Raw genomic sequence first — 71,728 nt, forward strand, 5'->3', positions numbered from 1 at the left:
AAGCTCTTTGTAATTCTTCCCACAGCTCCTTGCAATAATGCCCATCTGTCCATTTATACCTACTGTCGACTTTTCTGTTGCTCTTTGGTTGAGCTGTAACTATAATTCTTTGGAGTAGAAGTCATAGCGATACAGCATGATAGGAACAATACTAGAGTCCAGAGGAAAGGCTTTCCTTCAGGGAGAAACAACAGGGGGCATTCAACTGGTTGAAAAATCGCCAAATGCAATCCATTTGGGAAAGGGAGGTACAGATAATAGCCAATAGGTCGATGAGTATTTATCAAGTCTTTACTGTACACTCAGGCACTATGCCAAATACTTACATACAAAAAGAAAGATGGAGTCCCCACATTCAAGGAGTCAAAAGTCTAATGGAGGATTACAATTATGTACAAATAGGATATGAACAGAAGAAAAGCAGATAAGCAGCAGAGGGAAGGCACTAGAACTAATCAGGTTTGGGAAAGGTTTCTTGTTGAAGGTGAAATTTTACCTGAGAAAGGGAGAGAGAAAATAAATGCTTAAGCGAAAAGAAAAGACTTTTTTTTCTTTTTAAAGGAAGTCATGGTGTCAGAAGACTGTTTTGTGGGAGAGGGATGAGTAGTGCAACCAGCTGGATTGTGGAGTGTGGAGGGCAGTGAAAGGAAGAAGCCAGGAAAGGTAGGGTCAGCTTGGGAAGCACTTTCCAAAACAAAGAGGATATTTTATGTTTGGTTCTGAGAGGGAGAACTGACTGACATGGTGAGAGATATGAATGTAAAAAGCTAGAAATGAAGAGCACAGGGTTCAAGATTCAGGAGACACCTCAAGGTAGTAGCCAACTCCTCAAATGGGCCAATAGAATGGTCAGTGACAGTCTCCAAGAAGAGATGGAGGAGGACCCTGGATCAGCCACTAAGACTTGAGGGGAAAGGAGGGGTCTGAGTGGAGCTCAGAGGGGATATCCTGGGCAGTGATGCACTCACACAGTCAGGCAGCACAAAGGCAGAAACTCAAATCTTAATCAAACTCATCTGCAATCAGTAGGAGAGGCCAAGAAACTACCAGGCACTGATTTCCCTGTAAATAACATTGGCACAACACACAAAACATCACCTTGGCTGAGATTATTTGATGATCGATTGGTCGATGTTGTAAACAGAGCCATCCTTGACACTCCAAGTATGGAGCAGTTTTACTCTCCAATCGCCCAATCAGCGAATTGTTTCAATTGGATGTTTCAAACTGGATATCCCAAGGATGTCTCAAATGTGATGTGTCTGAAACAGAACTCATGATCTTTCTTCCCATTTCTGTCAAAATTTTCCCATTTCTGTCAAAAGCACTATGATCATTCCGGTCTAATAATCAATAGAGGGAAGGCACTAGAATTCATCAGGATTGGGAATATTTTCTGTGAAATTTTAGCTGAGGAAGAAGGAGAGAGAAAATAAATGCTTAAATTAAAAAAAAAAGGTTTTTTTTTTATTTTTAAAGAAAGATACTAAGTCAAAAGACATATTGTGTCTTTTCAAATTTTCCCATTTCTGTCAAAAGCACCATCAGCATTCCAGTCTCTCAAGTCTGTGGCTTCAGCATTACCTTGGACTCTTCCCCCTTCTTTCAATCAGTGGCCAACACTGGCTATCTTTATCTTTCTTCTTCTCAAGCAACTAACTTCTTAGTTTAGATTCTTGCCTGGATGCAAGAGCTCCCTACAGTCTCCCAAGGTCATGTGTCTTCTCACTCTAGTCCATGCTCTTGCTGCTGCCAGAGTCATTTTTTTTAAGCTCAGGACTGCCCCACTCAGTAACTGCAAGGGCTTCCTTTGACCTCTAGGTCTTTAGAGCCCTTGACCTGTTTTCAATTGATCTTTCCAAACTTCCTGCAGTCTGCAATGCAAGTCTTCTCTGTTCCTTTCCATAAGCCACTGTTTCCCATCTCCATATTTTTGTGCCTACTGCCATCATACCTAGAACACCCTCCCTTCTTCCCTCTGTCTCATACAGTCCACTCTTCTTGAGATCCAACTGCAAGCAGCTTTCTCTGATGTCCTAAATTGCCAGTGACCTCCTTCCCAAACTATCTTCTCTTTAATGACAAATACTTTCTAAATTTACCTTATGCTGCATACATTTTAAAAATTACTTACTGATTCCTTCAATAAAATACAGACTGTGGGGAAGAGGGATGGTCTCATCCTGTATTTTTGGATCCCCAGAGCCCAACAAATTGTCATGGCATTCACAAAGCTCTTCATCAGTACCTGTTAATTGAAAGATGATTAGGGGTTTTGGGGGACAATCATAGATAAATATGTCTTGAAAACAGGTCTTCTTGATGCTGACTTTTTATCCACTTCTCCATTTTCTTTCTCCTTCAATTTCTTTTTCTTCTTTTATTGCCAAAGCTAACATTTCTAATACAGTGTTGAATACTAATGGTGATAATGGGCAACTTTCTTTCACCCCAGATCTTATTGGGAATATTTCTAATTTCATATTGTTTCTGTAAGATTTTAAGGCTGCTTTACACATCGACTACTTAGTAATTCTTTGTATATAATTCCAAATTGCTTTCCAGAGTGGTTGAATCCATTCTCAGGTTCACTAACTATGCATCCCTGTTCTGTTTTCTCACATCTTTCCCCCAATCTAAATATTTACCACTTTCTTTTTTTATGTTTTTGCCAAATGGAGTGGTGTGAGGCAGAACATCAGAAGTGCTTTAAATTCTACTTCCTTATTATTAACTCGGAATTTTTTTTATGTGTCAATAGACAGCTTGGATTTCTTATTTTACTATTGATTGCTCAAGCATGATAATTGTGGAAATATGTAGAGGCGAATTGTACTTGTTTAATATATACTGGATTATATCTAGGGGAGGGAGTGGGGAGAAGGGGGAGAGAAAAAAATGAAACACAAGATTTTGCAAGGGTAAATGATGAAAACTATCTATACATGTTTTGAAAATAAAAAAGTTTTTAATTTTTTTTAAAAGAATAGGCAATGAGGAAATAAAACTATCACTCTTTGCAAAAAAACAAAAACAAAAACAAAAAACCTGACTGCTCATATCCTTAAACCAATTATCAATTGAAACCTAGGGCTTATTAATGAGTTGTTTTTTTTTTTTCATATATCTTAGACATGAGACTTTGTCAGAGAAATTTGCTGCAGGGATTTTTCCCCCTAATCAGTCAATTCCCTTTTAACCTGAGGAGGAGGAGGAGGAGAAGCAGGAAGAAAAAGAGGAAGAGAAGGAGTGGAAAAGAGGAGAAAGATGAGAAAAAAGAGGAGGAAGAGAAGGAAGGGAAGGAAGAAAAGGAAGAGGAGGAAAAGGAAGGAGAGGCAGAGGAGAAGGAGAAAGGGGAGAAAAAAGAGATGGAGAAGAGGAGGAAAAGGAAGGTAAAGGAGAAGAGAAGGAAGAAAAGAAGGAAGAGGAGTATATGTTTGCATTCTCATCTTAAACCTGCTCAAATATCATTTTGTAGAAAAAGAATTGTCTGTGAGCAGGAAGCCTAGTTATATAGTTTAAGACAGGTCATGGAAAACACCTTACATCAAGTGCCAACTGTTTAGCTTGGCATTAAAGCCCTTCACCATCTGAACCCAATAACTTTTCAGGCTTAAATGACCTTCTAACCAAACTTCCCTCTTTGCTTCTGCCCATGTCCTCCCTCTGGACCTTTGCAGAAGCTGTCCCCCATGCTTGAATGCCCTCCCCCTCACTTCCACCATTTAGAATCCTTAGCTTTTTTTTAAGGCTTAGCTCTGGGTCCACCCTAATGGTGGGGGAGGGAATAGAGAAAGGGAATAAGCACCTACTATGTGCCAGACACTGTGGTAAGTTCCTTACAGTTATCTCACTTGATCCTCACAACCCTGTGTGGCATGTGCTGTCATAATCCCCATTTTACAGGTGAGGCAACTGAGTCAAAGGAGATAAAATGACTTGCTAGCTGGTTCTCCCTGATTCCAGGTCCACTATTTGTGCTTTCACCTCTCCTTTCTATTTTCCTTAGTTGTTCTTATGTTCCTCAAAAAATGCTGTATTTATTTCGATGTGTATGTGGCAACACCAATCAAATGTAAATGCTTTGAAGGTAAATTCTCCAATTCTTGGCTCATGGTAAGACCTCCATGATTGGTGGCTGAATTGAATTGGGTCAGATGCCTTTGTGAGCATCTCCTTCTCCTCCCATTTCAGGAGCCTCTTCTCAAGCTCTTACTCTCCTTCCCTTCACCAGCACCGGAAAGGGCATGATTGTCCCCACTTTGATTAAATAAAGTGGGTCCGGTGTGCTTCATTGGCAGGCCTGGGGACCTCCTGGTCTGAATCCCGGACACATGCACAGAAAGGCAAATGTTAGATACTAAATACAGGCACAGACATCCAAACTTTGTAAATTCATCAGATTGATCAACCTCTCTGGTCTTCTCTCTCAAGCCAGTGATTATCAAAAACTGGCTACAGATCATAATGGACCATGGAAATTGAGGTGTTGATTTATTTCAGATAAAAAAATCTAAACAATTTCACTTAATCCCCAACATATGCAATAAGTACAGTATTCCTAATTAAAATTTACCTATTGCACACACACACACACACACACACACACACACACAGACATATATATATATATAATATAAACATACATTAAGCCTGATGATCACAAGTATTACTAAATAAAATTTACCCATTGCACATATACGTAATATAAATATACATTAAGCCTGGTGGTCACAAGTATTTCCAAATAAAACTTACCTCTTGCCACACACACACACACACACACACACACACACACACACACATAACATAAACATACATTAAGCCTGATGGTCGCAAGTATTCCCAAATAAAATTTAACTATTGCACATATACATAATATAAATATACATTAATCCTGGTGGTCACAAGTATTCCCAAATAAAACTTACCCATTGCACATATACATAATATAAATATACATTAATCCTGGTGGTCACAAGTATTCCCAAATAAAATTTAACTATTGCACATATACGTAATATAAATATACATTAAGCCTGGTGGTCACAAGTATTTCCAAATAAAACTTACCTCTTGCACACACACACACACACACACACACACACACACACAGAACATAAACATACATTAATCCTGGTGGTCACAAGTATTCCCAAATAAAACTTACCCATTGCACATATACATAATATAAATATACATTAATCCTGGTGGTCACAAGTATTCCCAAATAAAATTTAACTATTGCACATATACATAATATAAATATACATTAAGCCTGGTGGTCACAAGTATTCCCAAATAAAACTTACCCATTGTACATATACATAATATAAATATACATTAAGCCTGGTGGTCACAAGTATTCCCAAATAAAACTTACCCATTGTACATATACATAACATAAACATACATTAATCTTGGTGGTCACAAGTATTCCCAAATAAAACTCACCCATTGCACATATACATAATATAAATATACATTAATCCTGGTGGTCACAAGTATTCCCAAATAAAATTTAACTATTGCACATATACATAATATAAATATACATTAAGCCTGGTGGTCACAAGTATTCCCAAATAAAACTTACCCATTGTACATATACATAATATAAATATACATTAAGCCTGGTGGTCACAAGTATTCCCAAATAAAACTTACCCATTGTACATATACATAATATAAATATACATTAAGCCTGGTGGTCACAAGTATTCCCAAATAAAACTTACCCATTGTACATATACATAATATAAATATACATTAATCCTGGTAGTCACAAGTATTCCCAAATAAAATTTACCTATTGCACATATATGTAATATAAATATACATTAAGCCTAGTGGTCACAAGTATTCCCAAATAAAATTTACCTGTTGCACATATACATAATATATAAATATATATTAAGTCTGGTGATCACAAGTATTCCTAAATAAAACTTACCTACTGCACATATACGTAATATAAATATACATTAAGTCTGGTGGTCACAAGTATTCCCAAATAAAATTTACCTATTGCACATATATATAACAAATATACATTAAGCCTGGTGGTCACAAGGGCCACAACAAACAGGATGCTGTTCACGAGGGATGCTGGCAGTGCTTGTGTGAACTTCCCAACTCTCTGTGGCGTTGCCAACTTAAATGATCCCGCCTTGAACAAATAACATTTGAGAACTATTGCTATACCCCCTAAACTCACGCCTCCCTTCTAAGACAGGGCTTCTTAAACTTTTTCCACTTGTGACCCCTTTTTGCTCAAAACAAAACTTTTCTGTGCCCCTGGGTATACAGGTATGTAATTCAAACATTTGCAGTTCACATATCATAATTTTTATGACCATCCCATTCAGTTAGAAAACCCCATAAGGGGTCGTAACCCACAGGTTAAGAAGCTGGGCTACAGGGGACCCCATGAGCAAGCAGATCCAGTTGTTTTGATTTTGGGGTTTTATTTGAAGATTCCTTCCTTAATGCTACCAGATGTGAATAAACTGAAGCTAAGATAGCCTTTCACCCCCACACTGACAACAAACCTCCGCTTTTGTATCCAGGATTAACTAATCATTTACTGGCTCTTCCCTATCTTAACCAGGGATCAAGGTGACACCCCAGATTACACAACTGATGTACAAAAAGTGACCCTTTTGTAGGAACCCGCTGCCTTTTTTTTTTTTTTTTTGATTCTAAGAGATCGTCTTATAAATTCTGCCTGCCTGCTTTTGCTCCTGTGGCCGGTAGCACGGAGGGTTTCCATGCTTTGAGACCATGAGGGTGCCGGCCATCCTCCTGCTCCTCCTGGCCTCAGCAGGTCCTTCCTTCTCACTGAGTCCTGCAGATTGTGAAGCCGCAGTGCCCAAGGCCGAGGAAATCCTCCGTCTGATCAACGAAAGGCGGACAGAAGGTTTCCAATTCCGGTTGTTGAGGGTCGCTGATGCCCACACTGATGTCCGTGAAGAGGTGAGCAAGGGTCCCAAAGGCAGCTGGGACTGAGCTCTCAGTTGTATGCCCTGGGTGTGTGTGTGTGTGTGTGTGTGTGTGTGTGTGTGTGTGTGTGCTGGGAGGATGCTTTGATCATTGAGCGTCTCTGCTTCTTCCAATTCAGTTACTAAAGGAAATACTCTGGAGTTTATTTTAGCAGAAGGGCATAAAGATTGGACCCGTGTCCTCACTGCTTTAGGGGACTCCTGAGAGAGGAAACTGAGTCACCCACAAAGGTTGTGATGGAAAGCAAAGAGAGGAGTGAATGTGCTTTGAATGTCTTATTGGCGCCCTTGCCCATTAGCAGCCCTGGTTCTTACTGCCTTTGCCCATTGAGATCATGGTGGTCAAGTGTGTCCTATTCTGCTGGCTCAGCTTTCTTGGTCTTCATCCCTTTGTCAAGCTCTCCATCTAGCTACCTCAGAAGCCTTCATGAACCTGAGGTCCCGAGAACACTTCATATTCTCTGAGTTCTTGATATTTGTTTTCTCCTAATGGTGCAGAAATACTCCCTTTCCCTAATCAATTGTTCCTTGTTCTTTGCTACCACAAAAAGCACTGCTGAGAATTCTGGTTAGTTTTTTCTGCCCTTGACCTGTCCCTTTGTGCTCTGGTGGGATGACAAGACCAAAGGGGAGGGATGACTTAGTAACTTTTCTACCTTTAAATCATTGTTTGTTATCAGTGTTTGTTCAAATATTAGTCAATCCATGTGTATTGTGGGTCAGCATTTATTCTAGTAAAATAGTTAATATTTACATAGCATTTTTAAGTTTGCTTTGTAGATATTATTTCATTTGAGCTTCATTTTAATCATCCCTATGGGGTAGATGCTAATGGCATTATGATCCCTATCCAGATGAGGAAATGTAGGCTCAGAGAAGTTAAATGGCAAGTATCAAAAATATAGGTAAAACTCAAGTCTTTCTCCCTCTAACTCTAATTCTCTCTCCATAATACCAAGAGTTCTTAATCCTGGATGACAGGACCCCCAACCCCAAGGCATTCAGGATTGTTAAATGTATGAATTTAAATGAAAAATCTACTAGATGTTTATTTTCATTAATCTTTGGCTTCTTTGGTAATCCTAAACACTTTATTTTGTGCATTTAAGATCTCAGTTGTAAGAAGGGCTCCATGAAAAAGGGTTCACCAGTCTACTAACAGAGAAAAGACTAAAAGAAAAGAAAGAATCCCTCCCCTAGACTGAGCTGCCTCAGTACCTGGGCAGTTTATACCTTATAATACTCTAGGTTAATTATAATTTAATTGGGAGAACAATAAATGCACATTATGCAATGAGATTTTATGATTACATGCTAATTGTGGCAATGAGATTATGCATATGAGTTACTTTGCAAGTTGTAAAGCATTACATAAACATTAGCTGTTATAAAATGGAGTGTTCTATTCTATTCTTCTATGTCATAGTTGTATGCTATTACAGAATTGACTTTAAGAGGACTAAGGAGACTGAATGTGGATCCCAACATAATATTTTCACCTTTTTCGCTGTTGCTTTCTTGCTTTTTTCGTTTCCTTCTTATTTTTTTCCTTTTTGTTCTGATTTTTCTTATACAGCATGAGAAATATGGAACTATGTATAGAAGAATTGCATATGTTTAGCATATATTGGATTACGTACTGTCTAGGAGGAGGGGTGGGGGAAGGGATAGAGATAAATGTGGAACACAGGGTTTTGCAAGAATGAATGTTGAACATTATCTTTGTCTATATTTTGCAAATAAAAAGCTATTATTTAAAAAAAAAAGGAAAAAAAATGATTTAAAGTGCCTATGAATTCCAAGATGATGTTACTTCTCAGAAATATTATCCTTCTGATGAATCCATCCCATGCATGACTACATATACGTGCCTCATTCTGCCCTTGTGGCCCCCCACTTCTCTGATGAGAGGAAAGAGGTGGGATGTCATACCATCAGCTCTCTGGAAACCTGAATGATCATTCCATGAATCAGACTTAGGCTGTCATTCTGGACTATTTTCTTTTGCAAAATAACTGGGAAAATCGTGGTGTGGGTTCTGATTGGTGCACTCTGGATCGGTCCAAAAAAGCCGTCCCAAATTTTTCCAAATTCGATTATTTTAGAAAATAAAAATGAGAATATTGAGGGCAATATTGAGAATCCTTGAGGGCAGGGATTATTTAGTTTGTCTGTGGATCCCCACTGTCTTAATTATCAATAAGTGCTTAATAATTTTTAATAATTATAAATAATAATTTTCTTATAAAGAATTCTCATAACAGAATTCAAGTTTCTTGAGGATGGAGAGTGTTTGATTTATGTTTTTGTTTCCTGAGCACTTAATATACTCTCTAGTATACAGCATACAGTAGGTGTTTGATAAATGCTTATAGCTTGATTCATTCTCTCCTCTGATGGAATATAAGCTTCTTGAGGGAAAGGACTATTTGACTCTCTTGTCATTTCATCCCCAGGGCCTTGTTTCCTGTTTAGCACAAAGTGGGCACTTAGGAAACGCTGGTGGGATGGGATCCAAATGAATTTGTTAAAAGGTGTGTTTTCTTGTCTCTCTGCAGAAATCTGCCGTTATCCACTATTTGGTCCTGGACGTGATAGAATCTGACTGTTCTGTCCTATCCAGGACACACAAAGAGGAATGCAAAGAGGAAGGTATTAGACTAATTTCTGAATTGGTAAGTAGTCAAGATCAATACTTGTTCACATCTGTGGAGGGCATGCAAACGTTCCCCGGGGGGTTCTTTTGATTAGTGTATAAGAACAACAGAGAAAAAAGCCCCCAGCAATCTCTCTGGTCCTTCTCTTGGTCTCCTCCTGGGTTGAATGGAAAGTCTTCTATTCACCATGGGGCGATCAGTCCACTGGACTTCTACCTTGAGGTCCAGGTGAGGCTCCTGGGAGGAAGAGATGGTCCCAGGTCCTTCCATTTCAGCCATAGCTTGGAGCTCCACTGACCTAAGAGCTTCTGAGGCTGCCTACATTGCCCCAAGTGCTCCATGGTCCACAGTTCTTAATGTCAAGGCTGCCTCCTGTCACTTGGGAACTCCATCATGTAATGATGTCAACCTTAGATGCTGCTCCAGTTATTCAGAAAAGAGGCCCATGGTCCTCTTCTCAAGGCTGTGTCCAAGGGTATCCTGGAGGCAGCTCCCAGCTTGGGAAAGCCCATTGTTAAATATCCAGTGGAAGCATTTATGTCATGGAAATTGGCAAATGCTATAAATCATCCTGATTGTTTCATTGCTTATGTAGACTTTAAAAAGTGATGGGGAAAATGGTAATAATGCAAGTTAAACATAGAAGTGTGTTGTGAGTGTGTGTGTGCATGTGTGTGTGTGTGTGTGTGTGTGTGTGTGTGTGTGTGTGTATGTATGTGTGTGTGTGTATAAAATGTTTGGAGAGCTGATTGTTAAATATTTATCAACACACCCCTCATTGTGTCCATCCATCAAGACAAGATCATTTCTTTAAATTTGAAGTTGTATTTTCAGAAAGAAAAACAATTATGTTCAGACTGAAAATTGAACTTCCTCTTGAAAATGTTTGGGGTTACAATTTTTATCTTCCTGGTGGCTCCTTATAGCCAATGATATCCTGCTAAATGTTTAACAACCAGCTCCACCTCCACCATCTAATCTACATAAGACACACTTTAAAATTTAAGTTGAATTATTGATATTTTCTGCATCATTTTCTTGAAGTCTAGACCATCAATGAAACAATATGTAGGGATTTCTGAGCTGTAAATATTCACGCTGGAAATTCAGCAATCATCTCTCAACATCCAGTTCAAGCTGGCTCCAGCACGGGCCCTGTCCAGAGGCAGCTGAGTGTCTCAATCAGGAAGGTAGCTGGTCTTAGAAACAAGCAGCCCTGAATCTAATCTAGCCTCCAACACTTCCTAGCTGAGTGACCTTGAGAAAGGCACTAAGAGCTCAGTGTGCCTCAGCTTCCAGTATTAATAATAATATCTACTTTTCAGGATTGTTGTGGAGATCAAAGGAAAATATATTTGTAAAATGCTTAGCCCAGTGCTCTGCGCTTAGTAGGTGCTTAATAAATAAACCCTTGTTTTCTCTTTCTCTAAAACCCCTTAAGAAACCTTACAGATCTGTAATAATCTTGGGAGATTTGGTCTGTCCCTCCAAGGAAATATAATTGTAATCAGAACTATTGTGTGTTTTAGCTATTTTATTTTATTAGATTCTCACAGCAACTGGGATGGATGGGGTGATTATTTTCCACATTTTACAGCTGAGGAAACTGAGGCTAAGTCCAGGGTCACATAGCTAAGGAAGGTATAGAGGAAAAGCTTGAGAAGAATTCTTTGAGTTAAAACCTAACCAGTGAAGTGAAGTGACCCCTGCCCAGGCTCTCAGGGAGCATCCCATCTTTGCCCCAGATCCCAAAGAAGGCAGGAGATCCAAGGAAAGGAAGAGGGACTTTTTTTTTCTTCTTCTTCCAGGTCATCGGGAAATGCAAAGTGGTGGCCATCACCCACTCAAACACCTCTTGTGAGCGGGAACTGGACGAGCTGATTGAGTTCAACTGCACGACAAGCTCTGGTATGGATCGGGGGCTGTCCGTGTGCGGTGCGGGGGATTCAATGTGATCTCAGGCTTCCCTCTTAGCCCTCCACTCTCCATCCATCCTATCCCACCCAGAAGAACTCAAATGGAGGAAAAGCGGAATTAATGACTAGACAAATCTCAGACTCACACACACAGAGACATACATACACATACATTCACACACATACTTACTCACACAAATACACACACAGTGTGATGGTTTTAGAAATGTATATTGGGGCCAGGCTGTGAAAAGCTTTGAATGCCAGAGAAATTTGGATTTGATCCTAGAAGTAATAGGGAGCCACTAGAGTTTATCTGGAGGGGAGTAACATGATCAGTTTATGTTTTAGGAAAATCACCTTGCCAGCTGTGCTGGGGATAAATTGGAGGAAAGAAGAAACCTGAGAAAGGGAGACTTTAGGAGGCCACTGCAGTAATTCAGAGGGGGTGAGGGGGACTAATGTGGAGACCAGTAAAAGCAGCAGTTCCTGACCTTTGTCTCATGGGATCTTTAAATATGCTCAGATTTGTGACTGGGCTAAGAAAAAGGAAGCTGTGAGTTAAAACCACCAAGAGAGAGACAGACCAACAGGGAGACAGAGACAGATGAAGAGATAGGGCTAGAGAGAGAGACAGAGATAGACAGAGAGACAGAGAGAGACACACTCAGAGACAGAGAGGCAGACAACAGACAGAGAGCGACAGAGAGACAGACAGAGAAGAAGGGAGAGAGGGATGGACAGACAGAGACTGACAGAGACAGACAGAGAAGAAGGGAGAGAAGGATGGATAGACAGACAGAGACTGACAGAGACAGACAGATAGAGAGAGAAGGGAGACAGGGATGGACAGACAGAGACAGAGTAAGACAGAAACAGAGAAAGACAGAAACAGATGAAGTTAGAAATGCTGGGTTGAAAACCATGTTCAGCAGTGGGCATGGATCTGGGCATCCGTGTGCTTGCCCAGAATGGTGAGTGTCCAGTGGAGGTCTTTGCCCAGAAGGGAGGTGGAATTCTTTAATGACGCAGGTACCCGCTCTGAACCCCTTCTTCGGGTCAGCCCCTGTTCCTGGGTTAGGTCTCACCTAGTAGAGAATTTGAAATAATATCTATAGTTTTAATATCATGTATATTCATTTTCCTCCACAGTCATCCTTTCCCTCCATTCAGAGAGCCACCCACAATGACAAAAAAATAAAAAAAAGTTTGAGAAAAAGCAAAGCAAAGCAGGAAAGTGAATTGAACAAATATTGCTCCATCTAGCAGTAAATGATGTTCTCTACCATCATAATCCCCACTTCTGTAAAGAAGAGGAGATACTTCTCATACTTTTCCCCCCAGGACTAAGCTTGGCTCTTCTATAATTCCATTTCTATTTTGGTGGTTATTCTTTCCCTTTACATGGTTGGGCTTCATCATGTTTTACAGCTTCTTTTGCACTGACCAACAAAAGCCCCGGGCCTACCATTATTGACCACTTTGAAGATCCAGAACCATATAAGGAGCAGGCGGAGAAAGCCCTCGAGCACTACAAGCAGGATCATGTCAGTGCCTCCTCATTCCAGGTGGTCAAAGTTGAGAGAGCTTTGCGAGTGGTAAGTCTGGATGGAGCTTCTAAATAAAGCTCCCTGGGGGCTGAGACGCCCCAAGAGGCAGGGGGCAAAATCAGTAGAAGTGATGTGCTCTCCGTGGGTGTGGCCTGCTAGGAGAAAACAGCTAACACAAGACTGGGAGAAAAATCTAAAATCTAAAATAGGATAGAGTGATGGGGACAGATATAATATGATGAAATTTAGCAGGATTACATGTCGGAGACTTGGAAACAAAAAATCAGCTTCAAAAGTACAAGATGATGGCGGGGGGCAGAGGAAGTCCAAAGCTAAAAATTTTATGAAAAAGATAATGGGATCTTAGTGGATCACGAGTTCAATGTGGGATAACAGTGCTATATAGAAGCTCTCTCCACCCCCAATTAATGTAATTTTAGGATGCATTTAAAGAATCCTGAAGTTTGAGACAAGAGAAGTGTTACTGATCCCTCTGCTTATTGCTCTGGTCACATCTGGAGCTCTGGGTTTAGTCCTGGGTCACACATCTCATAAAGCTGCAGCATGTCTGAATGGGGATGAGGAAGGAGCTGGGGATGTTTGGTTTGGAGAAAAAAAGTTCAGGGGACATAACATCACTGTTTCTGAGAATCTGAAGGGCTGCTGCATATAGTAATAATGAGTGGGGAACACAAAGAGACCCAATGTCAGCAAAGGCTTCTTTATTTTTTTAAACAATAGGTTTTTATTTTTCAAAATAATGCAAAGATAGTTTTCAGCATTTGCTCTTGGAAAACCTTGTGTTCTATATTTTTCTCCCTCCCTCCCCTCTCCTCCCTGCCCTAGACTCAAGTAATTCAATATAGGTTAAACATGTGCACTTCTTTTGTACATATTTCCACATTTATCACTCTGCACAAGAAAAATCAGATCAAAAGGGAAGAAAAATGAGAGAGAAAACAAAGCAAGCAAATGATAACAACAACAGATGAAAATACTATGTTGTGATCCACATTCAGTCCCCATAGTTCTCTCTCTGGGTGCACGTGGCTCTCTCCATCACGAATCCCCTGAAATTGGCTTGAAACATCTCATTGTTGAAGAGGGTCACGTCCATCAGAATTGATCTTCATACAGTATCGTTGTTGAAGTGTATAATGATCTCTTGGTCCTGCTCATTTCACTCAGCATCAGTTCGTGTGAGTCTCTCCAGGCCTTTCTGAAATCATCCTGCTGGTCATTTCTTACCGAACAATAATATTCCGTAACAGCCATATACCACAATTTACCCAACCATTCTCCAATTGATGGGCATCCATCCAATATTCAGTTTCTAGCCACTACAAAAGGGACTGCCATGAACATGCACACGTGGGTCCCTTTCCCTCCTTTAAGCTCTCTTTGGGATACAGGCCCAGGAGAGACACTGCTGGATCAAAGGGTATCAGCAAAAACTTCTTAACCCCACTCTCTTCCTCACTCAAAGACTTTGAGGAGAGGCAGATGACCACTTGTTGGAGATGGGGAAAAGGGAGTCTTGGTCTGTTTATGGGTCCCAAGCCAGCCCTGAGGGTTTATAATTCTATGATCTCTCAGCATTCAGTCAAAAAGCATTTATTTATCTGTAAGGGAATGGGTACGCAGTTCACATGAAAGAACTGCCTTATTGGCAAATATTTTAATGTACAAAATACAGGCAGTCAGGAAGCAATGAAGCCCCCACCTTCCAAGGAGATGGGTCCAGGTTTGTCATTTAGGGGAGCTAGAGATGGAACTGAAGAGTGAGTTACCAAGATACGTCACTTGCTGTCCTGGAGCTCATGGGGTCTCTGTTTCAGAGGGGAGGTGAAAGATTCATCTTACAAGTGGAGTTCAGCATAGCGAACTACTCTGCAGAGTCAGTGGGGCCTCCCTTCTTCAGGAGCTGTCCGGTAAGTACTTTTGTTCTCTCTCTCTCTCTCTCTCTCTCTCTCTCTCTCTCTCTCTCTCTCTCTCTCTCTCTCTCTCTGTTTTTCTCTCTTTCTCTATCTCTCCCTCTCTGTCTCTCTCTGCCTCTCTCTCTCTGTGTCTCTCTCTTTTTGTCTCTGTCTCTGTCTCTCTGTCTCTTTCATACTTGTATACACACACACACACACACACACACACATCAGTGGATCTAATATCCCCAGGACCCGCTCCCAAAGTTACAGGTTTCTCTTTTATCTGCAGGTCTTTGGATTTTGCCGGGCAGTTCTTCCGTATAACTACGAGGATTCCGACTTGAACAACCCACTTGATATAAATGTAAAATGTGAAATTTTCAATGCGGAGGTTTGTGCCTTGCCTTTCATTGTCTTTGTTCAAGACAGGGTTGTGCCGGTGGGATTTTAACGTGCTTTTTGGACTTTTGTCTCCTTCTGTGTCCATTTGGAGAGATGAAGTGGTTTAGGATGTAGCACCTTAAGTGCCAGATAAAAATGTGAGAACTTCACTCAGAAGGTAATAGGAAGCCAGTGAATATTGGTGAGCAGGGGAGTAGCATGATCAGAATCACATGGAACAAGAATTGGTTTGGCAATGGTTCTGAAGAACAGAGTTGAGAAGAGAGAGAGGAAAGATGGCAAGACTTACTGGAAGGGATGGAGGACTTATTCTAGCCAGGGGTAGAGGGATAGAAACAAAGAAGAGGAAGGGCTCCCATGATCCTAGATCTAGAGATGAAAGAACTGTAGAGGTGGCCTAGAATGCCCATCCCTTGTTCTTACAGGCCCAGTGGTGGCAGAGCCAGGATTCTCCATCCGATCCTCTGACACCATTTCCTGGGTCCGTTCCACTACCTCTGATGGAACGTTTAGGACATGGTGACTGTTTGGGTGGGAGACTCAGGACAAGTCAGAGATGACAAGGTCTAGGAGAGAGTATGAATAGCAGGGATAGAAGGGGTGAAGGGCTGAAGGAGCCTGAGGTACCTTTACCTACCATTTAAGAGGGAAGGTTGAAATCAGAGAGAGGTCAGGGCTGGAAATACAGCTTTGGGAGACATCTGCATGTGGGAGCTCAGGGAAGCTGCTTGCCCCTCCCCCTAAATAGTCCCATGATGGGGCATTTTATGGCCTGGGACAAGCACCCACCAAGTTCTCTCTGTTTTGGGCTCTGATTCTTAATGAAGCCAGAACTTCATTTTCCCTTCCCCCTTCATTCTAATAGGATCACAGTAACCCCAACAGCTTCCTAATGAACATGGAGTTCAGGTGGGCTGCTTCTTGCTGGCTCTGGTTCAGTCTGTGTTGGCAACTGAATGAGGTCTTCCAGAAGGGCCCTACCAACTCTCAATCCAGATCCTCACCTAATGGATTCCGCACCCAACCACTTCACGATTTCAAGAGCTTTGCAACCAACTAGCATTTATTAATCACCTACAGTGTGCCAGGCATTGTAGTAAACCCTGGGAATATAGGGAAAGAACAAAAATAACCCTTTCCCTCAAGGAGAACATCCTAGACGCACTGGGATTTCTCATACCTCATTTCTAAAAGATTGGACTTGCAGTAATCAATTTTATTTTTTTTCCACAGTGGAGAGCTCAAAATTAACAGTATTTTTATTTTTGAATTGATTCTCCTAGTCCTTAGAAAATGCTTCTGCCATGGGATGTGGGGGGCAGCTGCCTAGGAAATGTCCTTGGTCTAGGAGTGGTCTTTAAACCCCACCTCATGGAGTCTTTAGGGTTCTGAGTTCTGATGAGAACGAAGGTGTAGACCAGAGCTTATAATGCCTGGCTTCTCTCTTTGGATTATAGAACTGAATATCCCTCGTTCACACATTCTATGTTCCAACCAATCGACTTGGGAGTCAACATTGACCTTCTGTCTCTCTTGTCTGGAATGCTCTCAATCCTCAGCTCCACCATCTTCAAGACTCTTACATGAGGACTTTCCTGATTCTTACTAGGATTTCTCTCATTCTTGTATGAGTTTTATTCATTGGCTACTGAGGTCCCGTGAATCTGAAAAATGTTTATTGAATTATAGAGAATAGAACAGGGTTGGAATAACCATCCCATGTCCTTTTTTGCCAGGACTCCAGAAATGTCAGCAGTGGAAGACATCACCATCGGCATCATGATTACTTCAATAGGTGCAGACACCTCCTCCTAGAGAACGGCATCTAGCCCATAGGCCTTTGGGTCCTGGGTGCCGAGACTCTTCTTGCCATCATCATTCACATGAGCACGGGGGGCCACCTCCCACCCACCAATCTATTTTGGAAAAGAAAGAGCCTAAAGGGGGGGAACAGGAGAGACTCCTTTCTAGTTCTGAAAACTCTCCTGTTAGAGATGAGGCAGAATCCCATCATCCTCAAGGAACCCATCCACCTGGCCATGTTGAGTTCCATGATGACCACAGTCATGATCCCCACAAGCCGTGTTCAGATGACGATGGTACATGTGAGCTTGGTCCCCATGGTCACGGTCCCCATAAGCATGGTCCTCATGGTCACGGTCCCCATAAGCATGGTCACCATGGTCACGGTCCCCATAAGCACGGGCCCCATGGTCATGGGCCCCATAAGCATTGTCCCCATGGTCACGGTCCCCATAAGCATGGTCCCCATGGTCACGGGCCCCATGGTCATGGTCACCATGGTCATGGGCCCCATGGTCATGGTCACCATAGGCACGGGCCCCATTGCCATGGTCCTCATAGACATGGACCTCCACATGATCCCTCAGAAGAACAAGATTTTCACAGACATTTTCCTTTCCATGGGAGAGAAGTTGGCTCTGTTTATCGCCTCCCTCCTCTGAAGAAGGGCCAAGTCCTTCCTCTTCCTGAAATCAATATTCCCAGTCAAGATCATTGTCCACATTCAGGAAAACATCACCCTCCAAAGCCAGAAATTCAGCCCTTCCCACAGACATCTTCAGAGTCCTGTCCAGGGAAGTTCAAGATTGAGTATCCACAAGTTTTGCCCTTTTTGGAAAATAAAGATTCTGAGTGATTTGCTGATTTTCACAATGACAAAAGTCATATGCCCCAATGAATCAGAAATAAAAGAAAACCAGTGTGAAATTTTAATATTATGACTTCCTTTTTGATACTTTTAGTGATATTAAATGGAGGGAGACTAAGAGCCAGTCTGGAAAAAAGTCCTAAACATGGTGCTAGAAAGATTTACAGAAATGTCAGCTCTGACCCTTACTAGCTATCTTACCTTCAGCATATTATTATTATTATTATTATTATTATTTTGCTGAGGCAATTGGGGTTAAGTGACTTGCCCAGGGTGACATAGCTAGAAAGTGTCAGTGTCTGAGATCAAATTTGAACTCAGTTCCTCCTGACTTCAGGGCTGATGCTCTATCCACTGAGCCACCTAGCTGCCCCACCTTCAATAACTTATTAAGGATCATAGAGCTATAGCTGGAACAGACCTTAGTGGCCAGATCCAACCATCTCATTTTACAACTGAGGAAATTGTGATGTATAAAAAGTTAGAGAGACATTGTTTCCTAGTAATTAATAATTTTACTAATCACGCTAGCATATAATTAATAAAAGGGATCAGTGATACCCTTGAAGAGTGGAAACTCAGAATGGAACCCACTCAAATGCTTATATGCCCTTGGAAGAGTGTGAATCCCTGAACAGGGCAATAAATTTTGATTGGTTGACAATTAATCAGAAGGATGAATAATATAATGAGAGGTGGAACTATTCTAATGAGGGGTTGAGGGACATGACTTGAGCAATTTAGACAAAGGATCCACCTTTCCTCAGATCTGGCTGAGTAGAACACAATGGGCTGGAATTCACCTTAAATTAATTTTTGTAAGCTTCTCTTAGTTGGGTGAGATAACAATTCTAAGATTTCACCTCATTATTGGAAAACCAAGCTTTGACTCAATTTCCAAATGATGAAGGGAAAAAAAATACTGGATCTCCCCAATATTAACAGATGGTTATTTAGTAATCATTTCTCTCAAAGGGAAGATGTGAAGAAGGTTGAGACTTTCCTAGAGTCACATAAGTGTTAAGGGGGGGATCTGAATCCAGGTCCTCTTAACTTGGGATTGGGAGTTAATATTTTTTTCGTAATATCCACTCAGTTTCTTCATCTGCAAAGTGAATGAATTGGATGATGTCCCTTCCATAGGTCCAACATCTATGACCTTAGTTAAGTATCTGAGACTTCCTTGCCATCATCTGCCCAACCTCAATTTTGAGGATATCCAAAACTCATGGGATCATGGGATCCAACCAATCTCCTCATTTCCTGAGGCTGAGAGAATTAAGCATCCTTGTCTAGGTCATGTCTCCAAGTCTGAATTGATTGACCTTTTCTAGGCACTTTACTAACCCGATCAGCCCAACCCAAGTGAATAGTGATGGGGAGTCAATGAAAACAGATATTAACCAAATGGATCTAATTGCAGTTGATTAGGTTGCTTGGAGGGCAAAGAAGCCAGACACAAGAAGACAAACTAAGAGCGTCCCACTACATTAAAGCGATGACAGCAAGAAGCAAAAGGGGAAATGATAGGATTTAAGGTGAATTGGTGAGGGAAAGAGAGGAATATGAGTTAGAATCATGGAGTATGGTGATATCATTAACAATAACACAGAAGTCAAGAAGGTAAATGGAATTGGGGTGAAGAGGAGGATAAATCTTGCCTTTGATTAGCTAAGGGGGAGGAGAAATTAGAACATTCAATAGAGTAATAGAGACAGAACTAGGGTGGGCTGATTGGGATTTCAAGGGATCATTAATCTCAAAGTGGAAGGGGTCTTATTGATCCTAGGGTCATAAATCTAATAATAAAATAATAATACTTGCTAACATTTATATAGCATCTTCTGTGTGTCTGTACTAAATACCTCACAAATAGTATCTTATTTGATCCTCAAAACAACCCTGAGAGGTGGGTGTGGTTATTATCCCCATTTTACAGAAACTGAGGCAAATAAAAGTTAAATGACTTGACCAGAGTTATATAGCTAATAAGTATCAGAGGCCGAATTTGAACTAGGCTCTTTCTGGGGCAAGTAGGTGGTGCAGAGGAGAGAGTGCTGGGCCAAAATCAGGAAGACCTCATTTAAAATCTAGCCTGAGACTAGCTGTGTGACCTTGGGCAGCTCACTTTATTCTTTCTGCCTCTGCTTTTTATGGAGCCCCTATCATAGACAAGGCAGCTGTGGCGTGGTAGGGAGAGAAGACTTTGGAAGCCAGGAAGACAGGGATTCACCTCTAGCTTCTGACATTGGCTATGTAGCTATGAACAAGTCACTTGACCTCTTAATGATCCAGGCTCTCAAAGAGTTTACATTCTATTGTGAGAATCCAAGACAAATAAAGAACCAGTAATTTGAGAGTTTTAATAAGGATCCCATGATAAGAAATGGAACCTCAGATGAGCTTTGAAGATTGAGGGTTTGAAAGGTAACATTGAGGGAGGGGTGATTTCCAGGCAGAGGGCATGGCTTGCCCCACTCCGGAGCTGTGATGTCGGAGTCAGTGAAAAGTTCAGTTTGGGTGAAACAGGGAGTGGGAGCAACATCATTAGAAGCACAGGTTGGAAAGGTTGGTGGGAGCCAGATTGGAGAAGAGCTGCCCACTCAGGCTGCTCAGCTGGTGGTTTGTCCTACAGGGAATAGAAGCCCCTCAAGTGTCCTTGAGTGGGGGATAATGTACATTGTGTCTAAGAAGGATGATTTTTGGCAAGATACATGGGAAGGGAAGGGAAGGAAATAAATGAAGGGAAGGGAAAGGATAAAAAGGGAAAAGAAAGGAAAGGGAGAGAGGAAAAAGGAGAGAAGGAGAGGATGAGGAAGGAGAAGTAGAGAGAGACAGAGAGACAAAGAGAAAACTTTCTATGTTGAACTTGGTAGCTAGGTACAGCAATGATATTTTAGAAAGAAAAAGTGAGAACAGAGGAGGGGCGAGGAAATGGGCAAGTAAGCAGGGTTGCAGAGCCATAAGGTTGTGATGAGGGTGGAGAATGTGTTTAGGAAGGGGAGACTCAAGGAAAGATAGAAGGGCAAGAACTTATGGTCAGAGAGAGGAATTTCAGTCTGTTGGATTGTAGAAATGGAACCCTTATGGGGAGAATGAGATTAAGGCTAAGTCTTTCTAGTTAACTGACAACTTTAAACTAATGGATATCCTTTTATTGAAAAATGGCTGAACATCATTGTAATGCAACATGATCATTCTGGTTAAAAATGACAAAAAGGAGGGTTTCAGAGAAATATGGTAATACTTGGGTGACTCGATACAAATGAGATAAGAACAAAGAGAACGATTTGTACAGTAACTACATTATAAAGACAAAACTTTCAAAAATCTAACTCTGATCTGTGTAATGATCAACCATGGTTTATCATCATGGTTCATAGTGAGAAAATAGATTATGATGCAACTTCTTCACTTTCTAGCACAGAGGGATGTACTCAAAAAGTGGAATAAGACATTTGTCTTTAGACATGACTAGTGCAGAGAATTGTTTTGTTTAAGTGGTTAGTAAAAAAGCAAGAGAAAAAAGAGAGAGAGAGAGGAAAAAAGAAAGAAAGAAAGAAAGGAAAGGAAGGAAGGAAGGAAGGAAGGAAGGAAGGAAGGAAGGAAGGAAAGAAGAAAGAAAGAAAAAGAAAGAAAGAAAGAAAGAAAAAGAAAGAAAGAAGAAAGAAAGAAAGAAAGAAGAAAGAAAGAAAAAGAAAGAAAAGAAAGAAAGAAAGAGAAAGAAAGAAAGAAGAAAGAAAGAAAGAAGAAAGAAGAAAGAAAGAAGAAAGAAAGAAAGAAAGAAAGGAAGGAAGGAAGGAAGGAAGGAAGGAAGGAAGGAAGGAAGGAAGGAAGGAAGGAAGAAGGAAGGAAGAAAGAAAGAAAAAGAAAGAAAGAAGAAAGAAAGAAAGAAAGAAAGAAAGAAAGAAAGAAAGAAAAAGAAAGAAAGAAAGAAAGAAAGAAGGAAGGAAAGGAAGGAAGGAAGGAAGGAAGGAAGGAAGGAAGAAAGAAGAAGAAAGAAAGAAAGAAAGAAAGAAAGAAAGGAAGGAAGGAAGAAAGAAAGAAAGCAAAGAAGATAGATAGCTAGATAGGTATATAGGATAAACACTATAACTCTTTTATAGATGATAGAAACCAAATTTCAGAGATGGTTGCATAGCTGGTGTCAGAAGCAGCCCTGGACCCAGGTGTTCCCTAACTCCAGGTTCCATGCTCATTCATACTTGTTGCCTTATAGGGAACATCAACCAAATTCTGTTAAGAGTAAAATCTCTTCTTATCCAAGGACTGAAAAGAGAAAATGAGCATCCGGACCCACAAATGACTTTTAAGATTCTGCTTCCTTCCCCTTTTCCAGTCCTAGCAGATTTAGCAATTCAATGGATTAGCTTTTAACTTTTAATGGGTTTTTGTAGCGGCTGTTTTGTATTTTCTTCCTATACTGGTAGCTTCAGAATCCTGATTACTTAAAGAGTGATGATGGTGGATTGGTAATCCTTTCAACAAACGGAGACTTTTCCGGAAGGAGTTTAGTTAATAGCTAATCCATTAAATTGATATAGTTCTCCTCCCCTCCCCCCCAAATTAACCCAACATTTCATCATTTTCCAGAACTCAGAACTATTCCATCACAAATCACCAATTTACCAAAACAAAACCCACAAGTCTCACCTATTCTGCGTTCTCTGGGACAGGTGAAGGAGCTAAAGCTAGAATAGCATGATTTGGCCTAGAATGGAAAATTAAGGAAGAAAGGGAAAATTTCTTGGGTACTGATTGTGCTTCAGAAAGTAGGAACTGGGCCGGAAAGTGTGTAGATGGATTTGGCCATGGGCTAGGAGCAGAAGTAATAGTGGGCTGTGGCTGTTGCTGAGCCAGATGGGAAACTTTGTAGGGAGGCTTAGTAGGATCTCACTGCTTTATTATTTCCCAGAAGTTTCCAAGACTAGTCTGTTCTGGACTGGGCTGGAGAAGGAAGGTCATCCCTTATTCAGAGAGCAGCCCTTTTAAACCCTTTTAAAGTCCCTTTCTCCCCAAAGTATCCATCTGCTCATTAAAAGAACTAATTTTCCACCACTGAAAATAAGACTAAAAGAAAGACTCTTGGGTGTGAAATAGGAGGGAAAAGTGACTAACATTTATACCTGGCCTCTTATTTGACTGGCACAATAACCTTATGAAGTAGACACTGTTATTAGCACAGAGAGGCTCTAGTGTCTAAGGCAGGATTCAAATCCAAGTGCTAGTTCAGCTTAGGTCAACTTAAATCAGAAGTGGTCAGATGGTCCCTTGGAGGGGGATGAGGGGGAGCTTTCCCAGCATTGACCTCAGGTTGTCCTGGAAGTTCTCTTCCATGTCTCTCAGAGGGAAGTGTCTGCTGCCTTCCCCCCAAACTGAAGGGGATGTTTATGTTGCTTGTGCTGGATGCATAAATGCCCGATGTTGGCTTGTCCCCCGGGGATCTGCAGCATGGAGCGGGCAGCCCCAGGGTGCGGGGGAAATCATCCCCAGCTGGAAGAAGAAGAGAGGAGCCTTCGTTCTTACAGAGAAGCTCCTCCAGCTGCCTGAGATACAGCCCCGGGGAGGATGCCCGTCCCCTTGCCTGGGTGCCCAGTGTATAGGCATGGATGGCAGCCCTGGGGTTTCTCAGGGAGGAGGCCCCACCTCTGCAACTGCTTTCTTTCCTCTCCTAAGTCAATGACCTCCCGTAGTTCACTGAACCAGAACATTCCCAAAGCTCCCAGAGTGTGTTTCCAAGAGGCTTTCTGGGAACTGGTCCCAACTTAGCGGGGAGCTTGGTCCTGGAGCCAGGACAACGACCTCTGTGTCGCAACGCTTTCAACATAGACTCTGTTTGGCTAAACTGTGGGGGGAGAGGTGGTGGAGCTGGCAGGACTGGCTGGGAGTGTTCGTGCTCTCCCAACACGGCCAACTCTGGCACCAGGAACCTCACCATGCCGGGAATGAGCCTAGTTCTTTGTGCTAATTAAAAAACAGCATTCAAAAAGACCAGAGGAAGAGGGAGAGAGAAGTGGAAAGGGAGAGACCAGTGAGGAGAAAGGGTTTAGCCTTGGTGTTTGCAGCCCAGGTCAGTTTCCCTGGCGGTAAGCAGCTCAGGATGAAGCTAGCTCTGGCCCTCCTGCTCGTGGCCAGCCAGCTGAATGTCCAGGTACAGTCTCGGGAGACGGACCTCTCCTGCGAGGATAATGATGTCTTCCAAGCCGTGGACGCGGCACTGACCACGTACAACACCCAACGATCCTCCGGCAGCCAGTATGTCCTGTACCAGATAACCGGAGCCTCTCTGATGGTGAGTGAGTGACCTTGGGGGGGTGGCCTGGGGCCTGCTTGCTGACTGTCCTGTGCGATGTCCAGGGCTCAATGAACATCCCTGTCCGGTGGCTCCATCATCAGTGCTCTTCAAAGGAAAGCACCGATGTCCAAGCCAGCCATGGCCTCCAAAGCCATTCTTCTTTCCGGTGTGGGCAACTCCATCCTTGCAAGCACTTCCAAGCTCTTCAGCTTCTTCTGTCTCCCTCCATCCACACAGCTAAGCTGTTCCCCAGTCATCTTGGTTCTGCCTCGATAATTTCTTGAGTCTGTCTCTTTCTTTCCAATCGTGTGGCTCCCAGTCTACTCTAGTTGTATATCATCTCTTAGTTGGACTCTTGTCAAAGTCACCTAATTGGAACCCTAACTTTTATTTTCTCTCCTCATAAATTCAAATCTGCAAACATGGATCACCTGAAAAAGCTTTACTAGCTCCCTGTTGCCTCTAGGGTGAAATAGAAACTCTCCTGACTGGCTTGAAAGCTTCGTCACAATTCAGCTTCAGCCTACCTTTCTTTCTTTTTATTTATATCTTTATTTTTGCTGAGGCAATTGGAGTTCAGTGACTTGCCCAGGGTCACACAGCTAGGAAGTGGTAAGTGTCTGAGATCGGATTTGAACTCAGGTCCTCCTGACTTCAGGGCTGGTACTCTATTCATTATACCAACTAGCTGCTCACCCCTCCCACCCCCACCCCCACCCCCACCCCTCGTCTACCTTTCCAAGTTGATTGTATATTGCTCCTTTCTCTGCCCTCAGTGGTCCAGCCAAACTGTCCTACTTGGCTGCTTATCTGAACTTGGTAAATCATTCTACCTCTATGACTTTGTACAGACTAGCTCCCCTGGAATTTCTGGAGTGTTCACCTTTCTTTCCTCTGCTTATCAGAATCTTAAGCTTACTTTCAGGCTTAGTCCATCTGCTATCTCCCATAGCAAGCCTTTCTGAGCCCTCGCTCTCTTCATTTGTTTATCTGATATACCTAGGAAGGTGGAAAGTCCTTGAGGTCAAAGTAGCTTTTAATCTTGTCTTTGAATACCCAAAACATAGCCTCAAACATGGTAGGTGTTTCATAAATGCTTGTTAAATTAGACAGGATCAGAGTGGTTTGGATTGCTATGTTGCAAGCTCTATATGGTGACTGTAATTTAAAAAAAAATTGTTTTTATTTCATGAAATATTTCCCAATTACATGTAATGTTTTTTAAAACAATCATTTGAAGAAACTTGTTCAAATTTTCTCCTCTCTTCTGTGCCTTCCCCCACCCAGGGGCAAGCAATTTTATATCAGTTATAAATGTGAGGTTGTGCAAATGATCATATTAATAATTTCATATTAATCATCTTGTAAAAGAAAACACTAACAAGATAAAACAATAAAAATTAAGAAAGTTTAAAAATGCATGTTTCAATCTGCTTTCAGAGCTCATCAATTCTCTAAAAATGGATAGCATTTTTCATCATGGATCCTTTGCAATTATTTTGAATTATTGTCTTGATTAGAGTAGTTAAGTCACTCACAATTGATCATCATTACAATATTGCTGTAACTGTGTACTGAAATCCGCTTGCTCATCATTCCTTATAGCACAATAGAACTCCATACCAATTCCCATTTCCCACAGCCATTTCCCAGTTGATATATATCTTCTTGATTTTAATTCTTTGCTATCACGAAAAGAGCTGCTATAAATATTTTTCTCTAAATAGCGACTTTACCTTTTTTTTTTTTAAATTTTAATCTCTTTGGTAACCAGGAAGAGCTGAAGCAGAGAAAGAAAATGCTAGCAAGGAGGTTAAAGCAATATATCACAAAGATCAGATACCATGACAAGGTGGTATTTATACCTGAAACGTAGGGCTGGTTCAAAATTAGGAAAACCATTAGCATAACTGATCATATCAACAACAGAACAACAGAAACCACGTGACTGCTTTAATAGATGCAGAAAAAGCTTTTGACAAAATACAGTACCCATTCCTATTAAAAACACTAGAGAACATAGGAATAAAGGAAACTTTTCTTAAAAATAATTAATAGTACCATCAAAAGAAGTCTTTCCAATAAGATCAGGGATGAAGCAAAGATGAAGCTCATTCTCACCATTATTATTCAATTCAATATAGCTAGAAATGCTAGCTATAGTAATAAGATAAGAACAAGAAATTGAAAGAACTAGAATAGGCAATGAGGAAACAAAACCATCAGCCTTTGCAAATATGATGGTATACTTAGAAAATCCTAGGGAATCAACTGAAAATACTTGAAATAACTTCAGAAAAAGTTGCAGGATAGAAAATAAATCCACATACATTATCAACATTCCTATATATTATCAACAAAGACTAGTAGCAAGAAATAGAAAGAGAAATTCCATTTAAAATAACTGTAGACAATATAAAATACTTGGTAAGTTTACTTGCCAAGACAATCGCAGAAACTTTATGACCATATTTATAAAATACTTGTCACCAAAAAAAGTTAGATCAAAATAATTGGAAAAATATTAATTGCACATAGGGGTTGAGCCAATATAATAAAATGACAATCCTGCTGAAGTTAATGTAGTTATTCAGTGCCATAACAACCAAACTACAAAAAAAAAACCCTATTTTATAGAAATAGAAAAAAAAATGACAAAATTCATCTCGAAAAATCAAGTCAGAAATCTCAAGGGGATTAATGAAAAAAATGCAAGGTGACAGGTACAGCAGATCTCAAACTATATTAAAAAGTCAAAATCATAAAAAAAGTACTAGTTAGAAGATAGAATGGTAGATCAATGGACTAGATTAGGCAAATAAAAACAGTACTAAATGACCTACTAATTTTAGTAATCTAGTATCTGATAAAGCCAAAGACCCTAGCTTCTGGTATAAGAACTTACAATTTGACAAAAACTTCTGTGAAAACTGGAAAGCCATGTGGCAGAAACTAAACATAGACCAACATTTTATATTGTTTGTCAAGATAAACTCAAAATAGATACATGATTTAGGCATAAAGGGTACTACCTCAAGAAAGTCTAGGAGAGCAAAGAATGTTTTACTGTCAGATTTATGGAGAGGAGAGGAATGTATGACCAAACAAGAAGCAGAAGATATTATGAAATATAAAGTGAATAATTTTGACTAATTAAATTTTAAAAAGGTTTTGCACAAGCAAAACCAGTTGGCTTTTATTTTTATAAATTTGATTTGATTCTCTATATATTTGAGAAATGAGGAATTAAGAAGAGAAATTTGCTACCGCAATTTTTTCTTCCAGTTTCCCATTATCCTTCAAATTTTGACTGTATTAGTGTTGTTTGCTTTATTTCATGTAATCAAATTTATCTGTTTTACCCTGTGTAATCCCCTCTATCTCTTGTTTAGTCATAAATTCTTTGTTTATCTCCAGATCTGACCTGTGCATTTTCCCATGCTCCCCTAATTTATTTATATTACCTTTTATGTTCAAATGTTTATCTATATTGACCTTATCATGGCATATGGTGTGATATGGTCTCTAATTTTTGTCACACTCCATTTCAGTTTTCCTAGAAAAAAAGTTTTTAAATCAAATAGTTAATGCTTATCCCCAAAACTTGGTTTGTCAAATACTAGTTAGATTACTATGGTGATTTACCAATGTATATTGTGTCTCCACTGATACACTATCCTGTTTCTTAGCCAGTATCAGATTATTCTCCCAGTTACTGCTTTGAAGAATATAGCCCAAAATCTGAAACAACCAGGCCACTTTCCTTTACCTTTTTATTTTTCTTTAGCGTTGCATTTCAAAGTCAAATTTTCTACTCAGCTCTAGTCTTCTCATTAACAATGCTTAAAAACCCTCCATTTTTCATTAAATATTCATTTTTCCCTTGAAGGACTGTATTCGGTTTTGCTGGGTAAATTATTCTTGGTTGTAACGCCACAGCTTTTTCACCTTCTGGATTATCACATTTCAAACCCTCTGCTCCTTTAATATAGTAGCTGCTAAGTCTTATGTGAGCCTGATTGCGGTTCCATGATTTTTGAATAGTTGCTTTCTAATGCTTGAAGTATTTTCCATTGACATGTGAGTTCTGGAATTTGTCTATAATATAAATATTATATTTATAAATAAATAAATATAATATAAATATAAATTTTGGAATCTCTCAGTGGTTGTATCAGTTCACAACTCCACTAACAATGTATTAGTATCTCAGTTTTTCCACATCCTCCCCAACATTCATCATTTTCTTTTCCTGTCATCTTGGCCAGTCTGAGAAGGTGTAGGTAGTACCTCAGAGTTGTCTTAATTTGCATTTCTCTGATCACTAGTGTTTTAGAGTATTTTTCCATATGATTAGAAAGAATTTTAATTTCATCATCTGAAAATTATCTGTTCATATCCTTTGACTATTTATCACCCAGTTCCATTTATTTTCTTCAGTGAGTTTTTGTACCTCTATTCCCATTTGACCAAATCTGATTTTAAAGAATTATTTTAATCAGTGAATTTTTATATTTCTTTTCCATTTGTTCAATTCTAGTTTTAAGGTATTATCTTCTTCAATATATTTTGTGCCTCTTTTTACCAAGTTATCAATTATCTTTTTTGTAATTTTCTTCCTTTGCTTTAATTGCTCTTTGCTATAGGAGAAGCTTGTTTTTACTTCTATATTCTCCTCTGAAAATGAATCCTGGTATTCTCTATTCCCACAATAATTTTTGATGGTTGGCTTTTTTTTCTTTGCTCAAATGTGTACAAGCAAGCCAAACAATAATAGCATGAACTTTTAAAATCAAATGTGACCAGGGCAATTAATTACAGAGCAGGATTCATCAGATGGCAGGTTAGGGACTGAAAATGAGGCAGGGTGATGTGAGATGCCTGCTGTCTTGTGAGTAGGGAGTTCTGAAGTTCTGGATCTTGATCAAATAATCCCTTCTCTTTTTTAGATTTCATGTAGCCCATCTACTAAATATGATGATTGGATCACCTGATTTCTAATTCTATTCAACCAACTTTTATTAGGTGGCTACTGTGGGCCAGGGACTGTGCAAGGTGCTGGGGATCCAAAGTCAGAAATGAAATGGTACCTACTTTCAGGAACTTTATATTCTGCTGAGGGGAAACGATGTGGGGAGAGGTAAGCACGGACAAGGAGAACTAAGGAGGATAGTGTATTAAAGCATTGAGACTGAAAGATCTCATGTTCTATGAATTTAAGACCAGCTAAGAACCCGAACCTAAACATTCACTCAAACTTGCAGCAAATGTGTAGCAAATCCCTCCTGACAAAGCTCTGGGGTCAGATGCTCTCCTAACTTTGATCTTTTGCTCTATCCTAACACAGTGTTCATTTATGATTTCCTATAGAACTCTGATGAGCAGATCTTTGCAATAACCTATGCAATCCGAGAGGGTAACTGCACGGTCGAGACAGGTAAAAACTGGAAAGAATGTGGCTACAAAAAGTCTGAAAATCAGGTAAAATTGTTTTATCTCTGTCCATCTTCTATTCCCTCTGCAATTTATACTTTGGTGAGAGAAGAGAAGAAAACCTTTTGCTTATTCTTATAGGACCTGACAGAAGGAGGATAGATTCAAGAATCTGGCAGTCTATTTTCAAACTTAAAGGGGTATTTTCTCTGTGAGCCAATGAACATGATGATTTTTGTTTTATACCATGACTTTAGGCAGGGATGAAGGGGAAGGAACAAGGGAATTAATGTTACAACAATGAGGAAGGTAGAATGATAGAGCTTAGAGGCAAAGAAAGTAGTGACTGCTGGCTCATCACCTTATTTCTCTTTCTGGAAATATCAGCAATGTTCAGATAAAAATCAAACAAGTAGAACTTTGGGATTTAATGATAGAGTTGGCCAGCAACCAGTCATCTTCCTTAAGTCCAAATACGATCATGCTACTTCTCACTCAATCTGTGGCCAGAGATTTTTCTTGATTAAATGAGTTTCTGAATTTAGGGTTGAAGATTTATGACCCCTTTTGTATTTAGGAGCAGGGGAAATGCACTGCAAAAGTGAAGAGGGAGAATGGAAAGACATTCGTCGTCATGGAGCAGAATTGTCATATCGCTCCAGGTATGTGATTAGCTCAACTATTCCACAAAGGGCCACCATCACTCTTCCTTATATTTATTTGTTGGGTTTTATTTCTTCCCACAATAAAATAATAACTACTTTTCTTTCAATTTTATTAATCTCTCCTTTAATTTTCAGACTTTCTATTTTGGTGTTCAATTGGGTTTTAAAATTTTTGTTCAATATCTAGATTTTTGTTTAGTTGCATGCCAAATTTATTGATTTATTTCTCTCTTTTATTGACAAAAGTGTTAAAAGAAAAAAAATGTTTCCCCTACTTTGACATCACAATTTTGGTATATTATCTCATAGCCATCGTTGTCTTAATGAAATTATTATTTCTATAAATTTTTTCTTTGACCCAACCAACCTTCAGGATTGGATTATTTAATCTCCAATTAATTTTTAATCTTTGCTTTAAAAGCACTATGTTAAATATAGTTTTTTTTTATATCCTAGCTTCTTAGAGGTGAAATTAGTATTTTTGTTTATTTGCTTTTATTTGGAAGTTTTTATGTACTAATATACGAACAATTTTGGAGAAGTTGTCATGCACAGCTGAGAAATAATTATACTTTTTCTATTTTTATTCAATTTTAAAAAAGGTTTATTATAGCTAAATTTCCTAAAATTCTATTCATGTCCTTCACTTTTCTTTTGTTTAATTTGGTTAGATTTATCTAGCTTCAAGAAGGGCAAATTGAGTACCCACAATATTACAGTTTTGCTCTGCATTTCTTCCTATAAATCATTTAATTAATTCTTTTTTTTTAATAACTTTTTATTGATAGAACCCATACTAGGGTAATTTTTTACAACATTATCCCTTGCATTCACTTCTGTTCCGATTTTCCCCCTCTCTCCCTCCACCCCCTCCCCCAGATGGCAAGCAGTCCTTTATATGTTGAATAGGTTACAGTATATCCTAGATACAATATATGTGTGCAGAACCGAACAGTTTTCTTGTTGCACAGGGAGAATTGAATTCAGGGGAGAAAAACAAAAATGCAAGCAGTTTATATTCATTTCCCAGTTTCTTACTTTGGGTGTAGCTGCTTCTGTCCATCTTTGATCTATTGAAACTGAATTAGCTCTCTTTATCGAAGAGATCCACTTCTATCAGAATACATCCTCAAACAGTATCATTGTTGAGGTATATAATGATCTCCTGGTTCTGCTCATTTCACTCAGCATCAGTTCATGTAAGTCTCGCCAGTCCTCTCTGTATTCATCCTGCTGGTCGTTCCTTACAGAACAATAATATTCCATAACGTTCATATACCACAATTTACTCAACCATTCTCCCATTGATGGGCATCCATTCATTTTCCAGCTTCTAGCCACTACAAACAGGGCTGCCACAAACATTTTGGCACATATACATTTAATTAATTCTTTAAGAATTAAGATTCTGTGCTATTTAGTGCATGTATTTTTAGAACTAATATTAATTATCTGTAATGTCTTTCAGCCAAAAAACAATTTCTCTGTTTATCTCTTTTAATTGGAAATATTTTTACTATTACTGAAATCATGATGACTATTCTGCTTTTTTTACTTCAAGGGAAGCATAAAAAATTGTGCTCTGCATTCTTACTTTAACTTTATGTCCTGTTGCAAATGTGGGTTTTTTTTTAATAAACAACATAATGTTGGATTTTGCTTTTTAATTTATTCTGCTATCCCTTTCATTTTATGAGTCAGTTGATGCCATTCATGTTTATAGTTATGATCATTAATTGTGTATTTCCCTCCATTCTCATTCCCTTATAGTTTTCCTTTTATTGCTTCCCCCCCATACACCCCCCATGTCTCCCTCTTTCTGTCTCTGTCTCTCTCTGCCTCTGCCTATCTCTGCCTCTGCCTCTCTCTGTCTCTGTCTCTCCCTGTCTGTCTCTATGTAATTTTCCATTCCTTGCCCAGTTCACAAAACAGTGAAATTTAAGCACCTCCTATTCCTCAATACTACTCCATCTCTCTCAACTCCATACAACCCTCTTCTTATTGATTTAGTTCATATTCAACTTCTAAGAAATTGGGCAGTTTTCTTTTATGATTTCTTGAAATATTATTTCTGTTTTTGTTTATGGCTTTCAAGTAATTTAGTGATTCTTAAATTATCTCTTCACAATATGTTTTCCTGTTCACTTGTTTTTGTTATGAGATGCTTTTCTATCTGCTGTATTTTCAGTTTTTAATTTTTTTTTGATATTTCTTTGTAATCCCCAAAGTCATTACCTTCTATTTGATCAAATCTATTTTAGGGAGTTTCTTTTTTCATTCATCAAAATCTATCCCTTACTTCAAGCTATGTTTTTACCTTTTTCTTCTATAAGTCTAATTTCTTTACCCATTTTTTTCCTGCTAACCCTGCTATTTAATTTCTAAAAATAATTTTAGCTTAAAAAATCCCAAAGCTCAAGTTTTATCTCTTCTAGGAATTCTGGTTGGACTTGTGATTTAGCTGTGTTTTTCTTTGGAGCTTTGCTTGTTGATATTTTGGAATAATATGCTTCTTTTGACTCCCTTTCCTCATAACACCTATTTATGGTGGGATTCTTTCTTCTTTATTTGCTCATTATTCCAACATATTTTGTGATTTAAAACTTTATTTTTTGGACCAGGATATATGAACTTCTGGGGAGCAATGAGTAAATTGAGGTTTTGTTTTTGTTTTTGTTTTTCCACATGTGTTTTTTCTTCTGTTTTCTTGGGGATGTTGTGTTATTTTATAGATGGCTCAGACTAGGAACTTATAGTATTCACAGAATAGTGTAATCCAGGGGAAAGTTATTTTAAAAATTGTTCTTGTTCAGAAATTTCAGGGCCAGATTTTGATCTAAGCAACATGCCTGTGAGCTTGTCCTGCTTGAAATTTCTAGTAGACTTTTTGCTAGATTCAACCAGTACCAACAACCAGAAAATCAATAAATTCAGAGGAAAAGAAATGAAGAGTTCCCTTTGGTCTGGGAATCCTGCCTTGATTATTCATTTATAGACTTTATAGTCTTCTAGAGGATAGAATTGAGTAGGTGCTCTGCTCCTGGGGTCAGAGCCAAATAACTACTATTTGTTTTCATATTGACTCCTTGTTCTGTACATAGCTCAGGGTTTGCCACTACTGCTTCCTACCACCATCAGATCCCTTCTATCTTCCTGGAATTTCTGACAGGATACTCATACTTGGCTAGAGAACACCATTTATCAGTTGACATCTGTTCTAATTTGGAAGTCCCTGTGTCTTCTGTACCAATTTCTTTTGTTTTAGTCCTCATAGTATTAGTCTTCTTTTGGTCCCTAGATTTCTAGGATGCGTTATATTGTTCCTGGCCAAATCCCAACTTCAGTGTCCACAAACTTTGTTTGTCTATCTCTGTAGGCTGATCTGGACTGGAAAAATGATTCATTGTGATTCTCTCTGTCTCTCTCTTTCTCCATCTCTCTGCCTGTGTGTCTGTTGTCTCTGTTTGTCTCTCTGTCTCTGTCTCTGTTTATCTCTCTTATATTTCCCAATTGGGACTTGGTTTGGTAAATTTTCTAGATTATGTGGAGAAGATGTGTTGGAGGAGTCAGGATGTAGCATCTTGATACTCCACCATCTCAACTTCCCTTTTTGACTGATTCCTAATCGGCAATTATGCTTCTATCATGTGACTGAAAGCCAGAAGCTGACAATGGTTTCCTATAAGCTTTTTAAAAGTTAAATCTCTGTGTTTTTCTCCTCTTTCAATAAAGTTCATGAAGCAGTGGTGGCAGCTCGTGGTCCATGCCGTGGCTGCTTCCATAGCATATCAACCAACAGTTCAGATTTGGAAGAAATTTTGAAACATGCTGTTCGATATTTTAATGAAAAATCTAACCATGAACACATCTTTGCCCTTAAAGAAGTCCTGAGAGCCTCACGACAGGTTTGGATATAATTTATTTCTTTGCTTCATTCATGTGCTTTGTTTTAGACATCTATTTTAATAAAATATTTTATTAATAAGTGATAAATAATATAATTCATTAAAATAATTCATAGATGTTTAATAGATTAATAATAAAATATTTTACAATAAAACACACCTATTTTATATATTATATATGGTATTTATAAACGCAAACATACATAGGTATGTCTGTACCCATGTGCATATATAATATATCCTTTTATAGTAATTGTATAATTGATAAATATTATAGATGAATACATACTATTAATTTTTACACCAAATATGTAATATGTAGCCTAGCATGTAATCTGCATACTTACATAGAGGGGCAGTGTAACATAGTGGATACACAATCACTTTGGGTTTGAGACCTGCCCTTGAATCCTCTACACTGTGTAAGTCACTTAGCTTTTCAGTGACTCAGGCAAGTTTCTAAAGTATAAAGAAGGAACTGATCTGCAGGGGTTCACACTTCATGTGTGTTCTTCAAGAACCTGTGCCTGGATGGGTGTTAAATGTGGGATGTTGATTGAGTGAATCAATCAGCTCACTGACTCTAAATCTGAATAAACTATGAGGTGTTTGACACCTTAAAGAGGCAAGAAAAAATGTCTATCAACCAACCAATCAAAAGCTTTAGATTAAGGGTAAAAGGGGGATTAGCTGGAGTGAGTGTTGATGGGAAGGGTGTTAGGACTGGCTGAGGAAATTCAATCACCCCCTGTGGTCTTCTGTAAACATAAAAGTGTCCAGTGTCAAACTGAGAGAGAGATTCTGAATCATCAGAGATTTGGGGCAGAGCAGAAAGGAAGGAGCAGAGACATCTGCAGCTGAGCCAGAAACAAAAGCAGTTTGAGAGCAATGGGTGAAAAGAGGAAGAGAAAGAAAACTCAAACTATGGCAGAGAAGAGAAAAATGGAATAAGACCCTGTGCTCTGTGAGCATCTTGGATCAGAAGACTCAGAACGCTCCCTGGCAGGTAGAATGATCTCCTCAAGAACTGAGGGAGTTCCAAGAAAAGATCTGCTCTTCTTCACCTTCCCCTCTCAATGCTTGTTTGTTAACAGGCATTGTAAAATCCTCTGCTTCAGGCTTTTTCCTAACCTGCTTTGTGTCAGACACTCTGCCAACTGCTGGCAACAGAAAAACAAAAACCCCTACCCTCAAGGATCTTGCACTAATAGGAAAGACGACACATGCAAGAATAAGTAAATGCAAAACATCTACAAAGCAGATCTGAGGTAACCTTGGAGGATGGAGCACTAGTAATTGGCAGGGACCAGCAAAGACCCCATTTGAACATCATTATGCTGCAGCAATCTGCCAACGAAGACCTGAATGTAAATGATTATCACAGATAACATGGAGAAAAGGTGTGACTAGAGCATGAGGTGGGTTAGTCATAACTAATTGCTGGAACTAACAGACAAACATCTCCCAATGTAATTCAAGCCCAAGGGAATGATAAAAAAGAAGTTTAGAGAGGCTTCCAATGAGTTGAGTGGATTCTCTATGAAAGGACATGGAAAAGACGCTCCTTAGAAGGGGTGGATAGGCTCCATCTGTACCATTGATGGGATGGGAGAGTGGACTCCCTGAATTATTTAAGTTTGTTTTGTGTAGATGTAAATAGGATATATAGTCACACAAGTACTTATATGCATATGGGTATGTATATAGGTGCATATAATAATAATGTTACACAAATTAATCTTAGTAATATGCAAATTTAAGATTTTAATAATATCCAAATTTAACATTTGCAAAGTGTTTTATGTGTGTTATTTCATTTGATCCTCACAGAAAACCTGGGATACAAATGTTATTATTATCCCCATTTTGGGCAAATGAAGAAAGGGAGGCTGAGATTGTCTAGGTAACTTCATCAGGGTCATATAGCTGCTAAGGATCTAGGCAAAATTTCTATGTTGATTATTTTTATTTTATATTTTATTATTATATTATTGATGATTCTATATTGATTAATTGACTTGTCAATTCAGCATGTCTTAATTGGATCCAGACTCACATTAAAAAAAAATCTCAAATTTCCATGATGCAACAGGGTTATATAAGGTAGCTGGCACACAGTAGGAGATTAATAAATGCATGTGTTTCAAAACAGGTGGTACAAGAGTTACTCTCCCTAGCACGCTTTTGAGTGTGCTGGATCTCTTGGGCAGTCAAGAGGGTCCAGTCTGTGGATAAAGATAAAGTCAAATTTGTAAAGTTACAAGTGGACCAATGCTATCGAAACACAGTCGTAAATTTTTTTTTCAAGTTTACAGACCGTTGGGTTAGCAACGCTTGCCACGGTACCAAGAAGGAAACAGCCTCAAAGGCTGAGTATTTTGGAGCACGCTAACTGAGGTCACGAGCTATAACAAGTCTCCTGACTGATGCCTGGCTATCTCCCCTAGCTTTGACCTGAGAGATCCTCTCTGATGGATTTTATTCCAACCCAAAAGTCAAAAAACCATACAGACTAAGTAGTCAGTCCCTATGCTGCATCTTCCCTCCCTCCCTCCATCCCTTTGCCTCTCTCTCTCTCAAGTAGGTGAGACCCAAGTCACAAAGTGTCAACTCTCTAAGACAATGAATGAGTACCAGCTGTGCTGTGCATTGGGACACTCCATCACTTACTAGATTTGTGATCTTGGGCCAGTGACTTCACCTCTCCTGGCCTCAGTTTCCCCATCTGTATAAGGCAGGATTAGGTAACCATGAAGGTTCCTTTCTTCCCTGAGCTTTTGACCCTATGATAAAGTAAGTGAGGGTCAGTGAGTTATTTTCATTCTCAATAATCCCGTAGCTGGGAAGGGAGACCCTCTAGGGCAAAGATGGTGACATTGCTTTTTGTATCTCCTTGTATGTTATCAGTACTCTGCATATAACGGCCATTTGAGAGAGCCAACATCACCTGGTGAAGAGAGATCGGTCAGCCATGGAGTCAGGAAAACTTGGGTGGAGGTCCTGACTCTTACTCTTGCTGGCTGCATGATCCACTTCAACTTCTGAGGCCCCAGGCTCCTCTCCAAGTCTCTAAGTGCCCATCTGGGCTCTGCAGGGGCTTTTCTTACTTTCTAAACCAATGAAATATCTGGTCTAGTCCAGAAAAAAAGAGAAGTAGCGGAGAGAGCATTGAATCTCAGGAGACCTGGGTTCAAATCCTGATACCCATAAACTGTGGCCATGGGTAAATAATTTACCTCTCTGCCTCCTTTTCCTCATCTGTAAAATGGGAAGGAGCACTGGAAGCATGGGGTTGTTGTGAGGAGAGTATTTTGCAAACAGAAGTTTTATTTAAATCTGAGTAATTAGTTTATTAGATCGGATTTGATACAGATCAAGTAACAAACAAATTGCACTAAATCAGGGTTTCTTCATGATGGAGCTTTGCCAAATAATACAATTTCCTTTCAAATTACACTTATTGTAGGTAGTCAATGGATGGAACTATAAGTTCCAGTATTCAATCATCCAGACTGATTGCTTGAAGGAGACTGACCAATTAAATTCTGAATGCCAGCCCAAGCCTCAAGGGGTAAGTGATGCTAATATGAATTCTTCCCAAAGAATTTTCTGAGTCATTGCAAAGCAAAATCCACCACTTGTGTCCTTCAAATATCTGCTCAACTCGATTGGTTTTATAGGATTGGGAACGGTCCAGTTGGATGCTGTGTATCACATTTCTTTCATCAGTACCCCCAGGGGCCTGTAGCCAAGGGGCAAAACAAGATCATTTTATCTTTATTTAATCAACTTGGATCACTTTTCTCTAGATAAGTGGTTCTCAAAGTATGATCTGAGGACTCTTTCATGACAGAGAACTGGGTTACCATGAGTTCTACCAAAGCTTGAGGGCTTTGAGAGAAGAAACTGGGAACCAAAGGAGTAAGATGAATCTACTCAGGGAGGAACGGAGGAGATGGAGAGAAGGAAAGAAGGAAGCAGGAAAGAAGAAAGGAGGACTTAAGGGAAAGAGGGGGAAAGATATGTTTATTTGAGTCAGTGCTTGCCTCTTTCTGAAATGCTTGCTCCAGAGATGAAACTTGGTGTTGAGCCTCATCACATTTTCTTCTGTGAGGCAGCTTCTATCTCCAGAAAATAAGTATCACAATGAAAGGGCTTCATGTCATTCTTTTTTTTTTCCTCTCAGTCTTTCTGTCTTTATCTTTATCCCTATCTTCCCCTCCCTCATCCTTCCTCTCTCCCTTTCCCCTTTCTTCCATTCCCTTTCCTTTTGTTTCCCTTCCCTTTTTTTGTCTTTCCTTGCCCTCCCTGTGTCTCTCTTTCCTTCCTTCCCTTCTCCCATAAAGTTTTGAGATTGAATAATATATTATTATAATTAATAATTAATATAATTATTATAACATTATGAATATGAATATAATTTATCTAGAATCCTCCAGAAGCAGTTTCATCTTTCAAGATTTCTTCTAGTCCCAGGAGCCATAAATGTGATCTAGGGTTTATGGTTCATTAATGGTACAGTGTCAGAGAGAAGGATCCAGAGTGATCTCAGTCAAGTCCCCTGACTAATATCTTTGGACATTCATTTTTCTCCCCTGTAACATGAAGGAGTTGACTTACATGATTTCAATGATTCATCTAATGGATGATGTTTTGGGATCTTGGTTTCCTACTCTGAAAAACAAGGAGGTTGGACTAGATGGCCACTCAGGTCATATCCAGGCCCGAGTCCATGATCATTTGATTGCACTCCCAGACCTTGGAAGAGGGACAGTTCTGTATTTCTTGGTTTCATCTTTCTTCACCCGAGGGTGGGACCTCCTGCTTCTCTCAATAGCACAGAGAGTCAAGAGCAATTTATTGTAGTGACAAATATGGATTGCTCATCCCTGGATCTGGCAGAGAACCACTGTTCTCTTGGTTGAGCTTTCCCTTTCTGTCTTTCCTTCCAGGAGATAAGAATCTGCAGCGATTCTGCCTATGAAAATGCACATATGAACATTAGTATCACATCCCAGACTTGTAAACTAGGTAAGTGCCATAGTCAAGCACCTCAGCCTCGACCAATTATGTCTATTGTAAAAGGGGGAGGCCACAAAATGAAACAAAAGGCAATGACCTATGTGACTTCTGAAATGGAGGAGGGACCAAGCTCTAGTATGCGAAATGAGGGAGCTAGACTGGGTAGCCTCCAAAGTTTCTTCCTCCCACCTCTACTTCCCACCTCGAGTTGCCTGAACACTTGAAATTTTACTATTAGAGTTTATTCCTTTAGCTTACCTGTCTTTTCATTAGATCTTCCTTTAACATTCAGATGCCCCTGGGAAGGGCAACACATCGATTAACTGTAAGATGTGGACAAATTAACTTAATGAACATCTATTTACAATCTCAGATTCAGTGTTTCAGGTTTGGGAGAGAGCTCAGAGGTATCTGTTCCAATTTATCTGGGGCCCGAGCAAGAGCATCTTTCTACAATGTTTGTAATCGAGGGCAACTATAAAGTCCCTACTATGTACCATGTTTGGTACTGGGGATAAAAAAAAAAAAAGACATGGTGGATGTTGGATTTGGTACACTGAGGGGCAGGTGGAAGGAAAATGCAAACAGAGCTGGTTGGAGTCCTTTAGGGAGGTGAACTTTACCAACCTGATAAATTATTAAGAAATTCCAGTCTACTCCCATTGTGTTTCAGCAGGACAAATCCCCCTCGCTCATCAAATGCTCACACTAATCAAAAGTCTTGTATTCTAAAATCGAACTCTTATCTTCCAGAGAACGACTCAAATCCATCTGTCAGCCCAGAACTGCGTGAGCCTTTGAGAAATTGTCTTGAAAAAATTAACTCGGAGAATAAAAGTAACTTTTATTTCAAGACGCTGAGGATTCTGAAAGCAGAACCCCTGGTTTGTGAATGAGTCTTTTGCCAACAGCAGGCTTGTGGGTTGTAGCTGGTTCTCACTTCTGCCTTTCAACATGGACTTGGGTCCTAAAGCTTTCATTTGAGGATAGCTGTTGCTGTAATGTCCCTGGTTTTATCATGGGCATTTACTGGAGTTCCCTGACACAAGAGCTGCATCCATTGTGGGTGGGTGGGTAGGGAACGGTAACAGTCATTTCCCAACTTTGAGTATTCTTGCTTCCTTCATCTGTAAGATGAAGAGTTGGACCAAATGACCTTTCCTGGTCTAAATTAGTTTCCAAGGACCAAGTCCCATCCCATGAGCTCCAATTTCAAGAGTCCAGTCTGGGGTTATACATGTCTATGGATGTTTATGGGTTGAAGAAAGTGGATGGTAGCATTCCTAAGAATTCTAGGATGCTACAACCATGCTCCTACTCTTAGACTCTGCCATGAAAGGGATTGTAAATGACATCAGGATAGGAGAAACAAAGAAAGGTGGCAGGTCTTGTCCCTGCCTGTAGGGAACTTCTACATTCTGCCAGGGGCAAGGGAGATACCACAGAGAAAGAGCTACAAAATAAGTCTTAAGAGTTCCAAGATATGGACAGTAAAACTGCTAATAATTGAGGAGAATCAGAAAAGGCATCATGAGGTCCCTGGCCAGTGGGGAGAGCTTTGAGGGAAGCCAGGAATCCTGCACCACAGAAGTGATAAGTATAGACAGACATATCAGTCAAATGGTTGATTTAGAAGTTCACCCAAACTGCAGATCTGTATGTTCATAATTGTTGGAATCCTTACAAACTGCTAACTAATTAGAGTTGATCTAATCTTACAAGAAGATGTTTTGCGCAGAACCTGAAACAAGATACTAAGTAGAACTAATTAGTACAATGCTTGTGTTTGCACCTTTACTCATAGGAGTTCACAAGTATGGGAGATTCACAAAGTAACTTTGTAACTTTGGGAATTCACACCTCCCTTAAAGCTCTTTGGGCCAGAGAGCACTATGGGAGAAAACCCATACATAATGGTTACCAATAGCAACTTTTTACTTAGTGTTTTAAGGTTTGCAAAGCACATTAAAATATTATCTCATTAGAGCTTCATAACCACCCTGGGAAACAGATGCTATCATTATTCCCATTTAATAGATGAGAAAGCAGAGGCAGATGAAGGTTAAATAACCTGTCCAGGGTCTAGTGGTTTGAAGTTGGATTTGAACTCAGTACAAATATGTATATATAATATTTTCTAATTATGCACATACATGTATGTATATGTATATTTGTGTATATTTACATATATATGTGATTTTTTCCCTCTTGCAAAGTTTAGTTTGATTAGTAGGTAATTTCCCACGTAGGATTCTGCCTTAGAAATCCTGGGAGTAAAATACATGGGATGAAATCAGAAAGACAAATAGCTTCCTGTTGACTTTGCAGGTGGGATCTGGAACTGGATATGCCATCGAATTTTACATCAAAGAAACTGAATGCTTTAAAGAGGAAGAAAAGTATTCTGAATACTGTGAATTTAACGAATTTGGAGTAAGTCATTAGAGGATCAATTTTTTTTTTTAATAATCTGAGGGAAGCCAGAGTTCCAAGGGTCCTCACTCAAGGTCAAAAGTTCTTAATCTAAGGTTCATAAACTTGGTTTTAAAATATTTCAATCTATATTCAGACACAATCAATTATTTCTCTGGGCTTGCGTTTTCCATGAGTTTATCAGAACAGTCATGGATCACTGTGTTGCTGAGAATACCAAAGTCATTCCCAGCTGATCATCCTGGAACATTGCTATGACTTTATATACAGAACATTTCACTTAGCTTGAGTTCATGGAGGTTTCTGGGTTTTTCTGACAGCATCCTGCTCATTATTTCCCAGAGAATAATAATATTCCATCACAATCACATACCACAATTTATTCAAACATTCCCCAAGAAATGGGCATCCCCTCAGTTTCCAATTCTTTGTCCCGGGAAGAGAGCTGTTATAAATAGTTTTATACATAAAGGGCCTTTTTCTTTTTAAAAATATCTCTTTTGAGATTCATGCCTAGTACTGGTATTGTTAGGTCAAAGGATAGCTACAACTTTATAGCCCTACAAATATAGATCTTTGGATCATTTGTCAATTGGAGAAAAATATTTTAATATAATCTACATTTTATTTTATGCATTTGAAGACATAATTCAGAGGAGTCCATAGGTTTTGCCAGGCTGACAAAAAGGTCCAAGACACACAAAAAGGTTCTAAACACCCTAGTCTTGATCTTTGTATTATGATAAGAAAATGATTTCAAGACTTTTTCTTGTCTGGTAATATAAAAGTGGTGAAGTGAAGGGAATTTAATCCAATCCAATGCACTCAGTATGAAGGTATCTACTATCTACCCAGCACTGTGCTTGCTACTGAGATTTCAGAGATAAGAAACCAAATAAAACCATTCTGCTTTTGAGGAGCTGCCACTCTCCAGAGGACATAACATGTACAGAGACAAGTAAATAGCAGATAATTTGAGAAAAGGAGGCTGAGGAGCACAAGAGCCAAGGGCAGCAAAGAGGTAGATGTTACATGAACAGAACTCACAAAAAAAGCAAGACCTGGCCCCTAGCTCTGCTGCTAATTCTCCATGAATTCTCCATGAGGGCAAGTGCCCTCATCTATAAATGAAGAAATCGGCCTCAATGGCCTCTTCAGCCTCCTTCACCTCCTAGGATTCTATTTGCAGGCAGTAAATTAGAAGTAAGAGGTTAAGATCCCTCAATAGTGTGTGTCCGAAGGGTGATCGAACACGATGGTCTAGAATGAAGGGCCCTTGACCAGCTTGGGGGCTAGCCTGCAGATGTCTCGTTTCATTTTTGTTTTTCTGAACAGAATGTTTTGAAATGTACCGCGGATGTTTTGGAGGAGGAAGAGGGTACATTTAATCCCACAGTTCTCTGCGAGGAGGCAATACAGGTACAGAGTCTTATCTTTCTCTGTCTGGTTCATAAATCCTGAAGGATTATGTGCTAGTGTGGACAGAAATGTTTCTTAAAATGAAAGAAAGTGGCCTTTCTAAGCCATGTGGAGCAAAATCTTAGGTTGAATGCTTCCAAGGGGTGATTAGAAAAGGGGTCCACTCAGTCACCTTGGACTGGTCCACACCCCAAATCATATACACACAGATATCCATCCATGGCCCTCTGTTAGGCAACTCATTTCTTCTACAGACCTTTCAATGATTTAAGGTCTACTCTATGTCTGTGTACCTGTGAACTGCATATGTGCAAATTAGTGTTTCCAAAGAAATTGTGTTTTTATCATTGAACATGTCCTGTATCCTAGTCCGATATTACTCCCTTCTTCTCTAGATATCTCTATAGTTATATCTCTAAATATATTCTCTGTCTCTGTCTCTATAGCTGTCTTTCTGTATCTGTCTGTCTCTGTATGTGTGCGTGTGCGTGTGTTTTAAATTACTCAAGGAAGCATCTGTTATGCATCTATGATTTCCAGGTACTGTTCTAGGTGTTGATTTTCCAAATACATCGAGTCAGGCCTGTACCTTAGGAAGATTATTTTAACATGGAGAGGAGAGGGAGAGGGAGAAGAAGAGGGAGAGAAAGAAGGAAAGGGAGAGGGAGAGGGAAAAGGAGAGGAAGAGGAGGAAAGAGAGGGGAAGAGGGCAAGGGAAAGAGGAAGAAGAGAGAGAAGGAGAGGGATAGAGAAAGAGGAAGAGAGAAAGAGAGGGAGAGAAGAAGGAAGAGAGAGAGGGAGGAAAAGGGAGGGAGGGAGAGAAAAAGGGATGGAGGGAAAGAAAGAAGGGGAAGGGAGGGAGAGAGGGAGAGAAAGAAAGAGGGAAAGGGAGAGAGAGGAAGACAGAGAGAGGGCGAGGGAGAGAGAAGGAAAGGAAGGAAGAGAAAAGGAGATAGAAAGAGAGAGAAAGGAAAAGAGAAAGTTTCGCCAAGTATTCTCTTTTACATTAAATTTAAGCCCTTGCCCTTTACCTATGCAGGGATATTGTGATTATTATTGACATGCATTTGTCCATGCTTCTCTTTAGATGCTTATGAAAAGGCCTCCAGGTTTTTCTCCTTTTCGATCATCACTAGCGAAGCTACCATTGGAAAGCAGAGTGCCAGGTGAGCCCCAGGCTTCTGATATAACAGAACAAGAGGAAGAACAAGCCACAGAAACAGGACAAGGGCTTACTCCTCGTGGCTATGGTCGTGGGCACCGAAAGGGACAAACTCACCCGGGCCGTGGCCTTGGGAATAAACATGGGCATGGTCACGGTCAAGGACACAAATATAAGCATGGGCAAGGCCATTGGAAACATGAACAAAAAGACAAGGAAAGCCATGGGACAAATGAGTATCTGAACAGCCCAAATGAAGGGAATTCTCCTTCCAAGATCCAAGAGGAGACACAAGGTCCACCGCCCCTACATAGCCCATCACCGCAAGGGGATGCTGTTACTTCTTCTTATTTTTCAGATTTTGATCTCCTTGGTCCTAACCCAACCAATCCTCCATCTGAGCCTTCAACTCAAGAGAAGGAGAAAGCAGGGGAGGAAGATGATATAGAGGATGATGACTTGATCCCAGACATCTTTGTCGAGCCAAAGAGCTTCTTATTTCCTTCGTTGCCTGATCTTCCAGAACCCAAATGCCCTGGACAACCATGGAAACCAGTTGAAGTGATGGACCAACGCACAGAGGAGAGAGAGGATGATGTCTTTAATCTCTCAGATGCTATTTAATAGGGAAGAAATGATTTTCCTGCTGGCCCTTCACCATCCTACTGCCCAAATATAATGGACACAATACCTGAGAATAGTCTAGAGCAAAGGTTGAGACGCAGCATAGATGCTGGGGATCTCAAGAAACTCTTGAAAAGTTGTTTTGCAAAGATCTAAATCTATCCACATTCCATCAGGCAAGCAAATTCCCTCAGCAAAGGAGAAGATATGTAAGATGAATTTGTTTTAGGGCCATTTTTTGAGTTTTAAATACCATATATCAGCAAGGAAGGATGTTTGTTGCTTGAGGCATAACTAATATTTTTTTAAATATCTAGGCAAACTGACTTTTTATGCATGAGTATCAATAAACAGAAATTAAATGAAACGAAGTCTGGGGCTGTCACATAATTAATTGGTGCTTAATTAATGCTAGAAATGTAATTATCAAAGAAATCTTTTTAAGATTGTCAAGAGACTAGTGCAGCATTGATGTAGAAGCATTGCCAAAGAGCAGAAGGTTGAGAAGGAGCCGTTACATCTCTTCTTTGGGCCCACAAACACTTCCTTAACTTTTTCCAATGGAACAATTTGTCTCTATCCTGACACTGTTGCGACTAACTCTTAAAACTTCACGATTTTTTTTTGCTCTACTTTTGCATGTAGGAGCGGTAGAACAATAGGACTATGTTCTGGTTGTTTGGTGAACCTCTACTCTATCTCTACCCTATCTCTATTTTGGTTCATTATTTTTACTCATTAGAACAAGGGAAAAACCTTATTAAATAATCTGGAAAATAACTGTTGCTATGCTTAAATGGGAATAAACCAATCAATTCAACCACATTTTACTGTTCTTACAGGAAAACTTAAGACTTTGTATATATCAAGACCAAGACCCAAAGGTAAGGTCAATAACAGATATAATAATTGAAGAAAGAAGTCTTTTGACATAGGATTCAGTAGCAAGACTTGAGATCCCAAAATATCATCCTACCTAATGGTCCAGAAAGGAAAGCAGATAAAATTGAATCTCATCAAAAGAAACAGCAATTCACTCCTCTGCAGGAGTTAAATCATGATTATCTGATCCCTAATTAATTCACTCTGATCTTCTCTGTTCCCATTAGCCTTCTTTTCTAGATTTCAGTGTGTTCAGACTGGGCAGAAGCTCCAATCCCTCTTATTAGAACGCCCCTCTCCAGGTGAAGGATGCTTTCATTCCCATTCATGAAGGCCAGAGACCTTCCTGAAGACAGGAGACTTCTTAACCTAACAGTGTCCGAGCATACTTTATACACTCTAAGTTTTGCTAGGGGCCTAAAAATCCATTTTTTAAAAAGAAATATCTAGTACTAAATGAAAAATAGAATCATTTGTTGTTATGATTGGAATCTTCAGGAAACAAAAGAATCTTCTCTGTGTTTGTCTTTTCTTTACTATAATGAGGTTTCTAACTACTGAAGGAAAAAAAAAGTAGGAAATAGAGAATGATGGATGTGGACCTTAGTGGGCGACAGTTAGTGACCTCTCACATCTTACAGAAGAATGAACTGAAGTCTAGGAAAGTTAAACGATACATCCTGATAAATGAAAAAGTGCAATACTTGTAATATCTCTCACAATTGAACTATACCAGATCCATCTACACTGGCAGCTGGGCCATCAGACTGTGGCTGATACTTTTATTTCCCTTCGTGTTCTAGGATTAACTATAGGCGTTAGAGGTTGTCATCTGATGTGGTCTCAATGATTATCAACCAATCAAACTTAAGTAATTATTAAATGGTGATGTTCACTAAGCAGACATAGCAAGGACAGTGATTGCTGTCCTTCTGCCTTCCCCATCCCCTAAAAAAAGAGTATACTCTTTCCTTTAGGGGGTTTATGTGGCAAAAGAGTAAATTCATCATTTTCTTCCTTCTTGGTCCTCACAAAAATACCCTTAGTTGTAACTCTCACTTAGGCTGTTAGAGGCAGTGCCTTCAGCAGACCCTGAAGGTGCTTTTCCTGGGTGCTTACAGTTTTATCTCAGCCCCTAAATGCAGACCAGTATCCAATGTCACTTGTTTGGGCAGAAAGAGAAAGGTAATGGGGATAAAGATCTTCTAACTTTCAAGTCCATAAAGTAAGTGTGTGTGTGTGTGTGTGTGTGTGTGTGTGTGCACAAGTGAATACTTGTGCATGAGATGGAGGGTACCACTGCCTCTGGGCTGACTCCCACTTGCTTCCCTCGTGAAGAGATGCTTCTCTCCTGCTCCCTCAAGAAGCTTGGAAGCTTCTAAGGACTTGTCCCACTAATAAATAACAGAGTCAGGGTTTGGTTCTCTACTTAATATCTCAAACCCCTCATTTATATTATTTGATTGCAAGTTACACATTCGGATAAAAGGTGAAAGCATAGTTACTGTAAATGGAAAGAATGAAATGTTACTTTTGATTGAAATAGTGATATTTTCCGAATTCAATTTCCTTTGATATTTTAATTGTTCTCATTGATATAGGCCCTTCTTCCACTGATGCAGATCATAATCCAGCTATATCTTCTCATTTTCTTTAGTTTTTAGCTATTTTCTTCCACAAATCTTTCTGATTGTGGGTGCTCTTCTCCAAAATCAATTACTTTCAGAGTCAGCTAGAGAATACAGGGGATAGAGTACCAGCCCTGGAGTCAGGAGAATCTAAGTTCAAATCCAGTCTCAGACAGTTAAGACTTGCAAGATGTGTGATCCCAGACAAGTCACTTAACTCGATTGTCTTTCAAAAAACAACAACAAAAGTAAAATTAATCACTTTCTTTGTTTCATGGAGCTTGTTCTCAAAAGTCTCAATATACTAATGATTAACTTTGTTCAAATATACGTGATATGATATCCAATTCCCCTAAACACACTCAAGGAAAGAAATGCATAGCAGAGAATGTATTTTTCCCCACAAAAAAAAATTATTGACAGAAAGTACTCACAATTGTTCTCCTTACAAAAGAAATAGGATGGAGATTACTAACAGGGGAAGACCTTGAAATTTGGATGAAATCTTTCCATATTCAGTCAATTGCCAAGTTTCGTCCATTCTACCTCCAATCTTTCAGTCTCATCATTGTCCCTCCACTCACATGACCATGAACTCATGAACTTTCCATTCCCCCCAAAACTCAGCCCCGATTCCCTTGCTTTCTGCCTTCTTCTCCTCTGCAACCTATCTTTCATATAACTGTCAAAATAATCTTGCTAAAGAACAGACTGTTCTGGGTCCCCTTGACTCTTACCAGTTCCTGGAAGCTTTGATTCAACATGAGAACAAGATAATCTACTTGAAACTTCTTTAGCTATTAACAAAAAAAAATTACTTAGCCATTGCAAGATAGTCAATAAGGATATGCAGTGAGTTGATACAGTTGAGCAAAGTTGTCTGGTCTAAGTTGTTCATTGGTTTCCAATGCATCCTGATAGAGCTGTCCTGTATCAAGAACAACTGAAGATTTTAGTCCTCCCACTTAAGTGAAGTCTCAAGGATGGTTCAAATCGCGTTTAAGGAAAAGCTGATCTACCTTGCATAGAGGACGAGGGTTAGATACTTCTATTTCCCCTAGGAGTAAGGATTTAAGGTATCCAGAGGATCTTCCATTACATAAAAACTGACCTCAAGTCCATTATTGTCACTCTTGACTTCTGACATTCAAAAAAAAAAAAAAAAAGCCCGATATTGGCAGTACAGAGAGAGAAAAAGAAAAGACAAACAGAGGAGAAAAAAAATCAGTCCTAAACCAAACACACAGAAGGAATCTGGAACAGTACCAGGTCTAAGCAGTATAAATCTGGGTCTAAATCTTGGGCATGCACAGTCAGGTCCATGTGATGGATTGATGCTAAATCTTTGTAGTTTCCTGTGATCTTGCACTATAAACACTTGGCCATAAGCAAGAGAAATTTAATCATTGAAACTGATCCTCCTCACGAGTCAAGGAAATCTCCATTGTATGACCATATCCTTAGTGTTGCCTGGGTCATGAGGCAAAATCTCCGTTTCCCTCTTCTTCCCTTGTTCTCCTCCCTCCTCCTCTTTCTTCTTTCTCCTCCTTCCTTCTCCTCCTCTTCCTCCTTCTCCTCTTCTGCCCTTTCTCCTCCTCTCTCCTCCTTCTTCCCTGTTCCTCTTCTTCCCTGCTCCTCTTCCTCCTCTCTCCTCCTTCTTCCCTGTTCCTCTTCTTCCCTGCTCCTCTTCCTCCTCCTCCTTTCCTGCTCCTCTTTCTCCTTCCTCCTCCTCTTCCTTCCCCTCCTTCTTTCTCCTTTCCCCTCCTTTCCCTCATTTTCCTACTCCCCCTTCTCCCTCTCCCCCTCCTTCCCCTCCCTTTTTATACCTCCCCTCTCACTCTCCTTCCGGGGGACTTCTTTTGTCCATCTGGATCTGTTTGGGGCACTTTTGGGTTGTTGCCAAGAAGCAAGCCCCTTCCAAGTAGTTAAATCCTTTTCAGTGGTTCTCAAACTGTTGTTTTCAATATCTTTATCCTATTAAAAATTATTGAGGATCTCGCCAAAGCGTTTTTGTTTTTGGGTTATATTTATAGATATTTACCATATTGAAAATAAAAACTATTTTTGAATTTGTAGACCCTCTAAAAGAGTTTCAGAGATCTCTAGGATTCTCTAGACCATATTTTGAGAGCCACTGCTTTAAGCTTTCCCTAGAGTGAAGGTTATGGTCACTAGGTATAGTGGGCAACAATAAGGAGGGGGAAGCAGTAAGCCATGTGTCTGCTCTTGTGCCACAAGGCTTCCACTGCTCTGGGAGCCGACCCACTGTCACTGGGCTCACATCTCTGCCTGATGGCCACTGCTGCCCCTTGGCCACTGCTGCTAAGGTCTAAAGTTCTGCCAACTGCCACCCTCCCAAGGTCAAGAGTGCCACCTTGTGCCAGAGCAGAACATTTGCTGTTATTAGAGCCAGGAATCTTCTGCCTCATGCCCGGGCAGAACATTGCTGAGTATGGTTGTGAGGGTGGGGAGGACAAGCCTAGCCCATGCTGGCAGGCTGACACTGTGCTCTTGCAGAAGTTTGTGGAGGCTCTGAGTGGATGCTCTCCTGTATTCCTACCACAGCTCTCTGCCTGACTATTGTGGGAAAAAGGCACAAAGTAAAAAAAAAACCTGAGAAAGTGAGCCTCTTTCAGACTTCCACATGTGCTCTACTTCTCTTTTGTAAGAAGTTTCTGGGATTTTGCTTGAGGGAGTCAAATTCTTTTTTGCAAATCAGCAAACTCAGTGAGATCTCATGTTGTCTTCACACTTTGTTAAGTGATCTAAGGGTGACTGTAAAGAAGTCTTGTGCTTTAGAAAATATTAGAGGAAGCTATTTTATGTTATCATATATTCATTAAGGGGACCTATAGAGGGCCAGAAAAAAGGTGTGAGGTATCACCTTCCTTTGCTGCTCTCACCTCCCTGAGAAGTCAGAGAGTGTAATGGGCTGAAGCTCGAGTTGATGAACTGAGGTCCCAAGCACATGAGGCTAAATAATAATTGGACCATACTCTATTATTAATATATGCTTGGAGAAAGAATGGCCCCCGCTCACTCTTTGTGCAAGTTTATATTAATAGAATATGGTCCCATGCCTATCGCTATCCCCCTTCACCTCCACAAAGAATAAAGATCGAAGATTTTCCCTTAACCTGAATTCCTGACTCCTGCTGATTTTAAAATATGCGGTCATCACAAGAGTGGGTGTGATCACTTCTTTTTTGGTGTTTTCACCTCCCTTCCTGAGAAGTCAGGGAAGGCGTGACCACCTGTGTTTTAAAACAAAAGAAAGCGGGTGATGTAGAGTTCCAGCCCTCTACAGGGATCCTTGATGCTTCAAGCAAAAATAGGAATATTGGTTAGCAGCATGGAATAGTGGGGAGAACATTGGACTTGAGATTTGACAACTTTGGGCCAAATTCAAGCCCTGTTCTTACTTCATTCCTGAGCCTCTTTAACTCCCACAGATCTTTGTTTCCTTATCTATAAAATCAAGGGGATGAACTCAATCAAGGATGTCAAACATGCTATCACCTTCCACAACATTGCAGAATGAAGCCTAAACCAGATTAAAATATAACTGGCAAATATGTAATTTCAACAACAACAAAATCAACAGAAGTCAGTTGAACACAATATTAATTATTGACATTATTTATAAAGTATTAATACAAAGCATTTCTTTAATTATTTTATTGATTCCATTTAATTAAATTAATCATTAATCATTGATATTAATATGTAGTTTTCTAAGTCAATATGCAACCAGCAAGGATCCTTAGGCATAATTCCACTTCTATCTGAGTTTAATATTATTGGATTAATCCCTAAGGACCATTCTAAGCCCTGCGATCCTATGTTGTTCTTTTAACACGAATGAGGATTTTGTAGAGTTGTGAAAGTAAGCTTATAGGTTGGTAGGTCAATATCTTCTTGGATACTGTTTTTTATAATAATAATTTCTGCTTCTTACAATCTGGCTTTCTTTAAGATTCAGTTCATGTCCCCATTTGCAAGAAGTCCTTCCTGGTTATTCCTCCATCCCTTCAAATGCTAGCGCCATCCTCTCCAAGGTCTCTCTTGCTACCATTTGTCTACATTACATATTACTAATCTTATTGTAGGTGGAAAGTGGAATACAGATGATTAGGAAATGAGATGAGAAAAGCATCTTTCCCCCAGATGTCCTTCGGCTCTTACTATGTTGAGTAATGGAAATATAAGGTTGGTGGGGATTTTCATCCCCAGGTGTTAGTCCCGTGTTCCTAAGAGGAATATAATTATCACTGACCTTGTAACAGTGTTATCACAAAAACCCTTTAATGTTGTCTTTGCTCCTCTAGTCACAACTAGAGTGATAAATGACATTTAAGTAGTGCTTTAAAATTTGTAGAGAATTCTGTATACATCATGTCATCTGTATATCACAACAGAATGGAGAGCTGATAATGTATCTATAGCCACTGTAAATGCTTCTAGAACTATGGTGGCCCAGGTTCTACAGCCCTGAAAAATTGCTTTACAATAGGAAAACATGGTTTAAATTAATTCAACCAATGCTTACCTACTATACAACAGGTACTATGCTAGCCCTGGAAGATGCAAAAATAAAGAACAAAACAGCCACCACTCTTCAAAGAGCTGACATTCAACTATGGAAATCCAACCATCAACATAGTTGAAAAAGATAGTGATTCGAAGAGGGAGCAAGCACTAACACTTGGGAGGATAAGGGAATTTTTTCTAGAGGAGACAGTTATTAAGCTGAATCTTTTAAAAAAAATAATACTTTATTTTTTTCCAATTATTGGAATTTCCAATTCCAATTTTTCCAATTTTTCCAAAAAAAATTAAATATATATATTTTTAATTTTGAATTCCAATTTCTTTCTCTCTCTCATATCCCCTCTTCCTGAGATATAAACAATGTGCACATTTATAAACAACCATGCAAAACATATTTCCATATGAGTCACCTAAAAAAAAACATGGAAAGATATTGAAAAATAGTATGATTTGATCTGCAGTCAGTTTATATCAATTAGTTTCTCTGGAGGTAGATGCTTTTTTCAGGAGTCCTTCAAATTTTGCTTAGATCACTGCATCACCAGAATAGCTAGATCATTCATTCGTTGTTGATTATTGTACAATATCACTATTAAATATTGTACAATGTCCTGGTTCTTTTCACTTCCCTTTGCGTCAGTTCATGTATATCTTTCAAGATTTTTCTGAAATCATCCTGCTTGTCATTTCTTATAGTTTATATGTTCTCAATAATATTCCATTATAATCACATGCTACCATGGGTTCAGCCATTCCTAATTGAAGGCTATCTCATCAATTTCCAATTCTTTGCCACTACAAAAAAGAACTACTCTAAATATTTTTGTACACATTGGTCCTCCCCCCTCTTTTTAAAAAAGTCTCCTTGTGATACAGCCTTATAGTAGTATTGCTGGGTCAGAATTTGTATAATTTTATAGCCCTTTGGGCATAATTCCAAATTGCTCTTCAGAATGGTTGGCTCAATTCACAACTCCACCAAATGCATGAGTGTCTCAATTTTTCCATATTCCATCCGATATTTATTATTTTTCTTTTCTAAAATATTAGTCAATCTTATATAAAGATGTAAAATGGTGCCACAGAGTTGTTTTAGTTATTTAACTTTTTTCCACATGACTTTCAATGGTTAGAGAAATTAATTCTTTGTCTGAAAGCTGCCCGTTCATATCATTTGACTATTTATCCATTGGGGAATGACTTGTGTTCCTATAACGTGATTCAGTTTTCTACATATATGATAAATGAAGCCTTTATCAGGAACAGTTGTTGTGAGAAAATTTTTTTTTACCTCAGTTTTCTTCTTTCCTTCTAATTTTGCCTGCCTTTGTTTTATTTGTGAATCTTGACAAAATAACCTTCAAGAACACCAGCCCTGAAGTCAGGAGAACTGAATTCAAATCTGGCCTCAGACACTTAATACTTCCTGGCTGTGTGATCCTGGGCAAGTCACTTAACCCCAATTGCCTCAGCAAAAAAGCCAAAAAAAAAAAAAAAAGGAGAAAAAAATAACCTTTAAAACTTATAATCATTGCAGGAAACAAAATATTAAGCTCCAAGAATTGGAAGGCAGAATGTGTGATGTTGCAGGGACTTCCCCAAGGGATAAATTCTAGATTCAGGAAGACTTGGATTAAAATCCTATCTCATCTTTTTGTACAGCAAAATAACTGTTTGGACATGTATACATAGATTGATTTAACTTATACGTTAACATATTTAACATGTATTGGTCAACCTGCCATCTGGGGGAGAGGATGGGGGGAAAGGAGGGAAAAAGTTGGAACAAAAGATCTTACAATTGTCAATGCTGAAAAATTACCCATGCACAGATCTTGTAAATAAAAAGCTATAAATAAATAAAAATAAAATCCTATCTCAGATACTGGCTGTATAACCCTGGACAATCACTAAACTTCCGTGTTTTAGTTTCCTCATCTGAAAATGAGGAGGTTGCCCTCAGTGGAACAACATCAATTTCCAGAGTAAATTCCTCTGGAAAATTCAGTCATATTGAAGACCTGCTCAGACCTGCCTGATTACATATCAGTTACAAGGTATGGCAAGAGATAACAACCATGGCTTCTGAAGAGGGTTAATATTTAATAGGATTATGTAACAACTTCATGGGAAGTAAATACTAAAGCTTAAAGGAGAAACACTTTCCTTCTTTGCTGGGCTTCTTATATTTTGTGACCTACATGGTGATAGGGAGAGAATCACTGACTGTTAGCTTCTCTGGCTGTCAGTTTCAGAGCCCCACAGGTTTAGGGAAATGGAGGTTTTGAGTTGGGAAGAAGTTTAGGATTCATTTATTGTAACCCTTCATTTATAGATGAGGAGATTAAAAAAATGAGTTAAATAGCTTCCCCAAGGTGACACAATTGTAATTGATGAAGCTGAGATTCAAATCCAGGTTTTGGGGGGCAAGATTGTGTAATAGAAAGAACACTAGTTTGAAGTTCACTTCCCAGCTCTGCTCTTCAAGTGCTGTGTGACTTTGGGCAAGTCCCTATCCAATCTGGTTCTCAATTAATTTATTTATTAGGTAAAAAGGTTAAATGAGATGATCTCCAAGGGATTTGGATAAGAATCATGGCACAGAGGACTCCCTCCCATTTGGGTGTTTCCTGACATTTTCCTGATGAGGAAACTGAGGCAAGGTTAAATGACTTGCCCAAAGTCACATAGCTAGTTAGTGTTTGAAGCCAGAACTCAGGAAGAAGAGTCTTCCTGACTCTAAATCTAAATCTATGAAACATGTCATATCCCTAAAATCCAGTGGATCCCTCTCCCTTCCAGGATAAAACATAAAATCCTCTGACTATGAAAGCCTCCATAACCTGAATCCTTTCTGCTTTTCACTCTTCTTATGCCTTATCACCTACCATATACTCTGTACCCTGGTACAGAGTTGCCCTTCATTCTCAGGACACTTCCTCATCAATTCTGTCTCTTGACTGCCTTCAAGATCCAGCTAAAATCTCATCATCTATAAAAAGACTTTCTTGCATCTTCCCCATATTGGGGTCCCAATCATCTCCACTTTATCCTGTCTGTATCTCATTTGAACTTTTTTTTTTTTTTGCATGTTGTCTCCAACATTAGACTGTGAGATCCTTAAGAGTAAGGACTTGTTTGTGTTCATTTGCATTCCCAAGACTGAGTAGACAGTAGGTTTTTAATGAATGCTTGCTGATATCTGGCTCTAAATCCGATAATTCCCACTTCAAATCCAGTGCTTTTCACCTGTTCTCCTCCCCATCCCTCCACTCTTGATACATATACTCCACCTTGAGGAGTGGTAGATCCCATTTTCCCAGCCTTTTTAGAAACCATGTAAAACCATATGCTGAGCCACCGGTTCTAAAAATGGGGTTTGGGGACACTTGAGAATCCTTAAAACATTTTGGGGGGCCTGTGAGGTTAAAATTAATTCTTTAAAATCGTATTAGGATGTTTTAAATTCTATTTAATAATTACCAATAATTATTATATATAAGGCTCTTTGGGGGATCCAAATGTAAAGGAGTTCCAAGACCAAAATTTTGAGAATCACTCTACTGAGCCACTGAATGGCAATTGTTAATTGGTTAATTGGAAGATGGTTAATCTGTCTTGAAGCAACAATTAGACTTTCCTTCCTCAGGCTCATATATGGTATGGGAGTTTAGTAATCTGGGTTTCTGGTAGAAATTTTGACTAACGTCACCAGATTCATCAGTTCACTGGTGCCTTAAACTTTTTCTCCCAAGTTGATTTGCCTGGCAAACAGGGAATATGTCAGTGGTAATGATGTCACCACCAGGGGATGGAGTCTGACCTATGTGTGCTGGAAGAGGAGGGAATGAAGATGTGTGACGCTGGGGTAGTTATTTCACCTTTTGAAGTTGTATGACATGGGATATACTGGCACAGGATCACCCAACATGGCATGCCCTCGTTGGAGAAGATGCTGTGCTCTATGAGTAAAGCAGAATTGAACCAGCTCAGAAGAAACTCGAGATGTGAAAAGTTAGAGAAGCACCCCAAATGTTCATAAGGATTATTTGTGTCCGACCTGTGACAGAGCATTTTGAGCTTGGATTGCTCTGATCAGCCACAGTCAGACCCATTAACTTGACTCTAGCTTAATGATGTCATTTTGTTCCTCTTTGAGAACAAAGGACAACAACCAACCAAGCATTTCAATTCGGAATAATAATAGCACCTTTCTTCCAGAGACGTTGTGAGAATAAAGTGAGATAATAATAATCAGGCACAGTCGGAACTATATAAATGTTAGTTATTATTATTAAATGACATAAGATTTGTAAAGCACTTAGCACAGTGCTTGGTACCTAGTCACCATCTAAGAAATACTTGTTTCCTTCCTGCAAAAGTATTTTTAGATAAGCAGATGACTGCAGAGAGGAGTAGGGGACAGAATCTTCAGGAGTTGCCTATTAGTCAAAAACCAGCAGATAGCTGGTCAGATTGTACTATTACAGCCTCAGATTTAGAGCTGGAGTCTGAAAACAGATCGTCTGTACTGACCTAGAGCACCCTTACTATTTCTGTCCTTGAGAATGAGAGGGTCATGGACTTAAAGTGAATAAGCCAAGAAAGAACAAAAAACAGCTCTGAGTATTCCTAGACAAGTAGGATAATTTAGAAGACTTCTCTAATTTTCCATATGTATGTATAAACATATGTGTACATATATATGTGCACATTGTACTTATTGTGAACCTGTGATTCTATCTCCTGATCCATATCTGTCCTTCCATTTCTGGTTAAATCCATTGAGAAATCTACCAGGGGAGTTTATTCTTCCTTTTCTCTCACTCTCTCCTGAGTTCTCTACAATGTGACTTCTGGCCTTATCATCCAACTGAAACTTTTCTCTCCAAGGTCACCAGCAATAACTTAATGGCTAAATACAATGGCTTTTTTTCAAATCTAATGCTTCTTGATCATTTCCCCTTGGCTGTCAACCACATCTGAAATGCCCCCTTCACCACTTCCTGCCTTCCTTGAAGTCCCAGCTGAAGTCCCATCTTCTCAAAGCCTTTTCCAATCCATAATTCAGTGCTGTCCCTCTATTATCTCCAATTTCATACCAAGTGAGTTGCAAGTTGTTTCTTTTGTTAGACTGAGCTTCTTGAGAGAATGGATGCTTTATTTTATTTATTTTTTTTTTTTTTGCCTTTCTATTCTCAGTACTTAGCATGGTGTTTGATACAGGGTTGGTGCTCAATAAATGCTTGATTGATTTATTGACTCCTTCCTTCCTGTACTGTCTGAACTTAGTCTTTCTTCTCACCACTTCATCCCATAAAAATTAAAATTAGAAGGGCTTCAGAAATCATGTAATCTAATCTCTTCATTCAATTAGAAAGGAAACTGACATCCAGGTAAAGGAAGTTAAAGTCAACTCCATGATAACAAGAGCTCCCACCCACAAAGCACATAGGTGCTTGCCCATGTTTTTCCCCATTAAGAATGCATACTCCTTGAAGCCAGGACTGATACTTATCTGTTGGAATCCTTACAAACTGCTAACTAATTAGAGTTGATCTGATCTTTTTTTTTTTTTTTTTTTTTTTTGCTGGTTTACATTTAGTCTCCTTGGTTCTTTTTCTTTGCTTTTTCTTTTTTTTTTTTAAATTTTATTTTATTTAATAATAACTTTGTATTGACAGAATCCATGCCAGGATAATTTTTTTTACAACATTATCCCTTGCACTCGCTTATGTTTCGTTTTTTTTCCCCTCCCTCCCTCCACCCCCCCCCAAGATGGCAAGCAGTCCTATATATGTTAAATATGTTGCAGTATATCCTAGATACAATACATATTTTTTTTTCAATATGAACTTTATTTTTTTTTCTTTTTTTTAAATTTTTTTATTTAATAATTACATTATATTTACACTCATTTCTGTTCCGATTTTTTTTTCCCCTCCCTCCCTCCACCCCCTCCCCTAGATGGCAAGCAGTCCTTTATATGTTGGATATGTTGCAGTATATCCGAACAGTTCTCCTGTTGCACAGGGAGAATTGGATTCAGAAGGTAAAAATAACTCGGAAAGAAAATCAAAAATGCAAATAGTTCACATTTATTTCCCAGTGTTCCTTCTTTGGGTGTAGCTGTTTCTGTCCATCATTTATCCATTGAAACTCAGTTAGGTCTCTTTGTCATAGAAATCCACTTCCATCAGAATACATCCTCATACAATATCGTTGTCGAAGTGTATAATGATATCCTGGTTCTGCTCATCTCACTTAGCATCAGTCCGTGTAGGTCTCTCCAAGCCTCTCTGTATTCATCCTGCTGGTCATTCCTTACAGAGCAATAATATTCCATAACATTCATATACCACAATTTACCCAGCCATTCTCCAATTGATGGGCATCCATTTAATTTCCAGTTTCTAGCCACTATAAACAGGGCTGCTACAAACATTTTGGCACAGGTCCCTTTCCCTTCTTTAGTATCTCTTTGGGGTATAAGCCCAATAGAAACACTGCTGGATCAAAGGGTATGCACAGTTTGATAACTTTTTGGGCATAATTCCAGATTGCTCTCCAGAATGGCTGGATTCGTTCACAACTCCACCAACAATGCATCAGTGTCCCCGTTTTCCCACATCCCCTCCAACATTCATCATTATTTTTTCCTGTCATCTTAGCCAATCTGACAGGTGTGTAGTGATATCTCAGAGTTGTCTTAATTTGCATTTCTCTGATCAATAGTGATTTGAAACACTCTAGTTGATCTGATCTTACAAGAAGATGTTTTAGGCCAGAACCTGAAACAAGGTACTAAGTAGAACTAATTAGTACAATGCTTGTGTTTACACCTTTACTCATCGGAGTTCACAAGTTTAACAGATTCACAAAGTAAACTCAGCTCAAGTGCTTTTTACTGAACTCTCCATTCTAAAACTAATTGGAGGTTTTTCTAAATTACTAATTTGTCCTTAGCAGCTTTGAAGCTTAAAATGAAAATTTTATTGACATATCTGATCCTGACTCCATAAATAGAAACAAGAATAAATCAATATAATTCATACAATTTTAATATCTGAAAAATTTTAGTGCTAATTAGGCACATGTCCCCAAGTGCCTCGGGAAGGCCCACAGGAAGTTATTCTCCTTCTGTGGTTCTCATTTCTCATTCCCAATGTCCAATGCTTTTCTTATTGATGCAATCTTTACTTATGTGATCCTAGCATCCAAGGCCTTCAGTGTGCTTTCTTCTCCTGTTTTGCTGTCCTGGAGAGATCAATAGCAATGTCTTCTGAGCTGTCCAGGAGATTGACTTTTTCAGAGCTCAACTGGGGCTCTCCATGCTTTGACTTCAAGTCTTCCTCTGAGTGGTCATAACCCCAGTTTTCTGATACTTTTTCTTCACCTGATTTCCTTGTCACATCCATGGATTTTTTGTGCATCCCAAGTAACCATGGAGCATAGGAGCCCACCAACCCACTCTTGGCAGAGTTGATGAATGATTCAGGAAGTGGTATGGAATGTCTCACCATGGCACCATAAAGACCATATTCTGCCATGACACTGCTCCTACCCCAACATTTTCCCCTCTTCCTCCATTTGGCTCTTCTATTTTGAAACCAGACCTGTATCCTGTTTTCTGGAAGCTCAGTTTTTAGAGCTAACATTTTCCTGGCATACACATCTGGATAATGTGCCTCATTAAAAGCCTTTTCCAATTCTTCCAGTTGGTGAGCAGTGAAAACTGTCCTATGCCGCTTCTTTTTCCTCTTAATATGTGATGAGGGTGTCTTCAGTTCATTTTTGTCTTCAGACAGACCGTCTTCATCAGAAACACTTTCCTTGGGCTTCTCGGAGCCCAGCAGGTATCGCTGGTGATGCTCGTGATGTTGATGGGGGTCCGGTCCCCGGGATTGCAGGAAGGGGATGTCCGTGAGCAACAGATAGGGGGTCCCACCAGCCGGGGGTTGCTGCGCTGCAAAGCCACAGAAGAAGCCCAGACCCAAGGGCAAGGAGCCCCCGGGCAAAGAGGTCCCCCCTGATTCCAGCTCCAGTCCCAGGACCTGGCCCCAGTCCAGCCCCAGAGGGGATCTGGCATCCTGAGCCAGCTCCAGGGCCATTGGGAGGCTGCAACTCTGCCTCGCCCAGCAAGTCATTGATGGCGAAGCCTTTGGATCGTAGAATGAGGGAAGCCTTCTCATATCCAAAATGTTGGAGTTTAAATGTTGGAGTTCTTATTCTTCTCAAAACACAGCCGGTTTAGCTTAGAGCCCTCCAAATATTTCCAAATCCAAAGGTTCTGTCCTTTAGCCTCTGCCTCTGCTTTCTTCAGTCTCAAACCAGCACAGAGATGGAATGAATCTCTTGTTTCCTTCACTTGGGACTCGGCTAGCTTTCTGGTGAGTCTTTCAGACCAGCTTGGTCTCAGTGGGGGAAGTGCAGGAGCCCAGCCACCTACCACAGTGATGTGAGATGAAGATGAATCTGGTTGTCCACTGAACTCTCGACTCGTAGCTTCTTCCTCTGAAAACTCTTTCTTCTGCCACCAGCCAGCCAAGTGGAATTTATTCTGGAATAGCTCTCTCTTCACTGGCCTTATATGTGAATCTTCTGAGAGAATGGGATTATGGGTTTTCTCCCATGGTGCTCTCTGGCCCTAAGAGCTTTAAGGGAGGTGTGAATTCACAAAGGTACAAAGTTTACTTTGTGAATCTGGCAAACTTGTGAACTCCGATGAGGAAAGGTGTAAACACAAGCATTGTACTAATTAGTTCTACTTAGTACCTTGTTTCAGGTTCTGGCCCAAAACATCTTCTTGTAAGATCAGATCAACTCTAATTAGTTAGCAGTTTGTAAAGATTCCAACACTTATCTTTTGTGTTTCCTTCTTACAATGGCTGCACATAGTAGGTGTTTAAGAAATTCCCTTTGATCTGCCTTTATTTTACTTAGGGGCACTGAGTTAATCAACACTAAGAATGCCCTAAACCAAGTCTCTATACTTCTGCCATCCTGTGGCAAAGGTTATATTTGGAAGAGAGAAGGTTTATGGGAGGGGCAGACACCAGAGCTGCCTGATTTCATTCTCGCAATGGGCTCTACCTCTCTTTTCCAGAGCCGGGCCCTTGAGTCTCTAAATGAAAGTGTCTCTGAGAGCTGCAGGGTCTCATTATAAGGATCAGTGGTCACTTTGCCATTCTTCAGGGGGATGTGAAGCTTTCCTGCTTAAGGAGCCTAAATTACTGTGACCATTTCTCCAGACTTTGCCTTTTCAAGCCTTGATTTTCATTTCCTCCTTTAATCTTGATGATTAAAATTGGACAGCCTGTCCCGGAACAAACTTAGTGGATTTACATTCTCTGGAAGAAACTCCGGGAGAAAGACTCTTTTCATACACAAACTTATATGGTCTCACACCCTCTGGAAGCCGGAAAAAAGATTATCTAAAGTATGCACCTCTCTGGAAGCAAAATTTAAATGGCTTTGCCTATTCCCTTCTATTATTCTGTTCCTGTATAAAATAAGTCTCTAGAAAATGTCTCTTTGCAAATCACTTGAGATTGCCTCTTGGAGTCTTCCTAATAAAAAAAGCCTTTTCTTATCACAGCCTTTTGTGTTAATGAATTTCTAGCCCTAATCTGGCGTTTTGGAGAACTAGGAGACCAACCCATATTCCTGCCACGATCCACACCTCATCATTCTCACCCTTCTCTCAACAAGGAGAAAGCAGATACCGTTCTCCAATTTGTGTAACCGGAACCATGGACAGGGGACAGAAGACGCCCTTTGAAGTGCACAGGCAGCGTTCTTATAGTGAGGACTTAGCATTGTTTCTTCTGCTTTCTGAGTTTCACTAGGGATTTTCTTTTGTCTGGAGCCGTATTCTCATTTAAATTTTTTTTTTCATGCATGTAATGAGTTTCCTCATCTATTAAATGAGCTGGAGAAGGAAACCGCCAACTACTCCAGCATCTTTGCCAAGAAAACCCCAAATAGGTTAGAGTAAGATATCACTGAAATGACTCAATCATATACTTTACAAATCCCATTCTCACAACAACCCAGGGAGGTAGGTGTTATTATTATTTCCTATTTTACTGTGGGGGAAACTGAGACAAGCAGCGGATAAATGACTTATTTGCCCAGTGTCACCCAGCTAGGAAGTAAAACTTCCTGATTCCAAGTATAGAATTCTATCTCCGAGAAACCCGTTACTATTAGAGGGATTAAGTATTTTATGGACCTCTTAAGTGGCAGATTGAATCTAATTTTTCAAAGTTCTAATCCAATATTGTGTTGGCGCTACTACTTGTCTCTAGCTCAGGAATCTTCCACCTTTATTGGTAGATTCCTTTGTTAGACAAGTCTGGGGAAATCTTTGGCCCTTTGGGAAGCTCTTTATATATATATAGATAGATAGATAGATAGATGTTGGAATCCTTACAAAAGGCTAACTAATTAGAGTTGATCTAATCTTACAAGAAGATGTTTTGGGCAGAACCTGAAACAAGGTACTAAATAGAATTAATTAGTACAATGCTTGTGTTTGCACCTTTGTGTTCACACCTCCCTTAAAGCTCTTTAGGCCAGAGAGCACTATGGGAGATGTGTACTCACAAAGGTACAAAGTTTACTTTGTGAAGCTGGCATACTTGTGAACTCCAATGAGTAAAGGTGCAAACACAAGCATTGTACTAATTAGTTCTACTTAGTACCTTGTTTCAGGTTCTGCCCAAAACATCTTCTTGTAAGATTAGATCAACTCTAATTAGTTAGCAGTTTGTAAGGATTCCAACATATATATATATATATATATATGTAAAACATGGGATTACAAAGAATATTAACTACAATGAAATATAATGATTAACTTATTTATCTGATCCAAATTCAGGGCATTCTGAAATATATCCATGGAAGCTTGGAGGTAGGAGTGGGAAGAAGAAGGGTCTTTGGAGTCCGAGTTAAGAACCTCTGCTCTATTTCAAGCCCTTATGGTGGCTCTGAGCTTAGAGCACTGTTTGAACTCAAGAATATTTGAGTTCCAATGCAGCTTCAAATATTAACTAACCATATGACCCTGGACAAATTACATTAAAACTTATGTTTGTCTCAGTTTCCTCAACTGTAAAATAAAGATAATCAGCACCTCTCTCCCAGGGTTGTGGTGAGGTGAAATAAAGCACTTGTAAGATTCTTAGCACAATGACAGATCCATAATAGGTGCTACATAAATGCTTATTTTCCTGCCAGGATTATTACAGTGTTTTAACTCACTACTCCTTTCCCCTCTCTTTTTAAAACTATTCTCCACAGCTGATAGAAGAAGGTTCCCAATGGTTTCCTGCTCAGAAATCTTGCATAGCTTCCCATTGTCTAATGATTCAAACCTCAAGTCCTGAGCTTAACATTCAAGGCCTTCTGAAATTTGTCTACAATTTATTTATTTTCCAGGCCTATCTGCATCCCCTTCATAGACTCCAGACAAACCGTATTTCTTACTTTTCTTCACATTCAATTCAGCCTCTCCTGCTGTTTCTTATCTCTGGAAGAGTCTACTTGTGGAAATCCCTGAAAGACCCCTATCCTGAAGACCCAGGTCAGAGTCACCTCCACTTGTAAGCCTTCCCACATCCCCAAGGTCAAGTTTTTGTGGGGCTTATAATTGCCCAATTAGCAACAAAAACCACTGAGATAGAGTTCTGAGTCAGTGACATTTTATTAAAGGATCCATGTTCCCCTTTAATGAAATGGAGCTCAGATGATCCTCAGATCCTGAGAAGCTCACTCCCTTTCACATCTTAAAGTGTTTGATAATCAGAAGCGGACCCAAAATACACAATGTCACTGGCCTCCAGGAGGATCTATACAAAGTATGGAATACTATTGGTTGACAAACAGGCTGGTGAGCAGACCTTAACAGACCTATGTTGACCCTTCAAGGTCCTACCAAGCCATTGCCCAAACATTTACAGGCTGGTAGAAGGGCAAGCCATAGTCTAGGGCAGTGGTTCTCAAAGTATGGTCCAGAGCAGCCTGGGAATCTCTGAAATCCTTTCAGAGAGTCTACAAATTCATAATTAATTTTTATTTTTAATGTGATCAATATCTATAACTATAACCCACATAAACAAAAACTCTTTGGACAGATTCTCAATCGTTTTTAATAGGATAAAGATATTGAGAGCAAAAGTTTGAGAACCACTGATCTAGGGTCTCTCATTTTCTCTCTGCTCAGTGATTTCCTTATGGAAGGCTAAAGAGGGATGACAAGAGGTGGAGGAGCAACAAAAGTAGCAGGGGGACTTTCTATGGGATTGAGTAGTCTCTATCACTGTAGGTTTGGTCACCACAACAGGAAAAAACCAGAATGGAGGTTCTTTGGTCCGCTTCCTGTGATTGAGCAAATGAACTTGCAATATGAGGTTCACAGCTCTGAGACCTGCTTTCAGAACTTATCACTACCCCTATGGAATCAGAGCAAATTAAGATTGATTGGAATAACATAAGGGTCTGATTCATCATCCCTCACAGGGTTCTTCCTTGCAGCTCATGTGACATTTTGCTTGCATCAGTGAGAAATCTTGGTCCCTCCAGAAGGCAACACCATGTTTATCCCTGGCTGCTGTCTTCAGTGTGTGAGGTGCTTTTTCTCAACGTATGAGCCAAATTGAATAATTTATCAATGAAATTTGCAGATAGTTGCCCCCCATATTCTACAGCCTTCTGGTCTGCCATGTCCACTGCTGCCATTTGCATCACACTGCCCCCTCCTCCCCACTTTTCTCAGGGCTTTCAGTAATTGGCTCATAGGTTTTTCTTTAGTACCAGTCTGGCCCTTAAGCTTGCAGACTAGTATATACATCATCCCCTTGAACACCCTGACTTTTCTGTTCAGAAACCTCTGTGACTCGTGCCCCAAGAGTCCAAGTTAGTCATCCAGTGAGATGGGAATAGGTTAGATCTCAAGACCACAGGGAACGATAAAACTAAAATATTGTAGCCTAAAGCAATGGTGGCAATACCCACATTGCTGAGATGGCAAATTTGGAAACATAAACTTTGAACCTAGATTGGAAAGACCATAGCTTGCAAAGGCTACCTTTTGGGGGCAATGACCTTGGAGTCCCAAGGATATGTATTTGAAGCATACCCCTAATATTTTCCCCATACAGGATGAAGGCAAATTTAACTTCTCAGATTCTCATCTCTCTAAAAACTGGAAATCATATTATGTATAACTCCTACCTCAATAGGTTTTCATGAGGGCATAGTATATTTTACAAATCATAAAATATTTTGTAAACGTCTGCTATTATTATCAGGAGTTTTATAGGACATATATCTGGATTCAAAAAGTCTCAGGGTCCATTCTGAGCTTAGATTCTTCCTAGTGGGGTGATCTTGAGGAAATCACTGTACCTCTGTCTGTAAATTGAGGTCAAAATAGCACCTGTCCCTTGAGGTTGTTGTGAATGGAGAAGGGAGGAAGGAGGAAGGAAGGAAGGAAGGAAGGAAGGAAGGAAGGAAGGAAGGAAGGAAGGAAGGAAGGAAGGAAGGAGGAAGGAAGGAAGGAAGGAAGGAAGGAAGGAAGGAAGGAAGGAAGGAAGGAAGGAAGGAAGGAAGGAAGGAAGGAAGGAAGGAAGGAGGGAGTAGAAAGACAGATGGATAGACAGATTTAATAAAATTCTATGTCAAATGAAATAATATAAGTCAAGTGCTTTGCAAATCTTAAAGCACGAGATAAATTTTAACTAGTCCTATTTTTTTTTACTCTGATTATGGTAAACAGACTGCAGCTTGATTCTGGCAAAAGCTTCCCCGGAAGTTTCTGATCTCCCCTGGGTAACGGGCTGCCCCAGGAGACAGCCAGGGACTCCTCGAAGGGCATCGCTGGGTGGCTGCCCTCGGGAACATCTGGAGGAGATTTCTGGCCAAATCCAGATTACAGCAACAGCCTCCACTAGCCTTCCACTTCTGAGATTCGGGAACTCGCTGATCACTGCTCCCCTCCACTTTATCTGAAGCCCTTTGGGAGCCCAGGGCAGGCCCCCACTTCTTCCCTGCGCTCGCTGAAGATTCTCGGTGAGTGCCTGCTGGGGGCTGGCTCCCTCGGGTTCTGGTCCTGCAGAACCACGGGAGGGCTGCGGGTCCGCTTGTATGTCAGACAGCTGGAAGAAATCTCTGCAGGAAATCGGGGATAATTGTTCACTCCTTTTTTTGCTAATCTCGCACTTGGCCTTGGACTTTGCCTGGAGGCAGCTCAAATAACCCCTCCTCCTGGGCGGGGTCGAGTCTGAGTAGCCGGGGCTCAGCAGCAGCAGCAACAGCCCCAAAACCACCACCAGCAGCAGCAGCATGGGAAGGAAATCCCTGGCCCTCCTGGTTTCTTGTGCCCTTCTCGCCTACCTAGTGTACACTCCTCTTCCGGAGAACATCGACCAGCCATGGAAACTCATGATGACTTGTTCTTTCATTAGGCTTCAGATGCAGCTGGTAAGTGAGGAATTGCTCTGGCTCTGGGCACTAGAGCCCGGCTGCCGGGAGGAGGATGGCAGCGCTGCTCAGGGAGCCGGGCTCTTGCCTTTGCCCACAGAGATTGCTTTGGAAAGTCGATATTTCCAGTGTTCGCACTGGAGACTCCTATCTGAGAGAAACAGTTTAGAGCTGTGTGAGTGAGTGTGTGTGTGCGTGTGTGAGGGTGTGAGTGTATGAGGATGGGTGTGTGTGTGAGGGCGTGAGTGTGTGCGGTTATATAATTGTGAATGGCTTTCTTATCTTGCTCAGAACCATCTCTCTTCTTGATTACCAAGTTCAACCCCTTGGCCAAGCATTCGTCCTCTGTTCTTTCTAAACTTCCCTTTTGCAGCTCTCCTTTCTATGCTTTCTTTTCTCGTTACAACGGTAAGTTCCTTGAAGGCTAGAACTGACTTGCTTGCTTGCAATTCTATCCCGAGTGCTTAGCACAGAGTAATTAACAAATCTTCTGTCTATCCATCTGTTTATCTTTCTGTCTGCCTATTAGTCTTCCCTTCTTCCTTCTTTCACTTTTTCCTCTTTCCTCTCTCCCTCCCTCCCCTGCTTTCTTTTTCCTTCCTTTCTTCCTTCTTTCCTTCCTTCCTCCCTCTCTCCTTTCCTCCCTTCCTATCTATATATCTTTGTCTGCTTTCTGTATGCTAATGGATGTATTCATTCATTTACTCTATTTCCATTCTTCATCCATCTACTCTTATTTTCTTCCTTTCTATCCATCTATCTTCCACCTACTCTATCATCTATTTATCCGCCCATCCATCTCCTGTATCTATCTGCCTGTCACTTAGCTTTCGGAGGAAGTCCTTCACCACTCCCTTCACTGCTTGTGCTCTTTCCTTCCTCAAACTCCCCCATCCACTTTTGGCTGTGCACAAGTTGTTATCTCCTGATAAATAAAACCTTTTAGTTTCTTAAGGGCAAGAGCTGATTCCTTTTTGTCTTTAGAGTCCCCTGATGCTCAGCAGCTTTTCTTGCCAAAAAATATGGAGCTCCAGATTGTTGTGTTGTGAAAATGTTGGTAGAGTAGATTATACTTGATGACAGATGCCTTTTTCTGGCCTTAGGTATCACTGAAAGTCGATCAAGGGGCAGATGGGTGGCTCATTGGATAGAGTAGGGGTCCTAGAGTCAAAAAGACCTGAGTTCAAATATAGTATCAGACAACTAGGTAGTGACCTTGGGCAAGCCACTTCACCCTGCTTGCCTCAGTTTCCTTACTTATAAAAACAGCTGGAGAAGAAAATGTCAAACCCCTCTAAGGATCTTTGCCAATAAAATCCCAAATGAAATCATGGAGAGTTGGATTTTAACAAAACAACTTTAAAAACTAATACTGAAGAACAGTTGACACTTTATCAGACATTGGCTTTAGTGAACTGAGCAGGGCTGGGTCACACCCATGGCACACTTTAAACAATCACTCTGGATCACAGACAGTCACTCAACAGGGAATTATTAATTGCTTAATAGTCTGAGACTGGATGCCATGCACTGGAGTAGCCAAAATAGGCAACAACAGACAATGCCCTTAAGAAGCTTTTGATCAGAAGGCAGGAAACAGCATGCAGACACTATGTTCCTATGAGAGAAAATATAGTCAAAGGAAGATAATTCCAAGGGGAAGATTCTGGTCTTCAGGGACTCAGAAGCAGAGAAGAAGGGAAACATACTAGGAAGGAGGAACGTTGCCTGTACAAAGGCATCAGTTTGGTTGATAGACTATTGTGAGAAAGGAATAATGAGAAAATAAGCAAAATTGATCATTAATTGTGTGGAAGACAGAAAAATGTAAGAAGATTGGAAAGGAGGCAGGGGTCCAGTTATGAAGAGTTTTACATGTCAAAAGTCTTATATTTGATCCTGTAAATAAGAGGGAATTATTGAAGTTGGTTGAGCAGGGAGAGGATGTGGTCAGGAAATTACAGGCTTGAGAAGTTTACTTAATTTATGAAAATTTGGCAACAGTAGAGGTAGATTTGACACAACAAAAAATGGTGATAGGGAAGGGAAGGAGATGTATGCTCAAGAGGTTTTGGAGTTAGAAAAAAACCAGATTTGGCAATGGATTGTAAAAGTAGGGTAAGTGAGAGTGAGAAATTGCGGATGCCCCGGAAATTGCAAGCCTAAGTGACTGGCAGGATGATGGTTCAGTAATAAGAGAGTTCAGATGAAGTTCAGTTTTTTTTTTTTTTTGAAGGTGGGGCAATATGTACTCTTGTAGTCAAGTTGTGTTTGAGATGTCTCTGGGATACCAAGTTTGAGACATCCAAAAGACAATTGGTGACAAATGATTGCATCTCAGTTGAGGAACTAGGACTGGATATAGAGAGCTCTGTCCAGAGATGGTTATTAAACACATTGGGATCAATGTGATCATCCAAATGAGACAGGGACGGCAAAGAGAGGAGAGGAGAGAACTTCAAAAGAAGTCAAGAATTGCCAGGTATGACAGGGATGAAGAACCAGCAAAGGAGACTGAAAACAATTGGACAGATGGGGGACAACCAAGAGCTAATCATTTGTGACAACCTCTTCAGGAGAGAGCGTGCAGAAGCAGATAATAGCAGCACCCAATACTGAAGGGATATCCAGAAGGATGAGTACTGAGAAAGGGCCAGGAGAAGTGTGGCAGATTAGAGATCCCTTCCTAGTTGGGAAAGAGCAATTGCATTTGAATGATGAAAGTAGAAGCCAATTTGCTGAGAGTTTGGAAGAGAGGGAGAGAACAGGAAAAAGGGAAACTGAGTATGAGTTGATTTTCTTTTCACTTAAAAAAAAAACTCTAAGCTAAAACAAATAAAATAGAATTTCCATGTACCACAGTAGACTGGGTATGAAGGACTGTATATGAAACTACACATATTTATGTATTCTTGTTTTTCTTTTTAAATATCCAGCTCTTCCTAGACCCTTTCTCCTTCCCAATGAAACCAAATTTAAAAAAAATCAAATAAGAATAGGCAAGGGAAACAAATTTCTTTAATGGCCATTTCTTGAAATATTATTTCTCTTTTTGTTTGTTACTTTCACGTCTTAAATCATCTCTTCTCAATATGTTTTTCAGTTCATTTGTTTTTGTTGATGCTGTATACTGTTGATGTTGTATGAGATGCTTTTTTTTTTTTTTTTGCAGTTTTAAGCTTTTTAAACCTTGTTTTAATATTTATTTGTGTTTCCTGAAGTCATTAGTTTCTATTTGGTCAAATCTATTTTTAGGGAGTTTTTTTTCATTCATCAAAATCTACCCTTTACTTCAAACTATTAGTTGCCTTTTCATGATTTTTCTTCCATAGATCTATTTTTTTACTCATTTTTCCTGCTAACCCTGTCATTTAATTTTTAGCTTAAAAAATAAAGCTCTTGTTTTATCTCTTCAAGTAATTCTAGTTGGATTTGTGACTAAACTGTATTTTTCTTTGAACTTTTGCTTGTAGATATTTTGGAATCATATGCTTTTTTTGGACCCCCTTTCACCATAAAACCTATTCATGGTGGGATTCTCCTTTATTTATTTGCTCATTATTCCAAAATGACTTTAAACTTTATTTTTGGACTTCTGGGGAGCAATGGGTTTTGTTTTTCCTTGTCTGTGCTTTTTCCTGCTTTCTTGGGAATATTGTTATTTCAAGATCTTATAAATAGGGTCATCCCCAATTTTTCACTCTCACTTACCCTATCTTTATAATCCATTGGCAAATCTGGCTCTTTCTATCCTTAAAACCTCTCTAGCATACATGTCCTTCCCTTTCTTACCACCAGTCTTTGATGTGTCAAATCTATGTCTATTGTTGCCAAATTTTCATAAATTAAATAAACTTTCCAAGCCTGTAATTTCCTGACCATGTCCTCTCCTCTGCTCAACCAACTTCAATGACTTCCTATTATTTACAAGATGAAATAGACTTTCGGCATGTAAAGCTCTCCACAACCCGACCCTTGCCTCCTTTTCAATCTTCTTACATTTTTCTGCCCTGCACACAATCTGTGGTATGTTTTGCTTAACCTCTCACTGTTCATTCACCAATCAAATTGATGCCTTTGTACAGGCAATGTTCCTCCTTTCCAGAACATTTCCCCTCATCTCCTCTGCTTCTGAGTCCCTGGATCATTTGAAAATATGATGGAAAGATTAGCAAGTCATTTTCCTCTGGCCATAAGACTATGGAGAGAAGCCCTTATTGTTCCCATTTTATAGGATTGAACAAACAGAGCCAACTAAGTGGCAAACAGAGCAACCAAGTGGCAGATTTTTGATTCAAAGCCAGATCTTACTATTAATCCTTCACTTTCCCCAGAAAATTACACTAGCTATCATTATTTTTTTTTCCCCAAGCGATTCCATTTATAATTGCCACGAGTCTGGGGAATCAAGAAATAGTCATTTGTTTGCACATATGACTCCTCAGTTAAATGCCTTGAAAAAGTCATCTCTTTGGGGGAGGGGTAAAGAATTATGATGAAATCTAATATCAATTTCTATTAGAAATATTAGAAAGAGGGGGCAGCTAGGTAGTGCTGCAGAGGATAGAGCACCAGCCCTGAAGTTGGGAGGACTTGAGTTCAAATTTGATCTCAGATACAACACTTCCTAATTGTGTGACCCCGGGCAAGTCACTTAACCCAAATTGCCTCAGAAGGCAAAAAAAGAAAAAAATACTAGAAAGAATAACTATATATATATATATAAAATAACCTTTATTATGATAAATATATTTATTGAAAATGAAGAGTCAACATTTTATGGAAAGGGTAAAAAATGAACAGCCTTTCCATTAAGATCAGGAGAAAGCAAGCATGTTTATCATCATTATTTAAAAGTGTTACAAATTCTAGCTTTATAGCAACATGACAAGAAAAACAAGAGAGTAAACATAATCATAGAGGGGAAAAAATCATATTTTTGGCAATGATGTAATGACTCGTGAGGTGTCAGGAAAGGCGTGATCACCTTTTTTGGGGGTTCACACCTCCTTGAGAAATCAGGGAGGTCATGACCATCCTATGTTCCAAAACAAAAGAAAGGGGGAAATGTTGGAATCCTTACAAACTGCTAACTAATTAGAGTTG

At 39.7% G+C, this 71,728-nt stretch overlaps 4 protein-coding genes across 5 annotated transcripts in view; 3 read left to right on the forward strand and 1 right to left on the reverse strand.

The window, feature by feature from the left end:
* Window positions 1-6,279: 6,279 nt before the first annotated feature.
* Window positions 6,280-17,365, forward strand: HRG (histidine rich glycoprotein). The gene is made up of 7 exons (XM_051991768.1): window positions 6,280-6,975; window positions 9,560-9,676; window positions 11,467-11,566; window positions 13,006-13,172; window positions 14,963-15,055; window positions 15,333-15,434; window positions 17,182-17,365. Exons 1-7 carry the CDS (start codon window positions 6,784-6,786, stop codon window positions 17,272-17,274), a joined length of 864 nt encoding a protein of 287 aa, XP_051847728.1. The 5' UTR covers window positions 6,280-6,783; the 3' UTR covers window positions 17,275-17,365.
* A 6,598-nt stretch (window positions 17,366-23,963) lies between these two features.
* On the forward strand, window positions 23,964-45,441 carry KNG1 (kininogen 1). 2 transcript variants are annotated; one of them, XM_051991770.1, is made up of 11 exons: window positions 23,964-24,408; window positions 29,782-29,892; window positions 30,422-30,506; window positions 34,242-34,414; window positions 37,881-37,985; window positions 39,367-39,445; window positions 40,190-40,320; window positions 41,765-41,869; window positions 43,205-43,288; window positions 44,376-44,454; window positions 44,809-45,441. In XM_051991770.1, the coding sequence occupies exons 1-11, from the start codon at window positions 24,217-24,219 to the stop codon at window positions 45,072-45,074; spliced, it is 1,410 nt and encodes a 469-aa protein (XP_051847730.1). In that variant the 5' UTR covers window positions 23,964-24,216; the 3' UTR covers window positions 45,075-45,441. The 2 variants fall into 2 exon arrangements, with proteins under 2 accessions (XP_051847730.1, XP_051847729.1); XM_051991769.1 differs by having other exon boundaries at window positions 44,376-45,441.
* Window positions 45,442-59,294: 13,853 nt separating this feature from the next.
* Window positions 59,295-60,334, reverse strand: LOC127556970 (visual system homeobox 1-like; the record flags this gene model as incomplete). The annotated part of the gene is given in 2 exon segments (XM_051990476.1): window positions 59,295-60,165; window positions 60,167-60,334. Coding segments are annotated over 2 exon segments (972 nt in total), but the record flags the coding sequence as incomplete, so codon positions are not given.
* Window positions 60,335-66,358: 6,024 nt separating this feature from the next.
* The window catches only part of LOC127558389 (arylacetamide deacetylase-like), a 24,107-nt gene continuing 18,737 nt past the window's right edge, over window positions 66,359-71,728 (forward strand). Inside the window, exon 1 of the mRNA XM_051991771.1 lies at window positions 66,359-66,622. Coding sequence (XP_051847731.1) covers window positions 66,485-66,622 — 138 coding nt within the window. The 5' untranslated portion in view covers window positions 66,359-66,484. The remainder of the gene's footprint in view (window positions 66,623-71,728) is intronic.

Source organism: Antechinus flavipes, chromosome 3 (assembly GCF_016432865.1).
Source record: "Antechinus flavipes isolate AdamAnt ecotype Samford, QLD, Australia chromosome 3, AdamAnt_v2, whole genome shotgun sequence".
Lineage (NCBI taxonomy): Eukaryota > Metazoa > Chordata > Mammalia > Dasyuromorphia > Dasyuridae > Antechinus > Antechinus flavipes.

Coding starts and splice junctions, on each gene's coding strand:
- HRG (XM_051991768.1), top strand. CDS start 6,784: ATGAGGGTGCCGGCCATCCTCCTGCTCCTCCTGGCCTCAGCAGGTCCT. Junction 6,976..9,559: donor ACACTGATGTCCGTGAAGAG/GTGAGCAAGGGT, acceptor GTCTCTCTGCAG/AAATCTGCCGTTATCCACTA. Junction 15,435..17,181: donor GTGAAATTTTCAATGCGGAG/GTTTGTGCCTTG, acceptor CTTTTTTGCCAG/GACTCCAGAAATGTCAGCAG.
- KNG1 (XM_051991769.1), top strand. CDS start 24,217: ATGAAGCTAGCTCTGGCCCTCCTGCTCGTGGCCAGCCAGCTGAATGTC. Junction 24,409..29,781: donor TAACCGGAGCCTCTCTGATG/GTGAGTGAGTGA, acceptor GATTTCCTATAG/AACTCTGATGAGCAGATCTT. Junction 29,893..30,421: donor ACAAAAAGTCTGAAAATCAG/GTAAAATTGTTT, acceptor TTTTGTATTTAG/GAGCAGGGGAAATGCACTGC.